Here is a 72,089-nt window from a genome sequence, read left to right as displayed (position 1 = left end):
ACAACGGATTTTTCGTGCGTTTTCCTACAAATGTCCAGCAACATGTGACGCTCCAGTCTTTTCAAAATAAAACTACTTAGTTAGGTTTAGGAATAGATCGCAGTTTGGGTTAAAATAAGCTGCTGTGCACTGGGCTGGAAACGCACAACAGTTACAGTGAAGCAGTCTGATCAGTTCATCCTTGAGTCCAAGTGGACGTTTTGAGCCAAATTTGCATTCCTGAGATATCATGTTCACGAGAATGGACCGGACAAATGGACAGACAACCGATAACTAGAGCTGTCAATCGATTCAAATATCCAATCGCGATTAATCGCAAAATTAATCACACATTCTTTTATCTGTTCTAAATGTGCCTTAAAGGGAGATTGTCAGGTATTTAATCCTCTTATCAACATGGGAGTGGACAAATATGCTGCTTTATGCAAAATGTATGTATATATTTATTATTGTAAATCAATTAACAACACAAAACAATGACAGATATTGATCCAGAAACCCTCACAGGTACTGCATTTAGCATTAAACAATATGCTCCAATCATAACATGTCAAACTGCAGCCCAACAGGCAACAACAGCTGTCAGTCAACAAGGCGAATATCGGTCGATACCGATGTTCGGCCAGTAAATCGGTGCATCCCTGATATATACAACATATTGTTCCTTTCAGTTCATCCTGAGAGGAACATGAATGTGGACCAAAACCACCAACCCTTTGGGTTATAATAGTTTTAATACCTGCTTAAACATTTGAAAACTAAAATATACTTTTAAAGAGCCTTTATTTTAAGAGTTATCAGCAGATCAGTCTCATAACTCTGATCATCAAACATGATGTAATGAGCTTAGAAACTGATAAAGGAACAAAGAAAAGATCCCTTTAAGGATATTTAACATCAGAAATCCTCCAACGGTTCTTCAGATGCTGAAACTCCAGATCCCTGTATGTGCAGAGTAAAGTGTGAGGGTTTCCACTATCAGCTCCATTGATCACTCTGTAAAGCTGCTGTTGAATGAACTTACAGGTAGAATGATCAATCAGCTCCGACACCACGTCTCATACACTACAGGAGAAAATGATTTTCAATAGGACGATCGATGGAGGAAGATGAAATGTAAGTGAGGAGTAATTTCACACTCCACTTCCACCTGGTCGTGATGGTTACGTCCCGTCATGTGACGGGTGGAGGAGGTGGAGGAGCTGCTGCAGACGGAACACGCTCTCCTATATAAGACGGTACATTACACGTCCTGTCATTAAAGGACAATAAGTCCTTCTGTGTTCAGACTAAAGTCAAGTTGTTTAAGAGAGCTAGAACTCACCTGATCAAACTATTAGATATGAACTTGCTTTGATCAAGACGTGATTTAATAAACATCCCATCGTTCATCACCTCCCTGTGTACGATGAATCCAACGTTTGCAGTAGAATGAACGTTTATTATCACCGTCCATCAGTGATCAACTCTCATAATGTTTAACCAGCCGATGTGTTGAAGCCTGACTTTGGTTTTTTCCTGCTGAGCTTCACTGTTGGTATCGTACGTTACTGACAACCACGGGATACATTTCATATCAGCCTCGTATCATCACGCTTGTAGAAACGCACAACGCCACGTGGTTAACGTTGTGAAACGATTGGTTCGATTTAGACAACAGAACTTGTTAAGGTAAGAAAGGTAAAAAGCTAACCTGCTAAAGCTACTAACTAAAAACTGACTAACTAAAACTAGGGCTGTCAAAGTTAACGCGATAACAACGAGTTAGCTCAGGTTCATTTCAACGGCACTAATTTCTTTGACGCGTAAACGCAACTTGTGATTTTTTAGGTTGTGCCGGCTCAGTTTTAAAGCTAGAGGGAAGATACTGGTAACCTGAAAATTGTCCAAAAAATTTCCCAAAAAATTCCCAAAATATCCTAAAAACTTCTGAAAAAAAGTCTGAAAAATTTCCAAAAAATTCCCAAACTATCCGAAATACTTAAAAAACAAAAATCTGAAAAATGTCCTAAAACAACGTCCAAAGATTGTTATAAAAATGTCCAAAAAAATGTCAGAAAAAAAGCATAACAAAAGTCCGATACTGGTATAATACAGTATGAGACTATAAAACCTGATGAATCCATCGGTACCAACCATGTCAGACCAGCTGGTCATGAAGGAGGTTAAATAACGCTCCAAACTTACACTAAATGTTGGCGAGGAAAAACTGTCATGTCCATGTTCAAAGGGGTCCCTTGACCTCTGACCTCCAGATGTGTGAATGTAAATGGGTTCTATGGGTACCCACGAGTCTCCCCTTTACAGACATGCCCACTTTATGATCATCACATGCAGTTTGGGGCAAGTCATAGTCAAGTCAGCACACTGACACACTGACAGCTGTTGTTGCCTGTTGGGCTGCAGTTTGCCATGTTATGATTGGAGCATATTGTTTTATGCTGAATGCAGTACCTGTGAGGGTTTCTGGATCAATATCTGTCATTGTTTTGTGTTGTTAATTGATTTACAGTAATAAATATATACATAAATTTTGCATAAAGCAGCATATTTGTCCACTCCCATGTTGATAAGAGGATTAAATACTTGACAAATCTCCCTTTAAGGTTCATTTAGATCTGCGATTAATCGTGGTTAAATATATGAATTGATTGACAGCCCTAATTAAAATACAACAGTTCTTCCAGAGCAGCCAAACAGAGTCCACGGCCACTCATACAGTTTGTTTACAGTGAGTTTTTCAGCCTCACCGAGCTGTTAGCGTTTGTTTGGTCCGTGATTATTCTGCAAAGCAAAGCTGCAGCGAGAATCAATCATTAAAAAAAGAAATAGGAAAAGGTCATTTTCCAGGAATAATGGTGCGCTTCCTGCCTCACAAGCCAACGCACATGTACAGAAATACTCATGTGAAGCCTGAGGACTGAAATGTTAACGTTAATGTTAACGTTAATGTTAACAGACGGGAGGAAGGCTTGTGTGTGGAGGCAATTAGTAGAACTTCTTATTAACTGCATGTTTCACCCACACACTGACCTTTTTGTCATCAATACACACATATACTGTATACTTATATAAACCTATATATAAACTATAGAGGCTTCAAACACCTGCAGAGGTCACAGTGAAGGAATCAGCTCCGTTTTGTATTAAATATGCAAAGAAATGTGCCATAACCCTCCTGCAACGTTGAGCTTTCTGTGGGTTGTTCTGGGTCTTTGCCTCCACATCATCATCTGCTCCACTTTAAGAAGCAATAATGTTTAAATCAACTGACGCATTAGAACTCGGCTGCCCGCGGGATCAACCACACACACAGTGCCGGTCACGGTCACGGGAACTTCCAAACTCCACGTTTGTGATCAATTATTTAAACGGCACACTTTTATTTTGTCTGCAAGGCTTTTAGGTGATTAATTAGACTCCTCAGTTCTCATCTAAAAAGCCAATATTATTGAGGAAGGAGAACTCTCTTTTCAGAAAGCGTTGCCTTTTATTCTCAAGAGCTTTTTTGAAGAAAAGAAGAACTGTAAATTATTGAGTGAAAAACCCTTTAAACCATTTTTATTCTGACTCTGCTTGAAGTTTTGCTTCCCAAACGTTGTTAAAATGTTTCCTGATCTGCCACAGTTTGGTTGGATTCAGGTGCAGAAACTACACCGATCAGCTATAACATGATGACCACCTGACTAATATTGAGTAGGTCCTCCTCCTGACCCGTGGAGGCCTGGACTCCTCTAGACCTCTGAAGGTCTGCTGTGGTATCTGGCACCAAGCTGTCAGCAGCAGATCCTTTAAGTCCTGTATAAGTTGTGAGGTGGGGCCTCCGTGGATCGGACTTGTTTGTCCAGAACATCCCACAGATGTTCCATCGGATCGAGATCTGGAGAATCTGGAGGCCGAGTCAACACCTCCAACTCGTTGCCATCCACATGATGTAAAAGAAAACGTGATTCATCAGACCGGGCCACCTTCTTCCATCGCTCCGTGGTCCAGTTCTGATGCTCACGATGTGCCCATTGTAGGCACCTTTGGCGGTGGACACGGGTCAGCACGGGGCACCCTGACCGGTCTGCAGCTACGCAGCTCCATACGCAACAAACTGAACCCTGCACAGAGTGAACCCAAGTTAGAGATCTAAGAATAGAAAAGTTGTTTTTCCATTTTTCATCCACGGTTGTGTTCTCTGTTGTGTTTACAGACAGATTTCAGCCTCACGGCGCTGCTGAAGACGTTCAGTCTCCTTTCACTGTTTCACATGTTTTCTGGTGGACTCTCTAACGTGTCTCATTGAACAGAAAAGCTACTGTTCCTCACATTCTCATCAGCCTTCAGAGTAGAGGTCATTAAGGGTTAAAAAGATAAAGAACAAAGACACGACAGAGGTTGAGATCAGAGCCGTTCCTGATCTGTTCAACGTCTCTCGGGTCGTCCTCAGAGGAGGCTGAACCAGGCTGAGAAGAGTCGGCTGACGAGGGAGGATTTGGCACCAGAGAAGAAGAACAGGTGGTTCCTCCACACACACAGTAAACTACAGACTACACATTAAACCGTAGCAACAGTACGAGGTCGGGGTTCAAAAAGACAATAAAGGCTGCAATTTAAACAGAAATGACTTCCTATTAATACAGTTTCTTATCGTGTAACAGTGCGTCTGTATCTCTAGTTCATGTTGTTCATGTTCATGGACAGTATGAGGTGACTGATGGTACGCGTTCACAGGATTTCCAGTTTCTTGTCAATGCGAGCCGCCATGCAATGCATTCTGGTAGGCGTTTTGAAAGACGGGGCCAAAGATCGTCTATTACTAAGACGTGAAAGTCAATAGTTCGTTCCATGTCAACATCAGCGTCCAGCAGCAGAGCTACGCTTCCAACATTTTGGATTGAAAGCAACGACCGGATGCCAGTAAAACGGCCGCCTACAAAGAGACGTACAAAAGTAAAACTAAATCATTTCTATTCTCTTGTTATATATCTAATATATTACATAATATATAAATATTATAAATATGCATACTATTATATCTATTTACTTACTTATTTATTTATTTTATTTTTTTGGAGTTTATTTATATTTAATTTTCCCTTTTATATATTTTTACATTTATTTTTATTCATTTTTAAATTTATTTATTTTGCATTCATTTATTTATTTTGCATTTATTTATTTTTGCATTTATTCTTTTCAATCTATTATATATGTACTTTTAAATGTATGTATTTAATGCAAAAAGTGGGCTGTTAAATACATTTCCTAAAAATATATACATAAATAAATAAAAGGAAAAATTATAAGGGAATTAATACAAAGATGAATAAATAAATGAGCTAAATAAAACAGAAATATCAATTAATTAATGGCTGCATTTATTTTAAAGTAAAACAAAATTATTTCTATTCTCTTGTCATATATTTAATGACTCTTCCAAAATGGCCTGTGTTGAACAATAACATTTTTTTTTAAATTAAGCATACTAGTATTTATTTACTTAATTATTTATTTATAAAACTTTTTGGGAGTTTATTTGTATTTAATCTTCCCTTTTATGTATTTATACATTTATTTTATTCATTTTTAAATGTATTTATTTTTGTATTTATTTTTGTATTCATTTATTTATTTTTGCATTTATTTTTTATCTATTTTATATTCATTTTTAAATGTATGTATTTAATGCAAGAAAGGGGGCTGTCTTCAATAAATTTAATAAAAATAAATAAAAAAAATTAAAGGAAAAATTATAAGGGAATTAATACAAAGATAAATAAATAAATGAGCTAAATAAAACAGAAATATAAATTTATGTCACATTTTATCAATTAATAAATGACATTTATTTTTAATATTATTTTTGCTACATTTAATGACGTATTTATTCATTTAGCAAGTCATTTATTTATTTTAAAAGACGTGGTTAAACAAAGAGCAGAGAGAAACCTAAAACATGTTTAACACAATGATCAGAGTTACTCACAGTTAAATATTCAGTTTAATTAAAGTCAGAAATCTTCCTCTCTGTTTAGTTTATTTGTCGAGTCCAACAACTTTCTCTGGACTCATTTATTGCTGCCGTCCAGGAGGACGCTGGATCTCAATCTTTTTTCAATTTGTTACTCCACACGGAGACGATTCCTCGCCAGCGTCCCACCGATAACACTGAAATTTAAGTTGAGCAAACAGGATGAATGTAAAGTGAGGCGGTTCAAGAGGACGCCGCTCTCCGTCGCAGCTTCAATTTGTGATGTTTCCTGATAATGTGGCTGTATGTTCACATTTAACTCAGCGGGGATAAGACGGTGTTTCCATCAACTCCTCTTGTTTACCGACCAGAAGAGAGGGAGAGGATGATAGATGTGTCTGTGTTTCTCATTTTCTTTTGATTGTTGTTATATTAGTGTCAGACAATGTCAGACGGGGAATCAACAATATGAAAGAAATACAATCAAAGGCGAGATTATTGCTCCGATATGTCACTGAAACAAGTGTAAATCTAATGCATCCTTACAGCTGAGATTAAACAAACACAGGCTTCCGTCCGCCGTTCATGTCCCGTGAGTTACGTTTCACTTTCACGTAACAATCAGCTGTTTGATCGTGTCCCGTGTTCACAACGTTCAGTGTCAGTTTCACTCTGCAGACGTAGTCGTTTAAGTCCAACCAAACATAACTGTAGTGGTTTTGTTTACTTAAAGCTAACGTAACGCCAAAGGGCGTGATAAAGCGCCGGTATGTGACGAGTAGGGATGAGAACGTGCTGCTTGTTTTGACCACAGACTGTATACAAGAAGTGGACGTTGTCACCATGACGTCACCCATTAGCCGTCGCCATCTTGGTTTTTTGGCTGTCTCCATCTTGGTTTTTGGCCATCGCCATCTTGGTTTTTGGCTGTCTCCATCTTGGGTTTTGGCCATCGCCATCTTGGTTTTTGGCCATCGCCATCTTGGTTTTTGGCTGTCTCCATCTTGGTTTTTGGCCATCGCCATCTTGGGTTTTGGCCATCGCCATCTTGGTTTTAAGCCGTTGCCATCTTGTTTTTTTGTCTGTCTCCATCTTGGTTTTTGGCCATCGCCATCTTGTTTTTTTGTCTGTCTCCATCTTGGTTTTTGGCCATCGCCATCTTGGTTTTTGGCTGTCTCCATCTTGGTTTTTGGCCATCGCCATCTTGGGTTTTGGCTGTCGCCATCTTGGTTTTAAGCCGTTGCCATCTTGTTTTTTTGTCTGTCTCCATCTTGGTTTTTGGCCATCGCCATCTTGGTTTTTGGCTGTCTCCATCTTGGTTTTTGGCCATCGCCATCTTGGGTTTTGGCCATCGCCATCTTGGTTTTAAGCCGTTGCCATCTTGTTTTTTTGTCTGTCTCCATCTTGGTTTTTGGCCATCGCCATCTTGGTTTTTGGCTGTCTCCATCTTGGTTTTTGGCCATCGCCATCTTGGGTTTTGGCTGTCGCCATCTTGGTTTTAAGCCGTTGCCATCTTGTTTTTTTGTCTGTCTCCATCTTGGGTTTTGGCCATCACCATCTTGGTTTTTGGCCGACACCATCTTGGTTTTAAGCTGTTGCCATCTTGTTTTTTTGGCCATCGCAGTGTTGGTTTTTGGCTGTCGGTATCTTGGTTTTTGGACGTCGCCATCTTGTTTTTTTGCAACCAGAAGTGACGCGAGAGGGTGTAGCTAAAAACAACCGAACACTGAATAAGATATTTTCAAGCGACCAAAAATGTTATTAACTTTGATGAAGTGAAAAAACACAGTGAAAGGGTTAAAGTTCTAAGTCTCAGAACGGACAACGCCGTGGTAGCGACCTGTCAATCACAAGCCAGCCCCGCCCTAAAGCATCCCCTGCTTTATGGTCTATCTGACTCTAAATGGGACCATCATTTACTAAATGAACATCATGCTGTATTGAAGAAGACTTGAAACTAGCGATTGAGACCATAAACTCATGTTTACAATGTTTACTGAGGTAATAAATCAAGAGAGAAGTAGGCTCATTTTCTCAGAGACTTCTATACAACCAGACTTTCTTTAGCTAACTCGTTAGCCACAGCAGCTTCTTCTCATTAAAATGTTGAAAGTAGAAATGTAAAGCAGAAAACGTTATTTCAATTTGACTTAAGTCTCGAGCCATTTTAATCAATAAATAATGTACAGTTTAATTAATATCTCATGACTTAAATATGACACCATTTAATGGAAACTTTCATGGAGAGATTAAGACTATAGCTGGATTTAAAGCTGTTGTGAAAATGTTCAGAAGAAGGAATATAGTGAAGGAGTATGGAGGTCCGAGCCAGCTGATTGGAGCTCATCACTGTGAGACTCAGAGTCATTAATTCCCTTTTATTCTGCCTCTCAGATAAGACTCTCTCCTCAGTGAGCTGAATAAATTGCGTTTCTCTGCTCACAGAGAGGACGGCCGAGTCGTGAATGAAGCGCTGAGCCTCGATAACACGCTTCCCGTCCCTGATTGTTTCCTTCCTGCGGCGGGAAGGTGAGGTTGAAAGGTTCGGGAGGAGATTTCATTTTCTCTGTAGATATACATGAAAAGGTAATGAGACATCTTTGTGCGTCGGGTCTTTCATTAATAAAACAGCAGTCAGCGGGGAGCGTTCGAAGAAAAGGAACACGATTCGATATTTAAGTTATTATTGAAGTCGTACTCTATTCTGTCCACACATAGTCCGGGTTAATGTGGAAAAGTAATACAGATGATTCGTTTGATTATTGGTGCTGCAACTCTTTATTCTGTAATACCTGACGCCCGCCATTGATCTGCCTGGTTCCACATTAAAAACAGCAGTTTTCAACCAGCTTTGTATGATTACAATGTGGTAGTATCAACACATTCTCACGTCAAATACCGACACTTGGTCAGTGGCCCTACGCTTTCAGACTATGACCTCAGTTTTGGACGTGTCATGTCGCTTTCACAGATTTTGCAACTTTATGCAAATACCGACACATTTTCACTCCCAACTCGTCAAATACGTCCGCTTGTTCAGTGCCACTCGCTGTCGGAGAAGACACACGGGTTACCTCTCTTGTGTTACTTTTGGACGGACCAGGGACGGCGTGTCAATATACGCTCATTACATGAATATCGTCTTTTCAAAATAAACTTCTGTGTTCACAGAGTTCCACTTTTTACATGCATTCAGTCTCTTTTCAAAATAAATTCCAACGTAGGCTTACTAAGTTTTTAGCTTTACTTATGTAACAAAAGTACTCGTTTAGCTTTAGGAAAAGATTGTGGTTTCGGTTAATGCTTGTTACGCAGCTGCTGTTTGTAAGGTACAGAAGTTACGTAACAAAACTATGATAAAATAACTCACCATTGTTAACGAGTCATTAGTCACATGAGTCTTTAGTGTCGTCAGTCACGTCAGTCACGTGAGTCCCCTCGTCAAAGAAGTAAACGTTAATAACGAAAGGTGACGAATAAAAGTACGGTTTTTCCTGAAAAAAATTATAATGATTATGAATTATTCATTTTAAAAATGTTGGGGGTCCAAAATGAATGTTTTGTTTATCTCTGTGGAAGATATCTGATGTTTGTAATAGTAAAACAATAGTAATACAACGTTGGTATCATGTGGTATATCTGGGTCGTCAATGAGTGTGGAAAAACAGATAAATGGCTGAGATTGACAGTAAGTGCCAGGCAACCACTTGTTGTGAAGTAAATGCAGTGGAACGGGGAAGAATGCAACATCTAGTGGCTGAATGTTATCATTAGCATCTTTAAGGAAAAAGTTGAAGAGAAATAAACCTAAAAGGACACTTTGAATAATTTAAAATGTGTTTTTTGTTTTTACAGTTTTCTTTGTCAGTTCTTGAATAAAATAATCTCAAACATCCTCATGGGACAGAATAACTTCTACAAGTCCTTTATGCAACTGAAAGAGTCTTTATTCATGATGTGTTTTCCATTATGAATCACCTTCTCCATCATCACACACCGCCCACTTTAATCTCCTCTCTCAGTGTGAAGAGCTCGCTCATTAATGCCTTCCCTCGGCTCCTCCTGTCCCGTCTTTGACTCGCCTCTCGCTGCTCCTCACACTCATTTTCATTTGTCTCCTCGTGTTGTTTATGTTTGGCTCGGCTCTCTCAGGCTCTCTGGCAGAATGTTATCGACACTCTGAGTGTCTCTGTGCACGGACAGAGAGCCCTTCATCTGGATCTAAAGAGGCCCTGAGGTTACCAACACGATGGCAGGAAGCTGCAGGTTGAGCGGTAGTGGAGGACACATGAGAGCTGCTTCAAGACCAGAGCTCATCTGGAGGCAACAACACCCACAGCAACATTTACCTAACATATGTCAATACTGAGCAATATCTCACTGGCGATGTGTTCTTGTTTGTATAAAAAGGTCACACGGTCTGGCCTGTTCCTAGCCATGAACCATGGAACCAGGAACTAAACCCTCAACAGAATATTTACCGTGATACTTCGTTATATATCATTATGAACTTATGGCAGCAAACTCTGGATCTGAAAAGTGAAGCCAATGATGAAGTTCCTTAAACCTGCATTCTTTCTAACAGCCAGCAGGGGGCGACTCCACTGGTTGCAAAAAGAAGTCTGATTGTATAGAAGTCTATGAGAAAATGAGCCTACTTCTCTCTTGATTTATTACCTCAGTAAACATTGTGAACATGAGTTTATGCTCTCAATTGAGGCGTTTATGATCGCAAAGATGGCGAAAGCCAAAAAACAAGATGGTGTCGACCAAAAACCAAGATGGTGACGGTAAGAATCCAACATGGCGACGGAAAAAAAACAAGATGGAGACGGCCAAAATGCTGAACTCGAGGTTTCAAAACGGTACTCCACAAACCGATGGGTGACATCACGATGACTATACGTCCACTTCTTATATACAGTCTATGGTCAAAACAAGCAATCCGAAGACGCCCTCTCGGGCTCCAGATAACACTGACAGGCATTTTTCCTCTGAACCGCGGCCCGCTGAAAGTGTGGCAGTACAGCTGAGCCTGAAAAGCTGAGTCTGAAAGGTCCTTTAATGACCATCGAACGGAGGATAAAACCTTTTAATTGAGGTAACAACATGGAGCTCTTCTCACTTCTCAGTTTGTAAATCCTCGGAGGATGGAAGAGGCACACAATCGACTCTGGTGCCACCGTCGGTTCATTTTAAAGATCTCTCCACACTTTCCATCCGTCCGATAGTTTAGTTCAGTTCAGTTTGTGTTGATGCATCAAAGCAATAAACCATACAGGGCTGCTAGAACGCCTCGTCTTGTTTAGTCTTGTTTAGTCTTGTTTATGCTCAAATATGATTAAACAGGACGATTATAAAATGACTGCAGCCAGATGAGATTAATGTACCTTACCGTGAATTAATCACCTCCAATGAGTCAGTACTGGATGAGAATGAAGCCGGTGGCCCTCGATGATGAGGTCACGCTGCGACAACAACACAGCATGTTTACAACTAATATTTAAAACACAGTAATGAAAGCGTTCACTAACTAGAAGAGGAGGAACTAAATGAGCTTAATGGGGCGTAACGAGGAGGAATCAGCTGAAACTAAAGCAGAAGGAAATGAAATGAAAAGATAATTAAAGGTGAAGAACATTAGTCCTGTTTTACTGCCACAGCTTCTCCACCTCAGGACACAACCGAGTACACGTCTGAACCGTGTTCAGTCAGTCTGTGAATATGTGTGTACACAAATAGTCAGTGGTCATATCTATAATGTCAAATCCAGAAGTACATGTTCACCAACAAGCCATGACGTATCTTATATCGTTGAATGCACCTGATTGTTCCCTGTTTTTCTGCTCGCCGTTCCAAAGAGGAAACAACAACATTTCAAACAACTTCCTGTTATTCCTTCTAAACAATCCTCCAAAATCTACTTCTGAAAACATTTTAAGAGAGAAATAGGCGACGATGTCACTGCTGACTCTGGTTTCATTTTAGAACTAGATTACCTAGTTTCACAGCTTGGTGCAAAATTCGTGAGCTGGACGCGTCACGCTGGACGAGCTCATTTGTACCCCCTCTAGTGTTGCTTTTTTGGACAGACCAGGGACAGCGTGTCAATGTACGCTCGTTACACGCATAGTGTCCTTTCAAAATAAACTTCCGTTTTCACAGGCTCATGTGACTAAAGACCGACGTGACAAAACAAGTCAACGTTACTTTTAGTTTCACGCGGGACATTAATATCGGTCTCCTGGTTGAAAGTCTTGTGTGTGTTTGACCCGTTCAGCTCCTCTCCCGCCGCCCTGAACGGACTCTCACGACATTAATACGACATCAGTTGCTCCGACCATCGAATAACGCCGCGGGAGGGTTTACGGTGGAGTTGGTTGAAAGCCTGGTTCGTCACATACTGTTGCTAAAGGGTGCCATACTTACCAACCCTCCCGATTTTCCCGGGAGACTCACGTTTTTCATCGCCCTATCCCCGTTTCCTGTCGGGGTCTCAATTCTCCCGTGTTTCTCCAGATTTATTTTTCCCTTTTTGTTATCTCAACCTGTTTCTGTCTCTGTACAGCGGATACCCAGACCCCCGCTTTGGTTTTGAAATCCTCCCTAGCTCATTTTGAAAGAGCAACAGCCAATGAGGAAACTCCAACACTCGCCCGACCAACCAATCGTGTAACTTCATCACTCAGTGACAGACGTTTGCGTTTGTCGGGCTGCTGGCCCTCTGTGTTCCAAAACCAGAGTCATGTACCGTGAACCGGTCCGCTCTGACTACATGTTCCAACATCAGACTTGTGTCTCACCATCATCTCTCGCGGACATCAGAAGACTGAAAGACTGAAGCTTGAATTATCTAAAGTTCCTCTGCGGGTCGGTGCAGCGGTGCAGCTCTAACCCACAGTGACAGGAAGTGCATGCAGTAAAACAGCACATTAAACCCATGCACTAGTTGAGGCATTTTAATAATAAAAACCCTTCTGGAGTTATGTTAATTGTGATTCTTCTGCAGCAACATGCAGAGCAGCTGAGACATGAAACATGCAGTGAACACCACGTGATGACGACGTCTGTCGTGACGTCAGAGAGGTATGGAGGGAGAGGAGATCTGAAGCTGCTCGACCATCCGACAAGCTCTGGTGAAGGAGAATACTGGCAGCTAAATCCCCCTCCCGGCTCCCTGATCTCTCTCCAACAACTCGCTGTGTTTTCTTTTGTAGTCTCGATGCAGTGAATCATACAAATGAGACGGAGCGCTCCTTCAGACAGGCTCTCCTCCAAGACATTCAGGGTGTTGCTCTCCGTACAAACAACAAGAGAGATGTAGTTGTGCTAGGAATGAAAACAGAGAGCTGGAGGGAGAAGAAGTGTCTCACCTTTACACAGCTGACCGGTCGCTGCTGGAAACAGGTGTGACTGTCCAACTCGTTCTCACTCCCAACGCGCCAAATACCGCCGTTTGGTCAGCGCAAGTGACGTAGTATAGTGTGAGAGTCCGTTTAGGACGGAGTAACTGTCAGCGCTCCATCTTGAAGGATGCCTTGGATTGTTGAAGATGATCCAAGAAACATTTCGTACTGAATGTACGGAAACTTTCTTTAGCATGTCAGCACGCCAAAGGCCTAAAAAATCAATACGACCTCACGTTGTGTCGATCACGTTTAATATGATACCGGTATCTTCACTCTGGTTTTAAAACTGAGCCGCTACAACCTCCAAAATATCGATTGTGTTAATGCGTTCGGATTCACCAAAGTCACACAATAACACAAACTAACAAACTATCGCAGTGGTAGACCTGCGACTCCTGTGTTCTGAGAGGTAATATTACAGAGAATAGATGGGTCAAAGGTCAGTCTGACAGCGAGGTTCAGCGGGGAAATTATTCTAAATATAGCATACGCTCAAAGGGATTTTTTTCGGTGTCTAAAATGCGTGTTGCTGCTGCCCCCCCCCCCCCCCCCCCCCCCCGTCCACAGCAGTCCATCGCTTTGCTGCTTTTAAGTTCCTGCGGTGTAAAAGGCCTGACTGACCTGAGGAAACAGGGTTGTTTCCACCTGAAGGGAGCTTTAAATATGTTTGGTCAAACAGCTGAACCTTCGTCCTCTTCGTCTTTCTCTTCCTCTTCCTCCAGGTCTCAGCTCGGCGTGACGCCCGGCGCTGAGCTTCAACACAGATCGATTTCAGCCGCGCCGCCGCCGACCACACACACACACACATCCACACGTGGAGCTGTGATGTGATACGAGCCTCTACGAGAGCTGCTTTTAAAGCCTCGTATCAACTGACACCTCGATGTTTAACAGGCAGAGAGCCCATTCAAAACCACTTGAAAGGTTTCCAGAGAAACATCTGTCTCCATGGTGATCCGAGCCGGTAAAGCCTGAGAAGTCCAGAAACCACACGGCTGCATCTTCTTCCTCCTCCCTCCCATGAGGCCCATTTTGATCTCTATATGTGCAGGACAAAAGACGCCGCAACACGTCTGAGCGAAGGCGCTTACAGCACCTGCAGGACGCTCCTGTTCAGCGTATAAAACACGGGTAAAGTGTGGGCTTGAGAGGCGCCCAGGCAGCAGTAAAACTAAAAGGAGAGGGGCAGTAAAGGTGGGGTTTAAAAAGGGAACTGAGTGCTCTGCGTCGGCTTATGTAAAGGTAGCGGTCTCTGCTGGACTCGGCTCGGTGAACCAGACGGCGGGACGGAGGGACGGGAGGAGGAGGAGGACGAGGTCGACCGGTGCAACCTTCTGCATGAGCGCTCCGCTTCACAACACATTTGGAAACTCTTTCAGGTGGAGAGTTCATCTCTGCGTGTGTGTGTGTGTGTGTGTGTGTGTGTGTGTGTGTGTGTGTGTGTGTGTGGAGGCTGGAAAGAAAAGTGTCTTTCCAAAAAAGTAAATTCAGTCTGTTTCTGGCCCAAAGTACCGGTCGCTTTAATAATTCAGGGCCAAGTGGGATTCTGGGAGGATGAAGCAGCAGATATTCTGGACAGAGGTTTTTCTGTTCCCTCCTGAAAGCTCCGTCTGAGAAAAGCTCCATTTTATACGTGAAGGAAGGAAACAGAACGAAAAGGGTACTACTAACGATTAATAACAACATCTACTGTTGTATTATTATTTTGAAACAGATGTTTTTATGCCAGAATCGATATATTTGCTTGATTTGAGTTTTTTTGGAGGTAGAAGGAAGTTACCGCTTTTATTGTTGTAGTCTGAGTAACGTGATGTCATATTGTTCCGTATCCAAAGTTTGTCTGAAATATGTCCCAAAAAATGTCCCAAAAAAAGGATGATATATGTCTCAATAAAAGTCTGAAAAATGTTTGAAATATTAAAAAGGCCAAAATATGTCCGAAAATAAGTCAGAACAAAGGCAGAAAAAAGTCGGAAAAAAGCTTAAATATGTCTGAAAAAGATTTTAAAAATATGAAATATGGCCCAAAAAATTCCCAAAAAAGGCCAAAATATGTTTAAACAAAGTCCAAAATATGTCTGAAAAAAGGCTGATATATGTCTGAAATATTTTTTGAAAAAGGCTGAAATATGGCAGAAAAAATGCAGAAAAAATGCCAAAGTATGTCCAAAATATGGCCCAAAAAATGTCCCAAAAAAGCCCAAAATATGTCTGAAAAAAGCCAAAAAAGACCGAAATATGTTCAAACAAACGTCCAAAATATGTCTTAAAAAAAGGCCGATATATGTCTGAATAAAAGTCTGTTCAAAGCCACTGGACTCCATTCACAAAAACAGTAATTTTACTTCACAGAACAAAAGAGTTTACATACATCCCCACTTTAAAATATCAAAACTAACCCTTTCAGTTATTTCCAAATGTAGCACAGCTCAGCTAGTGCTAGCGTTCACATGAATCATAAATGTACTGAATCTCCAGATCAACAGTTCCTTTCTTTTAAATCTTGTAACTGTGGTGAATTTCTGTGTCGATATGTAATATATATTCATCTTATTTCCAATATAGTGACCTCCAAAATAAAAGGCTGGGACGAGGACCGGCTTCACCTTGAAAAGAAGAAAGAAAGAAGAAACATGTGAAACGGTTTTTGCTTGAGTTTGTGGAGGGTGAACTGACACAAAGAGGAGGAAGAACGCTGATGACGTTTCTCTGCTCTTCTGCTTTTTGTCTGATCACACAAGAAATTGGGACACGTGTCACATCACTGAGCTCAGACTGTCGACATTCACCGCCGGTTTCAGGCAGGAGCTGGAGGACAAAATGACTGTTATTAAAAGTTAAATAAGCGAAAGTTATGGAGCTTCTGGGAGTTTTTTATTCAGACAAATCCTCTCCTACACGGACTTTGGTCAGAAACATATTTGTGACACGTCATAAACAAACCGTGAGAAAATACATAAAACGTAATGAGGACTGTCAAAGTTAATGCAAAGAGTTTAGAAGCAAAGAGAAGAAACTCTGGTGCTTTTTTGACAGCCGCTGCCGCCATTTTGGACTGAAGACACTAAATATAAACTGGGAAAAACAAGTTTGGAAACTTGTGTTTGGTGGATTATTTCTCTGTTGTTACAATGCTAATGGTCATTGTATTTATTTACCTTCACAATGATGTCCAACTTGTAAGGATCATGCATTTGTGGGATGATTATGTGGGTAGCGCCCAAGAACAATTTGCCAAAATGCTCTGCCAATGGCAATTTTGAAAAATGCCAAATTTGCAGCGCCCTAATATGTGTTGCTTTTATTGCAAAATGAACAGTTGTTCTGAATATTCCAGCTTAGCTGCCCCACTACCAGATCCTGCTGATACCCCACAATGAGAATCAGCAGTCGGCCTGGATCTGGAAGTGAAAGTGATAAATTGGGTCACCAGGCTTGTAAAATAAATAGTTTAGCGAGGACAGTGAGGAGGACGCCTCGGAGAGCAGCGATGGGAAAGCCTTAGCCAGTTTACCACGGACGTGTTATCTCTGATTAAATCAGCTGCTCCGATAAGGACACGCGGTATGGACTACACCGGAGGAAGGAGCCTATGGAGGCTGTAACAGACACTGAACAGCAGTAAGTGAGCCTCATGCTGACGGTGAAGAAGTCACAGGGTTGGGTGAGCAGCAGACACACCTCAGACTGATTTAATGTGAACTGTCAGATCAGTGAAGCCTCACTGACACAAAGCCCTCACCTGGCCAACAGGAGAGACTTTAACCAGGGCCGAGTGTGAGCAGAGGGACAGAGAGGAGAGTCAGTACGAACACGTCTCATCTGGATCCACCGCAGCCTTTCATCCTCAGAGAGAAGCTCTCTCTTTAACGAAGCAGCCGTCGGCCGCCAGCGAGGACGGGCGGAGACAAAGAGAGGGAGGAGAGGACGCCATCGTGATTCTCATTAATCCTGCAGCGCTGCTTGGAGCTCGCTGCAGACCGCAGACCGCAGACCGCTCGCCATTCTGTGTTACAAATTATGTATCCGACTTCTCCGTCCTACTTTATAACTCACTGATACCCCACTTTTTCAGTTGTGCCATTCTTAACCTATTTATTTAAGGTTATTGTGATAGATTTGAACTGGAAAAATAAGTGAGTATGTCTTTTTATTTTAACCCTCTGAGACCCACAATAGACCCGGTTTAGTCTTCTTTAGGGGGGTCCAGGGGGTCTTTAGAAGGAGATAGCAGGTCAACAGTAGATGTCACATAGACGTGGTGTACATCATCTGGATACTACGCCACTGCTCCGACCGTTGAATAACGCTAGGGTGGGTTTACATTGGAGTTGAAAGCCCGGTTTTTCACATACTGTTGCTAAGGGGCGCCTCCGTGCGTCGGTTTCTGATGCCGAGGGGCGCTGACCAAACGGCGGTGTCTGACGAACTGGGAGTGAGAGCGGGTTGTTATTTCCTTTCTTGTCCAGAGTTAGATGTGTAGATTGATACCACTCTCGTGTCTGTACGCTAAATATGAAGCTACCAGCAGCAGCCAACTAACTTAACTTAGCATAGAAAAAGTACAAAAAGTGTAAAAACATGCTTATTAGTGAGTTTTAGCAGTGCAGATTGACGGATCTTGTTCGTTTTGGAAAGAGCCAGGCTTGCTGTTTCCTTCTGTTTTCATGCTAAGCTAAGTTACTTGGTTGCTGGTGGTAGCCACTAGCGGATCTTTAGACTCTTGTTATATAATTCCTACACTTTAACACTTCCCACAATGTGCAGAAATAACCTCAGTGTTGTGAAATGTCACAGCAGCTGCTTTCCAGTCGGACGGTCACAACAGAGCCGGCAGTGTTCCCGTCTGCCGGTCACTTCCACTCCACTTCTTTATTCTCCTCTTTCTCTCTCTCAGCCGGCAGTCCTCTCCTCAGACGGTACACTGTTGATTGCTAAATTACATCCGTTCAGAAACACTCATTTCGATGGACGGTTGCCATGGAGCCGCGGTGACCTCACGACGCCGGCGCGAGAGCCTCATTACGGTTGTCATTTCAACGAGGGCTTTTGAGTCTGTGCATACAATGTTTGATGTTATGAGACTAAACACGAGTATCTACACTCGAAAATGGAAATAGCACTCAAGGAATGGGAGAAGTCCTTGAAAACGTCCTCCCGCTGTTGTCTCTCTCTTCTCTTGTTTTCCGTATCTTCCTCTCGTTGTTGTTGGCTGTTCTCAGTCTGAGTGTGTTTTTTAATGAATTACCTCCTGAAGCCACGACGCTGATTACAATGTATGTCTGAGCACCTGTAAATCAGTTCTGGCCTCAGAGCAACGTGAGTGAAATCCAGATATTGCAGCGAGCGCAGACAAGCTATTACTTTAATGGATCTGGGTGTGCGAACAGTCAAAGAATCAAGGTTACTGTTACCGTCTACACATGTACTGCAACCCTGAACTCTCCCAGACACCACCCAGAGGAGCTGGATGTGAAGCCCAGACACACAGCAGGTCCTGAAAAATTTAATGTATTGATTCGTGTACATGCACACGAATTTCACATTTTCTTCATGATGGTCAGAACGAAATCAATTTGTATGTAATCCATGTAACTGTGAACCAGGAGGGAGGAGGTCAACAAGTCAGAGTCGATTTATTTGTCACGTAACTTCCGTACTTACGCCACTTCTGGAGTTATATTAACCCAAACCACAATCTTTTCCTAAACCTAACTAAGTAGTTTGTTGCCTAAACCTAACCAAGTCGATCTTTTTCTAAACTTAACTAAGTAGTTTGTTGCCTAAACCTAACCAAGTCAATCTTTTCTTAAACCTAACTAAGTAGTTTGTTGCCTAAACCTAACCAAGTCGATCTTTTCCTAAACCTAACTAAGTAGTTTGTTGCCTAAACCTAACCAAGTCGATCTTTTCCTAAACCTAACTAAGTAGTTTGTTGCCTAAACCTAACCAAGTCGATCTTTTCCTAAACCTAACTAAGTAGTTTGTTGCCTAAACCTAACCAAGTCAATCTTTTTCTAAACTTAACTAAGTAGTTTTATTTTGAAAAGACTTGAGCGAAAATTGATACATGCATCACGTGTTGCTGGACATTCGTAGGAAAACGCACAAAAAATACGTTGTTGAAAGTCTATGTCCACGAATCAAAAAGATTAAATTTCACAAACTGCCGTGAGACTGTTCAGTACGTGAGAACGCAAATGTCTGAATCAGTTGGACCAGACATTAAACAGACTTTACTCTGCCAGCTCCCATAGTACAAAGACAGATTGAGCCCATGTGTGAATAGAGCCGGTCCAGCCTGTTCTCATTCCCAGGGCGTCAAATACCGACGTTTTGTCACGGCTGTCGGCGTCTAATACCGACGCTCAAAGGCGCCCTTTACGTCATTGTCTGACGCTCAGAGCAACTGCGACGTGGAGTTATTTTATGTCACGTTATGTAACTTATTTTAACATGAACGACGATCTTTTCCTAAACCTAACCACGTAGTTTTGTTGCGTAAACATTACAGAGTGTTTTTTATTTGAATTTACAACGTTAACCCCGTGTTTACTGCGTGGCGGAGCGTCATAGTTTGACAAGCTGGGCTACCCAGTGTGCTAGAAAGTGACGCCGAGGCGTTCTGACCAAATCAGAATCAGGTTTATTTTGGCGGGTATATACATACATGGAATTTGACTCTGTTTTTTTAACACTCTCTCAATGTACTTATTTCACATAATAGAAATAACAGTTAGGTTCAACAATGACCAACAATAAAATAAGAATACAATACTATAAATAAAATGTCTATAGACAAGTCGAGTGTTCTGGAAGTTGTAAACAATATAAATAAATAAATACTGAATAAATATACGTACATGGACTAGATGATTATGTACAGGATGTACATGTGGAGACGTCTATATACTGTATGTACAGTGAGTAAGATTTATATTTACAGTGAAAGGTATGTACATATTAAGATATGTACATATAGTGACAGATGATATTTACATATTACAAAAAAATGTGCATTAAAGACTGTAAATTATAATCTATAATGACAGCAGCGGATATTTGTTATTAGAGAGTTATTGACAGCGTTTGACTGATTAAGTGTTCATTAGAGTGATGGCCAAGTGCTGATGACATTTCCATGTGGCTGGTGTATAACCGATAGAATACAAACATCCCAGGGTGAAGAAGAACGGTCATTTACACGAAGACGCCAACGAAAATGTCTTGACGATGAGATTCAGGGACTTCTGTCGGTAAGAGACTTGTTCTTTTATGACCAAATTAAGAACCGGCTACATGACCGCGGTGTTTTTGAGTCACGTCCTGCCTCCTGCACGCTCTACCGAGGCGTCACCCCTCAACTAAACCAAACGGAGTATTCCCAGTTGGTGAGAACACGTCTGACACAGATGAAACTCCTGACCTGATTCCTCGGACATTGTCAGGAGTTCATATGAGAGAAGAGTAAAGGATGATGAGGAGGATGATGAAGAGGAGAGCACTGAATCAAAGTGAATGTAAGACGAGCAGAAGTAATGGAAGTAATCACACAACGGCCCACTGTTGAATTATTCCCCTCTAAATGACCTTATTAATCTTATTGAATGGATTTCCAGGATTTATATCCTCTCATTATCTGAAGGAACATGAACAGTTATGAGTTACTGTTATATAAAAGTTTCACTGTTATAGTAATATTTGGATTGGATTTCTTAATATCATGTCTGATTAACTTTTATGACTGTCGGTTGGATCCCTGGACGCGGTCGGACAATCTGTCTGTCGGTGACTGATTTATGTAACGTCACAACTCATAAATGGTCGACAGTCGGTGTCAAACAGTGATTACATTACATGCTCACCGCTTCTAACATTGTTTTGCTTTTTTTTAAATAGAAATAAAACCTTTTTTGTTCATTTCCGTGTATCAGCGCCTGCGTTTATAAAATAAAAAACTTTGCAGAATACCAAGCATTTTGTCGGATGATGGACGCTACAATTATAATTAATTAATACACATTTAATGAATTAATTATTAATTAATTCATGACTATATTTGGCAACACTTCATTTTACAGGTCCGCAAATTTCATGGTAATTAGGTGAATTTCTTTGGAATTACTGCAAAACATCTTTCAGACTTTTTTTCTTCCGACATTTTTTTTTGACATTTTTCAGATTTTTTTTTCTTAAAAACATTTATCGAAAATGACTTTATTATAAACATAATTTAACCATTATATACTAAATTAGTATATTATATTACATTATATACTAAATTAGTATATAATGGTTAAAATACGGCCCTTAGGCTTGAGAAGTTATTTGCTAATTATCATCAATTAACCAGCAGAAATAAAGCATATCAATTTGACTTTGTACTCTTTTCCTGGAAATGTATTAAATAAATTACCAGTTATTGGGAAATAGCGGAATATAATTATTAAATTATGTTTATAACAAAGTAATTTTTGATAAATTTTGAGGTAAATATTGGGGTAATTTGGCAGTTATTCCAAAGAAATTTCAAATAGGTAATTGCTAATTATTACCCTATTATTACGCTATATTTAATTTAGGCTTTAGAATTGCTTTTTAAAAATAATATTTCTTAATATAAGGAAAACCTGTCTGCCACGGTGACAGGTGACCTGAAGTTTTTACCTGCACAGCCAACATTTACCTGTTATTTGGCAGGTGGCAGGTGCTGATTTAATTCCCCGATAGTCGGAGAGTTGACCGTCATGACGATGGCGGAGGATTTGGTGTCAAACCAAAAAGCAAAAGCGCCTATTTGGCAATATTTTTGAGTTTGCCATGTTATGATTTGAGCAAATTGTTTTATGCTAAATGCTGTTTGTTTTATGCAAAAATAAATAAATTAATGCATCAATACATAAATAAATACATACATTTAAAAATAAATAAAAAATAAATGCAAAAATAAATAAATAAATAAAAAATAACGCTGAATAATGCTCCAAATGTGCACTGCAGTTTGCCATGTTATGATTGGAGCATATTGTTTTATGCTAAATGCAGTACCTGTGAGGGTTTCTGGACAATATCTGTCATTGTTTTGTGTTAATTAATTTCCAATACTAAATATATACATACATTTGCATAAAGCAGCATATTTGTCCACTCCCATGTTGATAAGAGGATTAAATACTTGACAAATCTCCCTTTAAGGTACATTTAGAACAGATAAAAATGTGTGAATAATTTGTGATTAATCACGATTAAATATTTGAATCAACTGACAGCCCTATTATAGATATACACTACTGTTAATATACAATACAGTGAGCATAACATTTGTTGTCCTCCTGTTTGCGGAGGAACTGGGCATAAATTTCTTGTGAAAGCAAAACAATGTAAGGAGCACGCTCTGCTCTTTTGCCTTGATTTATTTATTCTATTAATTTATTTGACATGCAGGCATTGTTACACTTAATTAAAGTGCAACCGTCGCAACGTATATAGGACTTCTAGCTGTAGCTAATTTGCAGACTTTGTCCCCGGTTAGGCTTTTAAGAAAAACATAAAAAAATACATAATACCACATCGTACATAAAATCACAGATGTCTTTATGATGCTGACAGCCGGTAGCAGAGCTCCACTGAGTGCACACATACATTAATACGGCCACCACTCACGAAACGTCTTTCATTTACATTTATACATTTTCCTTTTTATTAAATCATTATCAACAGTCCGCTGACGTCTGAGTCGTTCAGAGCGCCGCTCAAGGCTCTCCTCTTTTCTCTGGCTTATGAATGCACTTCATTTACCACGACTACACCGGCCTTTTATAATGGTTCATTATAATGGTAGATGTTTACATTTATTGCTGAGTAGGTTTTCACATACAAGGAATTGATTTGGTGTGTTGGTGAATAACATAAACAGTAAGAACAAATTAAATAAAAAATAAAAGTGTAAAAATCAAGAAAAAAATATAGATAATATAAAAATAAATAAAATAAAATAAAATAAAATATAGAACATAACAAAAATGTGAACAAAAATAAGAAAAAATAATATACAACATATGTCTGAATTAAAGTGAAAGCTGTATAAAAGATATTTGCAATAAAAATATGAAAAAAATACTTTTTAATTTTCTGCAGAAATGTACAAAATTGTCCAAGGAATGTGCACACAGTATGAAATATAAAAAGAATATACAGAGATGTAGTATCAAATATGTCTATTAAAAGTACTATGTGGAACATTTTATATGCATTATTCATTTTATATCGCCAATGTGTGAACGGATTGTAACGTAACTTAAAAACTGAGACCTTCCTCGACTCTCTCGGTTTCCTATAACAGCCTGTGGATGGATTTCTATGTAAAGGACTACGGGACTGTTTTGCCCGAGAAAATCCAAAGAAGCCGTTGGTTGCTTTGTAACGTTAGCTGATGAAGGAATTTGCAAACTACATGCTAGTTAGTATCAGCAGGTGTCATTAATAACAAGGATTTTCTGAAAGTTACATACAGTACCTTTAATGTAACGCATATAGACTGATGTGAAGACGTTAATGTAACGTGGAGTGTCTATATGAGAGCTCATGTTGTTTTAAATGTGCTATATAATACAGTTTGACTTGACATAGAGAAGGTTAAACTGTCTGTCCTGAGTCTGAGTCTGATGTATCCATAACACCCCGATACAATAAGAACATTTCTCCAATAAGATGTTAAATATTAAATTGCTGCCGTGCATCCCACGCTTAATCACCCCCGAAAATAGACGTCAATGTCCTGAAACACAAAGATGTTTTTTATTACATTTAAACGGTCTTTCAGTAACAGGAACACAAACAGGCCGAGCTTCTTAGCCGTGTCATTTAATTACAAACACCCACTCTTTGATTAGCACCTGTTTTCTCCTCCCTAATGAGAAAATTGAGCTGCGTAAATAAGCAATGACCGACCGGCGCTAACTCAATATAGAGAGAACGGACGAGCTGCATCATTAATCTCCATCCAGTTATGTGTTCCCTGCTGCACTGCAGTCGACTACAAGTTACTGAACACAATGTGCACACACAGTATGTTTATTCAATTATTACGGTAGCGGTAGGAGACTCCATCACCCCTCCTCACCTCCATCACACTGGACTGTATCAAACCACCTGCTGGGACCCACAATAGACCCGGTTTAGTCTAGCTAGGAAAGCCATCCATCCTCTGAATGCTCTAGGTCTCTAGTTTGATCCATCCATCCTCTGAATGCTCTAGGTCTCTAGTTTGATCCATCCATCCTCTGAATGCTCTAGGTCTCTAGTCTGATCCATCCATCCTCTGAATGCTCTAGGTCTCTAGTTTGATCCATCCATCCTCTGAATGCTCTAGGTCTCTAGTTTGATCCATCCATCCTCTGAATGCTCTAGGTCTCTAGTTTGATCCATCCATCCTCTGAATGCTCTAGGTCTCTAGTCTGATCCATCCATCCTCTGAATGCTCTAGGTCTCTAGTTTGATCCATCCATCCTCTGAATGCTCTAGGTCTCTAGTTTGATCCATCCATCCTCTGAATGCTCTAGGTCTCTAGTCTGATCCATCCATCCTCTGAATGCTCTAGGTCTCTAGTCTGATCCATCCATCCTCTGAATGCTCTAGGTCTCTAGTTTGTGGCTGTAAAGTTTCATGAGGCTGTGATTATCCTAGAGGTCACCACAGGTCATTTTATACAGTGAGGTCAATGAAATGTCTGAATTTACATTCACACATCTGGAGGTCAGAGGTCAAGGGCCCCCTTTGAAAATAGCCATAACAGTTTTTCCTCTCCAAAATGTAGCCCAACTTTGGAGAGTCTTTGGTCCCAGAGAGGTAATCCTCCTTTCCATCTCTCTCTCTCTCTCTGGAGATAATGAGCAGTATTTAGGTGTTGGTGATGACATGGTGGGGGTCAAGAAAAGGTCAGGAGATGATTCAACTCTCTGACGTTCATCATCATCATCGTCATCAAAAGAGAGAGAGAGAGAAAGGGGAGTTGCCGAGCCGATCCGATCCTCCATCCGACTCTGACAACCTCGAAGCTGCCTTCCCATTTAAGGAGACTTTGAAGGGGAGACTGCTTGGCTTCGGCTTTGATGCAAAGCTCTGTGGATTTATGTCAAATTGGGCCTCGGTGACGCCGCTCCTCACAGGCCTCCATCTTTGGGAGGGCGAGCTTACACCCACACACACACACAAACACACACACACACACACACACACACACACACACACGCGCACACACACACGCACACACACACACACTCCAGGCTGGGCGATTTATCTTATCCGCCGCTCTAATGAGTGAAATGTGGTTTATCCTCCTCTGAAGCTGAGTTTAGTCTGGAAAAGGCCTCGGAGGAGAGGAGGAGGAGAGGAGCCGACGCAGGGATGAAGCAGGGCTCGCTAAGGTCATATGGAGCTTTAACTGAGGTACACAGCATTATGATGGTATGTCCTATTAGCTCAGCCGGAGGGGAGGTGTCTCTCTCTCTCTCTAAAGGGCCTCAGCTCCCAGAGGGAGAAATGCTTCACTCCTTCACTACATAGAGAGAGACCGAGGCGAGGAGGAGGAGGAAGAGGAGGAAGAGGAGGAGGAGGAGGAGGAGGAGGAGGAAGCATCCTGTTCTGGTTCAAACAGTCAAGCAGCCAGCTGAAATGCCAAAAGCCTGCGAGCTGAATGACAGAAGTGTCTCTTTCTTTCAATTCAGCTTCATTTGCATGATGCTTTCAAACATGTTGCCAAAAACATAAATCAAGTCAATTTTAATTATATAGCCCAATACCAAACGCTTTATTTTGTGTTTAGATATGTATTGAAATTTATAAGTATAGTGATTCAATATTACGATTTATTGTGATTTTTGTTAACTTTTTTACCACTAGACCATGAAGGGAAACAGTTAAATCATCCACTTCTAGGGACTTTTACTTTGAAAAACATCTAAATTAATCCAGTAAAAATGTTTGATTTTCAGCATGTATGTAGTCAGAGATGTCCTGAACCCAGAAATCAAAGAATAAAGACATTTCCCTCACAGATTAGTGGTATTTTCTTTTAAATTTATAAGGGACATGTAATGTTTTATACTTCTGGTGAATATAATCCATCAATCTGATTTACATAGATGTATTTAGTATCTACAGTTCCCTTTGTTAACACCTTATTTTGAAAAGCGGACGTAGTCCTACGTGTCTACTTCCTCTAACTTCTCCAAGGTGGTCTCTAGCTCTCCCGTCAGCTCCGTTCTCTTCATCATCCATGGTCAGCTCCATCGGGGCCGTTTCAATGCAGAGAACATAAATGTCAGTATCTGGGTGCTCTACAGTCGTAGCGTCGGCCCATTTGACCACGGAGACGAGAGCGACGGCCGGCTCCACCGCCACGTTACCACCATACCATAACGTTTCCTGTCCGTGACAGAGTTAGCATGCAGCTTTAGCTCTGCTCTGTCTAGCTCTGCTTTTCCTGTCAATGTGTGAAACCCAAAGTGTTTCCATCTTTACTGGATGTGTAGTGTTTACCACGCTGGATTTAACATGTGAGGGTGCAGGTCGTATCCACGACGACCCTCCAACGATTTATACTTTGTTCTTTAGGCAGAAGAAAAGTCTGACATATGTCCAAAAACAATTCCAAAAAATGTCCTAAGAATGTCTGAAAAAATATCTGAAAAATGAAAAAAGAAAAAAAAAAAAGCCCATAAAAAGGCAGAAAGATGTCAGAAAAGAGGCTGAAGAAACAACAGACATACATCCAAAAAACGGATATGGAAGGATATGACGTCACGTTACTCAGACTACAACAATAAAAGCGGTAACTTACTTCTACCTCCACATAGACTCAGATGAAGCAAACATATCGATTCTGGTATTAATAAACATGCCAAGTGTACGTGAATGATCTTGTGATATGGGTTTTCATGTGTGGTAGTAAAAACAGAGATTAATTCTGAGATGGCCCTAAATCGCTCATCTGGACAGAGAACGTTCTCCCTTTAAATAGAAAACGTATTAGTGTGGATGGAGCCTAAAGTTGTAGCCTATTTATATAAAAATGAGACCAGTGTCGCCGTCGCAGCTGGTACAAACTATCACAATCACAGTTTGTAGAAGTAAAGAAGAAGAAACTGCTCTACATGACAGCATGTTGAATTCACCAGAGAGAGCTCTCCTCTTGGCAGGGAAGGAAATGTCATGATTAACGTTTTGATAACCTTGGCGGCGGCGGCGGTCAGGAGGTCGGCGTGCGTCCTCCACCGGGCCAACAGCGCCCGGTAATTTAATGAGTTTGTGTGAGAGAGTGACGGCAGAGACAGAAGGACAGAGTTATAGGTGGAGGAATGGAAAGGTGAAGGGCTCTCTCCTCTCTCCGCTGCTTTATACGCCTTTACACTTATTATTACTACGCCTATAGAGGGTATTATATAAACACATCCAAGGAGACGGCGGTGATACGGAGGGTTTGAGGCGTCTGTCATTCACAGTCTGATCTGACAGAGTGAACCGTGATTGGACGGATCAGCAGGACGAGCCTTGACTCGTGAGTGACTCTGCAGGAAGTGATGATGATAACATACATTTTGAGAAATACGCCACCATACTCAGATTCAGGTGAGACGACCGATATCGGCACAGAGACACGACCACAACGTTAGCTTAGCTTAGCACGAAGAAACCTGCCATCTTACATCTGTCAGACTCGAAATAATAAAGACCCTGTTTGTAAAACAGCAGACTGTGTGATGGGGTGAGGCGTGTACAACGTCATAACCTCCCTGCAAAAAATCATAATCAGCTATGGAGGATGAAACCTGCCCAACTCTAAAATAAATATGCCATTAAATGTACCAAATTTATTTTTGATATAATTTTTGCCACATTTTATCAATTAATTAACGCCTAATTATTAAATACATGACTAATATATTAATCAATGTATATTTAATCTGTTTTAATTTGCTTCTTTATTTATTTGTATTAATTCACCTAATTATCTACTTTTCTATTTCCCTTTTAATTAATAATTTTTATGAACTTTTATGAATTTTTAAATGTATTTATTCATTATTAAATTAATGAATTAATTAATTTATTCATTTTTTTTATTTATTTATTCATTATTTTCCCTTTGCATTTCCCCCCTATTTATTTATGTATTCTTTTATTGATACATTTCTTTTTACATTTCTTTATAATAAATCATTTTTAATACAATTTAGAAAGAAATATCAATTCATGTCACATTGCATCAGTTAATCAATGCCTACATGTAGTAATTTAATTTGCTTCTTTATTTATGTACCTTTGTATTAATTCTCATATTTATTTATCTATTCTTTTCCATTTATTTATTTATTTTTTTATTAACTTTGAAATTAATTCATTTATTTTTTGCATTTATTTTTAAATGTATTTATTCATTATTAAATGTATTTATTTATTTATGTATTTATTCATTTATGTCTGCATTATTTTTGCATTTTCTTGAAACATTTCTTACAATAAATCATTTTTGAATACAATTAACTAAACAGAAATATCAATTTATGTCACAGTTGATCAATTAATTAATGCCCATATACTAACTTTAAAATTAATTTATTAATTTTTGCATTTATTTTTAAATATATTTATTAATTACTAAATGTATTTATTTATCTATGCATTATTTTCCCTTTGCATTTTCCCCCTAATTAATTCTGTATTCTTTTCATGATACATTTCTTTATAATAAATAATTTTTAACACAATTTAAACAGAAATATATATTCATGTCTTATTAGATTTATTTTGAATATTATTTTTGGTACATTTAATGGCATATTTATTAATTTATTGACTCAATTATTTATTTATTTATCCATATATTAAGTGTGCGGTCACTTCCACAAATACGTGGTTTATTTATCATATATTTCTGTGTTGGTCTGATCTACAGCCTACAGTAGTATATATACTTTTTAATCCCCCAGATAGTAGTATTCAGGCAGCTGTGTGAACAGTTGCAGCCACTTGTCTTCATGTACGTACTGTTATAATCAACTACATTCTCCGCTCAAAACCTTAGTTTTGTTCGGACGGTGCATAAAGTTAGTGGACTAACATTTACCGTAGCTGTTTCTATTTGTGTAAAATACAGAAGGTATCTGATGGAGCTGGACTGAGTGATGGAAAGTAGAGTTATAATACCGTTGAGTAATTAGATATGAAATGTAATCACTAGAGTAAAGAGTAACTGATTATATTATCTAGGAAACATTAAAATATCTGTTTCCTATCTGATGTCCTTCATCTGCATCGTGGCAGCAGATCCAGACCCTGACCCAGCCAAGTCCTCCCAGCCAGATCTAAAAACAGGGTCGCCCCTCATCGTGGGCCTCTCTCTGAGCTCTACTCCTCTCTGCACCACCAAGACACCGACGGACTCTTTCATCAGCTGACATTAGATCCTGCTTATGATGAAAGGCCAAAACTAGCGCTAGCTGCCTTAGCTGAAAATAGCAGCAGCGCTCCAATTAGCCCTCCGTTGCCCCCCTTCGGAACAACTATGTCACGGAGAATGAGCTCTGATGCCAATTTGGGACCCTGCCGTGTCCCGCTAATGGGAAACCACGTGTCCCCGGAAAAAAAAGAAACTGAGACAAAGGTCAGACAACAGACTGCAGAGAAATGGAAAGTGTTTGAGCTCGTGGCTCTGCGGAGGCTACGGTCGGGTCTGAAACAATCACAGGGATTTAAATCTTATAATACAGTTAAACAGAACGGCTCAAAGGTTACTGATCCAGACCGACTTCTCCCTCATGCAGAAGGTGCAGAGTCTCCACCAGAGAATGTAAAGCACCATAAATAAACCGCTATGTGTAGATGGTGTTACATTCGTTTACTCATCATGTTGCCGAGGCAGAGACTGTGATTTGGTTTTAGAAAAGTAAAATGTACCCAAATATAGAGGATGGAACCTGCCAAAATAAAATATAACTGAATAAATAAATAAATAAATAACTTGATAAATGAATAAATAAATAAATGAGTCATTAAATGTATCAAAAATAATATTAAAATAAACATAGTCATCAATTAGTTGATAAAATGTGACTGAATGTGTTTAAGTTGCTTCAAATATTTATTTACTCTTCTGTTTTCCCTTTTATTTATTTATGTATATATTTTTATTAATTGTTAGGGGTGAAATGCAAAGGGAAAATTGTGCAAAAATAAATTAATTAATGCATCAATACATAAATAAATACATACATTTATAAATAAATAAAAAACAATAAAAAAAATAAATAAAAAATAATGCTCCAAATTTGCACTGCAGTTTGCCATGTTATGATGTGAGCATATTGTTTTATGCTAAATGCAGTACCTGTGAGGGTTTCTGGACAATATCTGTCATTGTTTTGTGTTTATTGATTTATAATAATAAATATATACATACATTAACATAAAGCAGCATATTTGTCCACTCCCATGTTGTTAAGAGGATTAAATACTTGACTAACCGTTTTAAACACGGGGTTAAAACAAAAACAAAACAAACAAAACTACTTGGTTAGGTTTAGTAAAAACATCATGGACTGGCTTAAAATGACTGTTTGTTATTAGGGCTGTCAAAGTTAACGCAATAATAACACATTAACGCATTTCCTTTTTTTAACGCCACTAATTTCTTTAACGCATATTTAAGGTTGTAGCGGATGATACTGGTATCATCTGAAACTATAAAACCTGATGAATCCATCGGTACCAACCATGTCAGACTAGCTGGTCATGAAGGAGGTTAAATAACGCTCCAAACTTACACTAAATGTTGTCGAGGAAAAACTGTCATGGTCATTTTCAAAGGGGTCCCTTGACCTCTGACCTCCAGATCAGTGAATGTAAATGGGTTCTATGGGTACCCACGAGTCTCCCCTTTACAGACATGCCCACGCCAAAACAAATCTAATCCGTGACAAAATATGTTTCCCTCAAAACGTAATTCACAATGCAGTTTCGTTGTATGGGGGCATCATCTTTTAGGAGACAGGACTGAATTGAGCCACCCGACCACCAGCGATCCACGTCTGTGTAACTTGCGTAACACATTGTGTGCGTCACTTGACGCCATAGTCAGACCGACGTCCTCATTCATTTCAATGAGACCTCCCTGTTGGCGCAGTGAGAGTGAAGGGCCAACAAGAAGTGGCAAAAAAAGGTGCATTCAGTTTGGTTCCAAAAGGGTTGAAAGGGTCGAACCTCGTCATCACGAAGCGCACCAACTGTTCTCTTGTCAGATGTCTATTATTAAAACCACAGCAACAATCCATGTGTCCTTCTCCACAGCTCATCACAGTCAGATTGTGATCATCCTCTGAACATGAAGGCAGCGTCAGCCGCCAGAGAGATGAGAATAGCTGGTTGTGAGCCGGTCTGAGGCAGGTCACACGCCGTTAATAACACCGTTTCATCATCACATCTCCTCACGCTGCAGCTCCGTCCGGTCCACCGTGAGTCATCACTAAAATACCAAAACACTGTGTTCCCAACGAGGAAACAGGGAGAGAGAGTTTACAGGGTTTGGTGCACTGCCAGTTATATAAACAGACGTGAATATAAAAGAATTATTCATGCATAAATAAGCTCCCTCTGTTGAATCAGACATGAATTCAGCCAACGTCCAATCTAAATATTATTACTAAATAACAGTTTAACAATAAAACACACAGTTTACATGGGCTTCCTGCATCATCGCTGGTTTCAATTAAAACACAGGCGAGTATCCTACTGACAGGAAATGCCCAAAATATGAGGAACACAATAGATATGAGACATCGTTCTGTTGATAATGAGCACGCAGGCAGAATAACTGAAGTTGGAAACAATCAAAAACATGAGTGATATTTTAAAAAAAGAGAAATATGAGAAAAGCTGATGGTGACTGAAAAGCCCCGAGGCAGCAGAACAGACACAAGAACTGTCAATCTGAGACGTCTGGAGACGCTGCAAAACAAAAAAATGTCCTTCAAAAGCAAAAAGAAAGAAAGAAAGACGTCTCAGATTACTAACAGACCTCAGCATCTGTCAGAGACGTTTCAACACTTTGTTCTCAGACTGCTCGTCATCTGGTGTGCTGGTTGGTTTGTTAATGCACAGTGATCAACAGCTGCAGCAGAACACTGATAGGAAACAGGAATCTGACCGAGTAATAATGTCTTTCTACAGATTCAGACAACTAAACCATGAGGTCATAATGTTCATCACAACATTATCATCTTGTCAGCAGACTTGAAGGCGTTTCTCAGCAGTGCAGGAACGCGGAAACTCAGCATGTGAATTTTCCGGCGTCTGGTGTGAATTAGTCCGGTCGCCATGATCACTTTTCACAATGTGTTTCGCTCTTAATAGTACCGTGTCCACTCCAAACAACAGAAACCTGTCCAGACAGAGAACGTCTGAGGGGCTCACGTTACACAGTACATGAAAGATCAAAGGTACATTTTCTGTTTACAGTTCACGTAACACGTTGCTACACGAACGCTTATAGTTGTGTATAATTTGAACGTGAAATGACTGTGAATGAAGGGAGATTGGAAATATTTGTAATGGAAGAATTCATCGTTCCAGATGTTATGTCCCATTTAAATGAGATGTTTTAAAAAGGAAAACAAGCTAAAAACTGGTTTGTTCTTTATTTTAAGGCTAAGAATAAAGAGTGAATGATAACAAGTGCATTGGTTTTGTAATTATGATGATAATACCACTAATAATAGCGATAACAGTAATTCCTAAGGACTTTTTATCAGCCTTAAAGACGTGTTGACTGTTAACTGGTCCAGGTTGGAGTCTGATCTGGCTCAGTTGTTCATATTCATCAATATTCAGAGCACTGACATCCAACGCTGGAGCAGCATTAATTATTAATCTGAGCGATGATCTCCTGTAAGAGAATAATCTCCCGGAGGCTGAAGGGCTGGAAAGATTTCTGAAACTATCGCTGAAATCCAAACTGAGCGAGGCGTTGCCTGGCAGAGACGACCTGAATCCCCTCAGGGCAGCAAATACAGGATATAGATCATCATCATTTCATCATGTTTGAAGGATCCGGGAGTCGCTGAGAGAGATGAAGGGCTGTGATTTAGTTTATTTGATGGAAGAAGTTTCTCTCAACCTGCCACGTCTTCTTTGAATGATTGATTCTTTGAATGACGTTCAACAGACTGCAGGGTTGAAGAGGTCTGAACTCGCTGTTATACTGCACCTAGTGTTTCCTCTGAACTAGACGCCATCTTGTGATGGGATCACACCAGTCACGACGCCAAAAACGCTCAGACCACACCCATCTTCAAACTCGACCTTCAGTTTGATCTCAACTACACACCTGTAAAGTTTCATGACTGCATCTTGCACGGTTGTGCAGCCCAGTTGCACAATAATAAGAACGTCGTTCTTGCTTTTGGCGTGTCATTTGTACGCCATGTAGACTGTACTGACTGCAATGTAAACGCGTCCACGTAAATATGCTACGCTCAGAGCTAGTGACGTAGAATAAAAAGGGAGACAGACTGCTGATGGTGGATGGGTCCAACAAACACAGGACTTTAACCAAAGTTAACGCGTTAACTCAAATTCGTTTTAACGGCACTAATTTCTTTGACGCATTAACACAACTTGTGATTTTCAGGTTGTAGCGGCTCAGTTTTAAAGCTAGAGTGAAAATACTGGTATTATCTGAAACTAGAAAACCTAAGTCTAAAAAAAGTCTGAAAATGTCCAAAAACAAAGTCTGAAAATTGTCAGAAAAATGTCCAAAACGCTTTTGAAAAATGTCCGAAAAACGTCTGAAAAATGTCCAATAAAAACTCTGCGAAAAAGTCTGAAAAATGTCTGAAAACAACGTCCAAAAATTGTCAGAAAAATGTCCAAACAAAAGTCCCAAAATGTCAGAAAAAGTCAGAAAAATGTCCAAAAAAAGTCTGAAAAATGTCCCAAAAAAAGCAGAAGAAAAGTCAGATACTTGTATCATATGAAACTATAAACCTGATGAATCCATCGGTACCAACCATGTCAGACTAGCTTGTCGAGAAGGAGGCAAAATAACGCTTCAAACTTAATCATCCTCCACACTGGGAACGTCAGCAGCGCGTGGCGGCTGCGTTACCTGTTGTTTTTTATTTCGGCGTCCGTATTGACAGGTTTGAGCAGCCGCATTGCCCACGTGAGACACACGGATCGGCTGCGTTTCTTCTAGAGATTCAAGGTCCCGCCTATTTTTGACGCGAGCCGCGCGGTTCACAGCAGCAACAGACAGTGAAGGTGATCTATTGACTGTATATTGACATCATACCAGCAACACATTACTACAGTTTACATGTCTGTATCTGTAGAATATGTTACGGAGATGAACAAAAGTAAAGACTTGTTTTTAAATCAACACTTCCTGCTTTTATTTAAAAATAAAAGCCCTCAAGCATTGTTTCTGTGGACAGAATTCCTTCATTTGTTAAAACGAGGCTTTTATTCTGAAATACGTGCCAGACAGTGCTGTAGAACATGCAGTGACTTGGAGAGCTCCATGAATGAATATAGTACGGGGTTTTAATTGTGGATTATTACTATTATTTACAAATTACCACATGCTACTTAACCTTTCTCTGTCTAAAATAAATATAAATGATATTTATAATGAAATTAAATGGCCTTTATGAGGCAAACTCTGTGTAGAAAGAAAGAGCTGACAGCAGCAGAAACGCAGCAGAAAGGCAGCTGGTGTGAACACCCGACGCGTGAATCACGCAGCCGTCACGCGGCCAAAGGCTCACGGATTAATATTAGCAACATTTACTCTCCATCTCTGAAACGTTTCTCCGATATTGTTCGACTATATCTGGATTCTGGCAGCCAACAACACAGCAAGATGACATTTTAGATGTGTATTTTAGCTCACTGCTAATGTTCGCCTCCAGTCTTTCCTTTGTTTAGCCTCCAGCTAACACCGTGACCTCACCATGACGGCTGTAAAAGGGTAGCAGCTTGTGAAATGAGAGTCAGTCGAGATGTTTCTGGGTTAAGGACGATATTTCAATGAGCAACCTCTCATCAGCCTCCGACGTCTCTGTACTGAAGATGAGTAAACAGTCCTGACTTGTATTAAAATACTAACAGATCTCCAGCCTGAGGTTTCCTTCCTGAGCAACACGCAGAAGCAGGAAAAGAGAGGAAGTGTTCGTGTTGAGCGCTGCAGGGCTGCTGACACTGTGTGACACTACCGAACCTAAACACAGCAGAAACAGCAGTGAGTCACGCCGGCCTACAACGCACACTAACTTAGCTGGACTTCAGCTGCAGCTGAAACAGTGCAGATAGAAAGGAAATAAAGATTTGTGACAGGTTGGAGGCTGAGACGAGAGGCTGATGAGCCAGCTGAGGGAAGTCTTGGCTTCTCCTCCGGCGCCCGGTTGCCAGTTTGAGCAGCCTGAGGAGACGCGGTACTGTATCTACTGAACGGCAGGCAGGTTTTTAGATGGCTTTGTCATGTTCCGGCGCGGCGTATCGCCTCGCTACCCTCAGCACACAAAAACACCGGGGTCAGCAAAGAGCGCCGGCTGTATACGCTCGCCACAGAAAATGAGTTTTGACAGTGTTTTTCTGCTGATTATAATGAGAACAAATTGAGCTCTAAGTGCGCTGGCTGATGATGGAGCGCGGGGCGGTTAATGCTCGGCCCTGCGGGGTCAGTAAACAGCTTCACACAGATACGGCGGCGCAGGACAAACTTAATTAATGCGGCAGACTAAGTGGTTAAATGTAACATTTATACACGCGGCGACCACAGATAACACACACACACAGGATTAACCCGTGTCCACAGTCATTATACATTCATATGACCACATGCCAGATGAAGTTTTAATGACTTACTGTAAACACCACTCATTGAATGAAGAAGTAGAACAAAGTGAAGCCCTGTTCACATGATAAACTACTTCTACTCGAGCACAGGACGTCATCTGACGTGAAGCATTACTTTAAACTTTTACAGCGAACATTAACCCGAAATAGTTCAGAGAGATTATAACAACAAGAACGAGACCATCCGCACCAGAAAAACCTCTCAGGAAGGAGTTCAGGTTGGACGGACGTGTCAACTAAGAGCCTGCTGCTTGTTTCCTCTCAGCTTCCAGCAGTCAACACGTCTTTCTTTTCCACAATGTTTCCCTTAACCTTAAGTAAAAAGTACTTTTAGTTGCACAAACTTAAACTATAGGGCCACATTCCCACTTGTCATTTCAAGTGTCTCGTATCTGGACAAAATGTAAGACACTTACATTTACACTCAGCCGCATAATTATGTGTCCGTTGGCCAGATCACAAATCTGACTGATTGCAGTCCATCTTGTTTTCTGCTAGAAGCAAATAAGGTTCAGTTAAAGGGACTATTTGTAACTTTCAGAAATGCTTCTTAACAGCGACACCTGTGGCCGTGAATTCAACGAAAGTCAGCGTCGGGCTCGTGCTTGTGCTCGCTCTAAATGGACATGAACGAGCATCGCTCAAAACAGTGAGGCGACACACGTCAGCTAAAAGCACAATATCACTCTATATTTCAGCTACTTGGCAGTAATGTTAGCTGACCAGACCAGGGTCTCTCCATGAATCAATGCTGATACTGTGTTTGCTCCTCTGGGGCTCTGCAACGAGAAACTCGTCTCCCTCCGCCCGCAGCCGGAGTGAACAGGGAGACACCGGCACCCGGTCGGTAACGAGACAACAACGTTTCTGAAACCTCTGTTGGTCTGGAGGAGCTGCAGCAGTTATTTCTGCACAAACGTCCCCTGTGCATTCATTAGATATTCTCAGAGCTAAACTAACTCTTCTGCAGTGTGGAGTGAGCACGCGTTCACGTCTAGAGGTGGAGCGAGTACGCGAGAATGCGCGCTGTCTAAGTGAAGGCAAGCAGGCAGAGGAGCAGGGACGCCGGCAACACGCGAGCGCGCATATGCGAGCGGGCATGTGTCCCGACCCGGTACATTAGCACGCTTAGAAAGTTACAAACAGTCCCTTTAAACAGTTTAAACCAAATAAATAGCGGCAAGTAGCAGAGGTCGGGGTGGATGGGTGGGTCAAAAAATACCGAACTTGTTTTGTGTGAAACCAGAAATCAATGTTGATTTGTTACATAACTTATGTACTAAAGTAACGCCACTTCCAGAGTTATTTTAAGCCAAACCACAAGTTTTTCCTAAACCTAACTAAGGAGTTTTATTCCCTAAACCTAAGGAAGTTGTTTCCTGTGAAGACGGAAGTTTATTTTGAAAAGACTGTATGTATGTTAGAAGCGGAAATTGGCACGTGTTGCTGGACATTTGTAGGAAAAGGAATGAAAAAGTAGGAAGAACTTTTTCGTAAGACATCATACAAACTGTTGTATGAGAATGTGTTGATCATATTCAGATCCATCCCAGAAGCATGAAGGGACAAACAGGACATATTTGAGCCTCAAGTTAAGATTCACAAAGCTCATTTTTCCACACAGCTCTATAAAGTTGCCATGAAATAAAGAGGATTTCCTTAATATGTCGTCATTTCTGTGTAAATAGGGTTTTTTGTGGTGGGAGGCGACACAGCGAGGGATGTCTGGCGGCGCTCCGTTTGGCCGTGGTGGCGTGCCACTTGGTACAAAGCAGCCAGAGAGAATGAAACCCGGTTAAACAGCGTGCAGGCGACACGCGAGGCAGCAGGTATGACACTGAATCTCTGAAACTCAAGCAGCAGGTGGCCGAGATGCTGCGGTGAACTTTAATTTGATCTTTTCACAGCTTTCCAACGTTGGCAGAGAAGACACACTACTGTTCCTATATCTGGATTCAGCCGTGTGCATTGTTCACCGTGCTGTCGGGGTTTTGTTTTAGCAGCTCAGAGCCGTCGATGCCAGTCGGCACCGGCAGCGTTTGCCTATTTTAGTGTGCCAAATAGAAACCATTCCCAACACACTCAAACTCAGTTAATAAGAAAGAATCTGATTTTAAAATGACGTCATGTAATGAACCCCCCCGACCTGACCTCTGAGCAGCAGGTTAATGATGAACGAGTCAGTGAACACAGAGAAGCAAACAGAGAAACCGACGCCTCGGAGAGATGGAACTGAAAGTCCTTCAAATAAACGTGTTAATACATTTGAGATAAAAGATGTGAGTCAGAACAGCAGCTGTTGGTTGTCTGTATTTCTGAGGACATTCCCACACAGAGATTCCAGAGATGGATCAGGAACAGCAGACTGACGTGGGACGGAAACTACGGCAACGACCTCTGACCTCTTCAATGCCCATACAAGGACATTTATCCAAACAGGAAACAGAGATTTAAAAAAAAGAAAATCATTGCTGTCTATTATGTCGTGTATACGGTGTGAAATCAGCAGCTCACTTCTGGCTTCTCCTTTTATGTAATAAAATAATAATGTAAAAGCCGTATGAACATGAAAACTATGTGGGGAGAATCTGGACGAGTTGACGCAATTGCAAGAACGAGGGTGCTGTAATTTATCAATTCAGTAAAACAATTAGTGAACTGTTCGTCAGAACTTTATTTATTTATGAACAAATATAACTAGTGAAACTTTATTTAAAAGTTCTATTTTATGGCAGAAGAATTAAATGTTCAGACGAAGGCTATGATAAATAATAAAATAATCATTTACATTTCTTTTGATAACAACTAGTCAATATGATTAAGATAAATATGTAAGTAATGAATTTGTATTTTGATTAAGATAAATATGTAATTAATGAATTGGTATTCTTGATTGATAATGAATTTATATTTTCATAAAGATAATTATAGCAGTAATTAATTTATATTTCTGTATGACAGAGATAAAAGGTAATAATTATTATATTTAGACAAGTTTAGGAAATTTAACTGGTAATAATAATGGTCCAAAATGATGTCAAATTGCAGAGTATTGATTCAAAACCCTTCAAATTTTATGTCAGCATTTGAATGTTTGGAGTTTTTCTTGATAAACTACTTTTTAAATGATATTAATCCATTTTAAATGTCCACTTTTATTAATTTCCTGCAGATTGTCTAATAGATTAAATGATCATCTCACCTCTTCAAAAATAAAATAATTCCTCAGCACTTTGTGAGCGTTTCAAGAGACGGGGCGTCACGACGGCCACTCCTCATTTGCATAAAGTTAAGGTCTAGTCTACTTTATGCAAATCAGCAGCGTCGGACACGACTCACCACCTCTGGAAACTCTGTAGAAACTTTTAAACCTAGCGTTGTCAAAATGTTTTCACATCTCATTGAACTGTTCTCGTGATATAAGAGAAGAAAGTTTCCAAACGAGTCGCCATGTTGGTTCCGGTTTGAAAGCTGGGAGCAGCAGCCCACGGAGGGAAAGCGTTCGTCCAATCAGGTGTCTAGTAGCAGCACATCAAGCGTACAATGTTGGGAAGCGAGGCGATCCATCGCGATAAGAAATGCCCCTGTGGACACGAACCATAAGATGAGGAGGTGAGCGCCATAAAGAGAAGGAGTAAAGAAGAGGAAGGAAAGAGGGTTTTCAGGCGGCGTTATTAAAATGCTGGCGCTGTCGTCTCAGACGCGACATGACTGAGAGTCACTTCAGCAGCAATCTGGAAAGTAATCGAAGCCAATTTGTTACCTAAATGACTCGTGTCCCGTCGGAGAAGTGCCGGTCTGAAATCAGCTGAGTGATTTGTCATGCTGACAGGAACAAAGCCGAGGCAGGCGGCGTGAACGGCGAAGGCTCGGCAGCGACTAAACAAGAAATTACAGCAACTTCTGACCTGCAGAAAACAACAACAGTCAACACAGTACACAAACACACACTGAGGAGAACACACCGCAACTTTAGAGAAAGTTATTAAAGAGCAGGACATGAATCAGCGGTGGTGAGACGTGTCCGAGAGGAGAGGAAGACACGTCAATCACTCGCTGTCCCCATCATGTTCCCAGGACAGTTGATTTTCATTCTCAAAGGTCAACACCGTCCCTCAAAGGTCAACATTGTCCCTCAAAGGTCAACGCGGTCCCTCAAAGGTCAACACCGTCCCTCAAAGGACAACACCGTCCCTCAAAGGTCAACACGGTCCTTCAAAGGTCAACACCGTCCCTCAAAGGTCAACGCCGTCCCTCAAAGGTCAACACGGTCCCTTAAAAGGTCAACACCGTCCTTCAAAGGTCAACACCGTCCCTCAAAGGTCAACACCGTCCCTCAAAGGTCAACACAGTCCCTCAAAGGTCAACAAGGTCCCTCAAAGGTCAACACCGTCCCTCAAAGGTCAACATTGTCCCTCAAAGGTCAACACCGTCCCTCAAAGGTCAGCATTGTCCCTCAAAGGTCAACATCGTCCCTCAAAGGTCAACGCGGTCCCTCAAAGGTCAAGACCGTCCCTCAAAGGTCAACACCGTCCCTCAAAGGTCAACACGGTCCCTCAAAGGTCAACACCGTCCCTCAAAGGTCAACACGGTCCCTTAAAAGGTCAACACCGTCCCTCAAAGGTCAACACCGTCCCTCAAAGGTCAACGCCGTCCCTCAAAGGTCAACACGGTCCCTTAAAAGGTCAACACCGTCCCTCAAAGGTCAATACAGTTCTGCTTTGAAATGTCCATTCCGGTCCAGAGCGTCTGTTTTTGTTTTGGCCGGTGTGATCCCGGCCACGGCCCATTTCAACGCTAACAGCCTTCTGCAGCCGTGGAAGCAAGCTAACGGACTGGATCAACAGAGATAACGTTAACGTTAGATTCTACCTGATCTGAAAAGCCTCGGCACATCTCTCCGTGGTCCAGCTGGTTATCAAGCAGCCAGTATTTGACACACACAGCCGGTGGAGTGATTCTGACTACTGCTGGTCAGAGGCTAACGCGGTCGTGTCTAGAAGGTAACCCACAAATTGCAAAGTGACTATCAGTCACAGCGAAGGAGTGGACGGGCCACGGCTCCAAGGTTTTGAATTTGGACTGCTGTTACCCATTTCATTTATTTATTTTTACGTAATAATTTATTTTAAAGTAAAAAAAAAAACGAAAAAAAGAAAGTTAAATTTAAAAAATAGAAAGAAAAGAAAAGATAAAAAAATATATAAATTAAAACAAAATAATCATAAATAAAATACACATTGACAGTAATAATAATTATAGAATAAATCCCAAACTACAGATAAAATAGGCTGATAAACCCATTTTAAATACAATCTGTCAATGCTACATATTGCTTCTTTAATAAAGTTAATATCACATTTCCTTTTTGAGTTTTCAGACCTGTGGAGAGCTCTGACATCACAGCTTCACAGACGCCTGACCAATCATCTTCCAGCAGGTCTCATTCCATGAGATTAATAATAATGACTTTAATTCCTGACACAATCTGTCGAATCGGGTTATTGATGACAAACAAGGGAGGACAAGTTGGAGCAGAATGGAGGCACACTGGAACACAAAGTTTACCTGAGTGATGTATGAATCTACGAACACGTCTTATTCTGTCACTTTCAGTGTGTGTGTGTGACAGTTTCTGAAGTTTAGTGCGCTGCTGTTTGAGTCTGACAGAGGAGACTCTTCATTTATCATTCTTGTCAAAACAACAGAGGAAACAGGAAGTCAACGTACCTGCCTGAGACGAAGACGAGAGCTGGACCTGAGCGCTGACAGGTTGGACTGACGCGGTGAAATAAATGTCCTCTGTCTTCATGTTCAGACCTGTACAACAGATAGGAGGAGAGAAGTCAACACACAAACATTCAATAGATACATAGAAATAAAGAACCCGACTATCTAACGCTGCCCTGAACATAAAGAGGCCTCTGCATCATCTCCTGTGAATCCTTTTGCACGAGAGGCAAATTGAATCCTCCACCAGCAACAGTGAACGCTACGATAGACGAGCAGTCACAGAATGTAAATACATATTGGTACTTATTCTGAAAAAGACAATATTCCTAAACTACTGAATGTAAATACATTAAATGTCTGCCAGCAGTACTGTATGTTATGGTATCATAAACGGGGTTAGTTAGGATTATAACTTTAATAAGAACTGAAATGACTCGTGGATGGAGATGAAGCGGTGGACAGACGGAAGCGTCGGCCTCCACCTCGTCTCTTTGATGTGCGGCTTTGTGCTCGGAGGTTTAAAGTGTCAGAAACAGGATTACTGACTGAAGCCACCTCACAGACGCCTGCTTTTCATCCTACATCTGAAGGCAAGCTGTGTGAGTGTTTGTGAGATCAACAGGTGTGTGTGTGTGTGTGTGTGTGTGTGTGTGTGTGTGTGTGTGTGTGTGAGCAGCGAGGCTTCAGAGAGGTTCTGGAGGTTTTGAGGTTTGGAGTCAGACCTTCCTCTCCTGCCAAGTCTTCCCTTAAAGCTGCTCTTTATGTTAATAATATAACAGCTCATATAATCTGATGAGAGATGAGCCGCTGATGTGGTACCAGATGAAAAATGTAGAACTTCATTCATCCACTGAAGCAGAATTAACAGGAAAACGCAGCCTCATCACCTTTTTAACAGCAGCAGGAGGATTTCTGACTGCTCAGCACTCAAACACAGGAAGTGTGACCGCAGCAGCAGAGAGAGGAACGCTAGTCAGTATCTCCGTCCCCATGATGTGAGAGATAAATGTAGATACATATTTATCAGTTATTGATTTTAGAAAGGCGAAAGGTGTAAAGAACAGGGACGGAGAACAAGGAGTGTCTCGTGTTGAGGTGGATTTTATTTTTCACTGCTGGATCTTGAACCACGACTCAGCATCCAACTTCTCTAATTGAGATCTAAAGTCCGGCTGTCGATCGATTCAAATAGTTGATCACAATTAATCGCAAATTAATCCCATAATTTGTATCTGTTCAAAATGTTCCTTAAAGGGAGATTTGTCAAGTATCGGGTATCGGGTCCGATACCGTGCTCATGTACTCGCAAAACAGCTCCGATACAACGGCACCGATACCACTTTACGGCAGCGTGACGTTAATCTCTCGTCAGCTTCTTTCGGGTCCTCACGCTCCACCTCCCCGACGGTGCGGGGTGAGACGGGACGGTGGTGCGTCCGATCCCGCGGGGCCGGGATCCCACCTCAGCCGGCGCCGACCCTCACTTTCATTGCACATTTCTGACTCGCGCGTGCGTTACACTCCTTGGTCCGTGTTTCAAGACGGGTCGGGTGGGTTGCCGACATCGCCGCAGACTCCTGGCGCCTTTTTTACGTGGGCCGAGCCCCGATCTGGTAGCACAACGCGGTTGACAGTCGCACCGGGAGCCCGGGGCCCCGTCCCTCCCCGGCGGGGATAGAGGGCGTAGCGAGCACTTTGTCCACGGCCCCGGGAAGCACCTTTGCCCCGAGCGTTTCCGGAGCCGGTGGCGGCGCACCGCCTCGTATGCGGGACTCCCCAGCCTGCCGTGTGTCGCTCACACCCTCCAGCTGGCTGTTAACGAGGGTCTTTTGGCACAGAGAAGTACTCGTATCGGTACTCGGTATCGGCGAGTATGGGTGCATCCCTAGAAGGAAGAGAGTTTTCACAATCAATCGGTGCTTTATGTTTGGGTTGAAAAGGTTTTTTCACGCCGTCAGGTTGGGCCTGAATGAATCCGTTGGTTCTGTAGGTCTATAGATTAAATGTCAGGCCCTCCTCTGACTCTAGTTTGCAGTGAGTAGGTTGGTAAAGTCTACTTTGTTTCATGTTTTACACGTATTATAGTCTACATTAAAAACACGTTGAAAGAGAGCAGTGCCCTGTAGGAACCTACCAACACTGATTATCTTACTCTGTTTAGTTTCAGGTAACACATCTGTTTACCAGCTGGATGAATTGTACAGAGTGGGATGTGTGAGTGTGTGTTTATGTCTCAATCAGTATCTGTTTTAGCGTGTTAATGGGTGTTAATGTGTGTTAATGATGTGTAATTGTGGGTAAAGCAGCTCATTACAGTCAGAATATGAACTAATGTAATATTTAGTAACACGGAGAGATCACAGCAGGAGGCCGGGATCCTCCTGAGGAGCAGCACAATGAGCCGTAATGGATCCAACACGCCTCCGACAGACAGACAGACATTAAGACGTCTGAGGGACGGCTGGACGTCCTGGAGGACGGAGACGAGACGGACACGTCGGTTTTGATCCTGAATGACACGACGTCTCTGAGTCACCGAGAACAAAAGGGGACGAAGACGACACAGAATATTCATGAGCAGACGTTTTTCCTCACAGCTTCAAGTACAGACGGCGTATATACATCAAAACACCAAAACACCGACCGCTCACATCAAATACACGGTGATGTATCATTAACAGGAACATGGGACCATTATAAACACAAAGACCTCAAGGTCACAACTCAAGGTCTTATTTTGTTACAGGGGGCGATTTTGGACAACTAAAATCACATTTAGTCCTTTATGTAGCCAAAAATAACCTTAAAGTGCACTTTATGATAACCATCATTTATAAAGGATAGTTGATTAAGCCGAGTGCAATCAAAGAGAGAATGAAGAAAGAGGAGAAAACAAGCAGATCATTAATTCAAAGAGACGGACGAGGAGGAGAAGAACTTGTTAAAGTCACTCAGTGAACCTTCATCGTGTTTTAAGAGCTCAGAGTCTCTTCACTGAGTCCTGATGTTCCCATGTTACTGAAACTTTAATGACTTCTGTGATGTTATTACACGACAACCTCCGGCCAAACACGCTGACACTGGAGGAGGAGGGGGAGGAGAGGGAAGAGGAGGTTGAGGAGGAGGAGGAGAGGGAGGAAGGGGAGGTGGAGGAGGAGGAGAGGGAGGAGGTGCAGCAAGAGAAGGAGGAGAGGGAGGAGGAGGAGGATGTGCAGGAAGAGGAGGAAGATGTGCAGGAAGAAGAGGAGGAGAGGGAGGAGGAGGAGGATGTGGAGGGGGAGCAGAAAAAAAATCCTAAATGTCCAAAAAAAGACTGAAGAAAGGCCGAGGAAAGGAGGAGGAGTGAAAAATGTCCTAACTATGTTCAAAATTGTCCAAAAAAATGTCCGAAGAAAGGTGGAGGAGGTGGAGCAGGAAGAGGAGGAAGATGTGCAGGAAGAGGAGGAGGAGGACGACGACGACGAGGAGGAGGAGGATGTGCAGGAGAAGGAGGCGAGCGGTGGAAAAGTACAAGGAGAGGTGGACGGGTTCAACAAACACAGGACGTTTGTGATGTGTTTTCCGTACTTATGTTACGTTGTTTGTCCTTATTCCGAAAAAGACAATATTCCTAAACTGTTATGAAATGAATATTCCCGTTTACATGCAACCGTGCATTCTCTGATTAACATAAAAAGTCCCCATGGCGTACATCCTATACTGCTACGCCCTTTAAATAACTTACATTTCCCTCCTTTTTCAGCAGCAGCCATGTTGCTCCCGTGGTGTTAAACCCTCGCTGTCACCGTCTTCTTCAAACTTTTCTTTTTACTGCTACACGAGAACATAACCATTGTCAATTCAAGCTTAATACACATGCAGGGGATTGAAAGAGGTCAGAAGTGAACCCTAACACACAGGAGGCACACCGGGTAACACAGTAATGTTTCTGTTGCCACTCACACGTCTTTTATCAGCACCCACTGAACAAAGCATTTCCTACAGAGGCAGAACCACGATGCCACAACCATCTGGGTCTAAATACAAGGCTAATTTATTTATACAGCACATTTCATTTACAGATTACACAGGAAACAAATACAGAACGATGAGTAATAATCATGTTCTGTTGGTTCCTCACTGAGGCTCTAGAGATACTCTCTGAATGTGTTTTGGTTTTGTGGCTCCGAGGCGTTTAAACTTCCTCCTTTCACTTCGTGGTCACGTTTCCTCCTCCGCCTCTGATCCGCTCAGTTACTGCGAGTATTAATAAACGTATATCTGAGTGACTCAACAGAGCGTCAGGATGCTCGGGTCCTGACGGCGAGGAGGGATACGCTCCCCCCTCGGGGCCTGACCACAACGTCACTCCGGCCGGCCTACTTTCACTGGAGAACGGAGCCTCTCTCTGCAGGAGGAGGAGGACCGAGGATAATTGTCTCGAGAGAAGCTGAAGGAGCAAAACTGAATGAACTCTAATTAGGACACGATTAAGGCTAACTCTCACAGCTGTAGAAATCCATTAACCTTTAAATCATACAGTTCATCACACACTTGAGGTTACAGAGAGTGTGTGAGGTGGATCTGTGTATGCGAAGGGGGGAAATGGTGTGAAGAGAAACATGATCTCATGTGAAAACAGGAGCCGATGTAAACTGGTCAAACTGAACACTAAATAATGATTAATATATATATATATATATATATATATATATATATATATATATATATATAAATATATAATATGATAGGTGTAGGATTCAGGGGATCTATTAGCAGATCTATTTCATTAGTGTATAATCACCTGAAACTAAGAATCGTGTTTTAAGCCAAGGTCACACTACACGACTTTCAAAGTCGTCAGATCTCTGTACTGTTCACCGTACACAACCTGCTGTCTTGTAATCAGGAAGTCAAGGTGTGAGTTTAAAGGGTGGACCTAAACACAGAGTTACCAGGCAGAAAGGTAAATTAAATAAAAGCGAGCTTTAATAAATGAAGCTGAAGAATCCAAACAATAAAACCAAAACCAACAGGCATCAAAAAAACTAAAATGCAGGGAGGGGAACAAAATACAAAAGAATAAATCCAACAAACAACAAAAACCAAACTGAGAACAAAACCAAATTCACCAACCGGAGGACACGAGGAACACGAGGATCAGGGCAGGAGTGATGAGCAAACCGGGGGACAAGGTAGACAAGGCAGGAACGACAAACGAACTGACCAAGACAGACGGGAACACACAGGCTTCAATACGAGACGGTGATTAGACACAGGTGGAACTAATCAGGGCGGGAAAACAAACAACGGTAGGAAGTAGAACCAGACGAGACACAGGAGGAGTGAATTACAAAATAAAACAGGAAACACTGGAATGAAAGAATATAAAAGAAACCAAATCCAACACAAACCAAAATCACATTAACAGAACTAATAAACCCAAAGGAACATAAGACAATCTGAACTTATAACAAACAGCACAGCCAGACCACGACACAGGAGTCTGAAAGTCGTTGTGCTTTTCACACTACCAGATCTCTCTCCAGGAGGAATCCCCAATGAGGTCTCCAAACTACGTTTTGGCACGAAAACACGAGATAAATACACGGTACGTGACGTGATACCATACGTGAGACACATTGCTGATGTTGTTGGCTGCAGCTCGTGGCCGGAATCCCCGACAGGTCCAGATATTCAGCATGCTGGATATCTGGAATGTGTCTGCGAGGCGTCGGCTCGCGTCTCGGCTGACGTCTTTGAGCAGTTCACACATGACGAGCACCGATGTGCGAGCGGCGAGCCGACGCTGATTTTGCCTCTGATCTGGGGCTTCTGGCAGGGAGCGGAAAATCAGGGCTGAAGAGACAGTCGTCACAACAGTCTGTTTACTTCAATCAGAATAAAACTATGAAACCCTCCAACCAGGAGATTGTTCCAACACAGCAGGAAACAAAACATGTCAACACACGAGTAGCTGAATGAGTCACCGGCCTTCAGGACCGTCACTAACAAGATGAATCATCCGTCTGACGTTCAGCAGCTACGGCCAGGTTACAGTTTAACATGTTGGCTGTTAGTTACATCATCAGCCTCTGGCCAATCAGTGGCGTTCACAAGGTTTAGAAACGCCCCCGTTAGGGCACGCTATGATGATCTGATGTTAACCAATGTGCTGATGTGAACGCCACGTCAGTTCACATCAGAAAGTCACACAATAACACAAACTAACTAACCGATGGATGCAGCGGAGAACCGGCAACTCCTCTGTTCTGAGAGGTCAAATTACTGTTTTTGTGAATGGAGTCTGGTGTCTGTCTGTCTGGAGTCTGGTGCAGTGACGTAGGTCACTGACTGTAGGATTTTTTGAAGTAGGGTTGGATGTACACTCACCGGCCACTTTATTAGGCACACCTGTTCAATTGCTTGTTAACACAAATAGCTAATCAGCCAATCACATGGCAGCAACTCAATGCATTACGTCATCTAGACGTGGTGAAGACGACTTGCTGAAGTTCAAACCGAGCATCAGAATGGGGAAGAAAGGGGATTTAAGTGTCTTTGAACGTGGCATGGTTGTTGGTGCCAGACGGGCTGGTCTGAGTATTAAACTGCTGATCTACTGGGATTTTCACGCACAACCATCTCTAGGGTTTACAGAGAATGGTCCCAACAAGAGAACAGATCCAGTGAGCGGGGGTTGTGTGGACGGAAATGCCTTGTTGATGTCAGAGGTCAGAGGAGAATGGGCAGAGTGGTTGGAGATGATAGAAAGGCAACAGTAACTCAAATAACCACTCGTTGATTTTTTTGTAGGTGGCTAAAATACGTTTTTCTGACTCCGTTAAACAAATCAGTAATTGAACCTCTCAGAACACGGGAGTATTCATACAACCCCACTTCAAACTAACCCTTTCAGTTATTTCCAAACTTAGCACAGCTAACGTTGACTCAGCTAGAGCTAGCGTTCACATGATCTATAACCTTATTGATTAGCTTACCGTGATAACCTACGTCACTGCTTTCTGCTGGCCTTTATTTGGGACATTATGTTTTTGTCCTGTTTCAGCGGTACTCATTTCAAGACTGCGGCGGTGGACACTCTTTCCTTCAGGTGGTTTGTGTTTGCATCTGTTTGTGCTGCTCATTAAAGCAGCTGAATAGCCAGCTGATACTCACCCGTCTACCTCCTATTGAAGCTCATCACAAAGGACGCAGACGGATGATTCTTTATTTTCAGAATGAAACCAGACGACAAGAAAACAATAAAAACGACAACATACAAGGACACACTGTCATTCTGAAACAGCAGAGCCATTAGTTCTGGGAAGTCTGTTCACTGTCTGTTCTCTACAACAAGTCTTTGTGCTTCGGACCAGCCCGTCATAACTCTATTACAGAACTCCTGGGTCAGTTTGGTCTCCTCCCAAAGACCTGTATGGCTCAGACAAGCTCCTGTTTAATGCCTGGCTCAGCCTCCTTTCAGATCAGGTCTTTCATCCGGTGCCAAACAAGCTCAATAGGATTCAACTCCGCGGCGGAGTCACCTGATCGGTGGCATGTAGTCAGGATATTACTGTAAAAGTCAAGAGAAAAACATTATACTAAAGCATAAAGCTTTATTTATGTACAGGAACACAAAAGGAAAGTGTTGTGAGAGGACTTACTTTTGCATTTCCCCTCGGACGTAAGCAGCAGGGTTGTCTCTCAATTAAACTTTTATGTCCAGGCTTCCAGAATGAAATGATTCCTTTGAGACTTGTGAATGTAAATAAAGATGCTCAGTATGAACAATGCTTTTTTAATCGTCTTTAATCTGTTGACGATGTCGGCAGGTAAGCTGCCCACTTTCACTCTCTGTGCTTATTTAGTGCAACGAGTATAGTCTACTTCCTGTAACTTCTCCAAGGTGGTCTCTAGCTCTCCCGTCAGCTCCGTTCTCTTTATCCATCCATGGTCAGCTCCATCGGGGCCGTTTCAATGCAGAGAACACAAATGTCAGTATCTGGGTGCTCTACAGTCGTAGCGTCGGCCCGTTTGACCACGGAGACGAGAGCGACGGCCGGCTCTACCGCCACGTTACCGCCATACCATACCGTCACCGCCTTACCATAACATTACCACCATACCATAACGTTACCGCCATACCATACCGTCACCGCCTTACCATAACATTACCACCATACCATAACGTTACCTCCATACCATAACGTTACCTCCATACCATAACGTTACCACCATACCATAACGTTACCTTCATACCATAACGTTACCACCATACCATAACGTTACCTCCATACCATAACGTTACCACCATACCATAACGTTACCTCCATACCATAACGTTACCACCATACCATAACGTTACCACCATACCATAACGTTACCTCCATACCATAACGTTACCACCATACCATAACGTTACCTCCATACCATAACGTTACCTCCATACCATAACGTTACCTCCATACCATAACGTTACCTTCATACCATAACGTTACCACCATACCATAACATTACCTCCATACCATAACGTTACCTCCATACCATAACATTACCACCATACCATAACGTTACCTCCATACCATAACGTTACCACCATACCATAACGTTACCTCCATACCATAACGTTACCACCATACCATAACATTACCTCCATACCATAACGTTACCTCCATACCATAACATTACCACCATACCATAACGTTACCTCCATACCATAACGTTACCACCATACCATAACGTTACCTCCATACCATAACGTTACTTTCATACCATAACGTTACCACCATACCATAACGTTACCTGTTAACTTTTTCAGCCTTTTTTTTTGGAGATATTTCAGATATTTATCAGACATTTTATTCGGACATACAGTATATCAGCCTCTTTGTTTTACATATTTCAGACATTTTTTGGGACATTTTTTGGGCCATATCTCGAACATACTTTGGGATTTTTTCGGCCTTTTTTAAAAAGAATTTTCAAACATATTTCAGCTTTTGGGCCATATTTCAGACATACTTTGGCGTTTTTTCTGACCTTTTTTAGAAGTTAGCATGCAGCTTTAGCCGTGATGTCTAGCTCTGCTTTTCCTGTCAATGTGTGAAACCCAAAGTGTTTCCATCCTTTACTGGATGTGTAGTGTTTACCACGCTGGATTTAACATGGGAGGGTGCAGGTCGTATCCACGACGACCCTCCAACGTTTTACATTTACACATTTTGGCCGGACTACAACAATTAAAGCGGTAACTTCCTTCTACCTCCACAGAGACTCAAATGAAGCAGATATATCGATTCTGGCATTAAAAAAACTATTTCAAAATTGTAAAAGAGAGAGTGGTTGACTTCAAAGCCCGTCTAGACCGCGGACCGCCCACCTCTCTCAGAGACGTACCCGCCGAATGGGAGAAGGAACTCTCCAGAGACTGTTTAGTTCGGGGACAGCTTCGGCCAGGGGTGTATCCTGCAGATATCTTCCTGGCTCAAGGCCGTTCGAGGCCTATAGAACTGGGCGAGGAGGGTGAACTGGAGCGGGACCAATGGAAAATCAGAGTTGCCAGGAAACATAAAGCAGAAGGTCCATTCCTATGTCACTCAAAGATTCCCAGACGTGTCGGGGGATCAGTGGGAGAAGATCAGGAACGCTATCAACGTGAGACTGAGCAGACCTCATAAGGTCGACCCCAAGAAGAAGAAGTTGATTTGCATTCCTCAAGATGTTGTGGAGACTTGTGAATGGAAATGAAAGTGCACAGCATGAACAGTCTTTCATCTGTTTACAGCTGCCGTCTTTCACTCTCTGGTCTTACTTTGTGTAATGAATGAGGTCTATCCAGATGAAGTCGTCTCTACAGCACGTAGCAGATAACCAAACACATAATCAGTGATCCAGAGGTCTTTACACTCTGAGATTGTGGGGGCTGTAGAGACCTGTGAGGATGATGACACATCCGACGAGCCATTAAGTGCCACCAAAAAGCAACACTCTGATGCTAATGATGTGTTTGGGCTCAGTAAGTAGCCGACTATGAGCGGCGATCACACCAACGGCAGCGTCTTGTAAACGTTCAATTAAACGTGTCAACACAAAGTACTTTTCTCTGCTTTGCAGATGAGATAGTTTATGACTGAATGCTCTGTTATCTCCTCCGTTATCACCAGACACAGACACTCTACTGGGGACGCTTTCTACTGTAGACACATTACACCAACTTAATACAAAACACAGTATGTTGTGTTTATCACATAAAAAGGAAATCTAAAGCAACGTTTCCCATCACAACCCAATTCACAACAACTGATATGAGTGTTATAGTGATCAACTCTGAGAGTTTCAGCAGTTTGGTGGAGTTCTTGCCGTTCTGTTAGTTAGTAGTTTTTATATATCTCTGATGACAGTGAGTTTAGATGGTCGTAGAGGTGAAATGCTGCCCCCTCTTTGTTTGGATTATGTGGCCAGGTGTAACACAGCACCACCATTAAAGTGTAAAAGGCTCCGTAAGCAAAAAAGTTTCAACATTTGGCTCCATTTTTTCAGCCATTTTTAGATGAAGTGGTGGCGAGGAGGAGGAGGAAGAGGTCTGACACCAACACTTCCAGACTCTCAGCGGTTTGACTCTTCTTCTTCTTTTCGCTCCTCCAGTTAAAGTACAGCTGCAGTTTCTGCTTGCAGAGCACATTTGGTGGAAGTTTTGGGGTATTTTTTCTTTCTCTCTAATTTAGTGTTGAATTCACTCTTCCACAGCAGCACCACAGTATAACAGTATAACGACAGCACCGGGACACCGTGGACCTGAGTCGTCTGAGGCCACACCAGGGCAGTATAACGACAGCACCGAGGCGGTGCGACGACAGCACCGAGGCGGTGCGACGACAGCACCGAGGCAGTACGACGACAGCACCGAGGCAGTACGACGACAGCACCGGGACACCGTGGACCTGAGTCGTCTGAGGCCACACTGAGGCTAAACCACAAACAGATACTGCTTAATGAGCTGCAGCTTCAGACACTGAACTGACAGGTAGACAGACAGGTAGACAGACAGGTAGAGAGACAGGTAGAGAGACAGGTAGAGAGACAGTCTGTGGTGTCTTAATGTACAGAAAAATAAACTGTATGATGGACAAAAATTAGTAGGGCTGATGAATCCATCCGTACCAACCAGGTCAGACTTGCCTGTCGCAAAAGAGGAAGTAAATAATAAATATATACATACATTTTGCATAAAGCAGCATATTTGTCCACTCCCATGTTGATAAGAGGATTAAATACTTGACTAATCTCCCTTTAAGGTTCATTTTGAACAGATACAAAATGTGAGTAATTTTCTTTTTGTCTTATTTGTGCAGGTTTAGCGACCGCAAAATCCGCACCATCCTTTTGTGAACTCCAATATGAGATGAACATGGCCAAATCCTTTCTGGGCCAGCGTTACTATCTTGGGTCTAAACAGTGCAGTAACCATGGTTACAGCCATAGCAATAAGCACCATAGCTATGCGTAAATGCCATTTGAGCAGCCAGACTGCAGCAGGCGTAGCTAACCCCAGCTGTGGTCACATCCAGAGGCTTCAGTTACTGGTTTCCTGTGACATTATGGAGCAGAGGTAATGCAATGAAACATACAAGTAGTCGGGGGTCCTGTACGATGCCACTACAGGTGATGGGAGAATGTTTGTTCTTGTAATTTGGTCCAACTGAGCCTTTAAAAAGGGAACTAGAAGCTCCTCACTTGCCCTTCAGCTGTTTTGTGTTCTGAGTGAATGACTGACATATGGTCACCGCCGCGCAGCAGAAACAGAACTGGTATCATATTTTGGTGCTCCGCTTCACTCCAGACTCACCCCCCCACTCCCCCGCCCCTCCACCAACGCTGCACTGCACTTTCCTCCAAACACCAGCAGGCTCAGTCTGAAGCCATCCTGACCCTTTAATAACAGGCTTCACCTCCTAAAGCTCTTCATTACAGACAGATGAGAGGCTGCATGACGGCGCCGGCAGCCAGACTCTAAATTCCAGCCTTCATCCCTCCGATACGACGGGCTGGAAACACAGAAGAAGACACACCAGCAGATTGTGGGATGATGTGTGAGTCTCTGTGAAGGAGACTAAACACCACCTGTTGGAGAGACTGAAGTAGTGCAGTGAAGGTGAATACACCTCCACCGCTACACCCACCAGAGGAGGAAGAAGAAGAAGATGAGGAGAATACAGATGTTTTCTCCGGTGTGTTGGGGAAATACTTGCAGACTAAAAGCTCCTGTACACTGTGTGATTCTGGGATGTCCAGAGTCTCAAAGCCGAGACTCATCCACCACCAGGTGACTCACAATGTGACCTCTGCTAAGACCTGCATTTACAACCCAACCTACAACAATACATGGTTAAACAATATAAACAATGATGTGTCGTGATGATGTGGGAAAAATGTGGATGAAGAAACATCACTCCACGTTTTCTCAGTCACGTCAAATTACAAAAGGCGGTGTTTAAATCCTCGTCCGTGTTTTTAAACACTATCGTTCCACAAGAATGTCAATATTTGACAATTCTGCAAAACCTACGTATGAGTGGGCGATATATGGAATATGTATTGTTGTTCCACGTGGGATGTAGTAAATTACTATCTTGCGAACTTCGAGAAGAAATACTAATCGTCACATCATTTTGTTAAAAGCCGTCAGAATGAGACTCGCTTCTCTACTGTGCGATTGTGTGGCGTTTGAGGATGGATGTGCATATGAGGCAACATGTGTTTGTGTATCTGGAGGGAAGCAGTGAACAGGGAAAGATATTTTCAAAACCTACCTCGGCAATCAAAACGAATACTAAAAGCAGGGCTGTCGCAATTAGCGCAATATTACAATACCGCGCTGTTGAGAGGTGAACCGCAAGGGGACGGCAAACAACCGCCACAACCGCATATTTACCTATGATACAAATGCCAGCAGCGTGACGAGGCACTGAGCGTCTATTCCGCGCCGAGTGCTGCATGTTCTGTGTTTTTTTCTGGTTGCTGTGTGTTGAATAATGTTATATTTTGGGTAAAACGCTGCACTCGTCAGTGTCACTTTTCACCACAACCGTCCAATCACAATGGAGGAGGGGCGGGACAAATACCACAAAGACCAAACCGTCACATCCTACGTGTAGCTACAAATGTGGAACAAAAATGAATACACTCGTCCTCTCTCTCTCTCTCTACGTGCTTCATCCTTCCCTTCATCCAGAGCAAGTACTCTACCTCGTGTCGACATTTTACTTCTGCTGATATTCTGAATCATAGCAATCAGACGCAACCAAATCGTCTCAGTGGAAAAAAAACGCTGCGCCTCAATTGCCCGTTGGTGTTCTGCATTTAACAGTAAACAAGTATTTAGGGATGTTAATAATTAAACCGTTTAACCGTTAACCGACGTTAAGCATTTTAAACCGATTAACGCTATCAGTTAAAAACGGTTAAAAGAAATGTTAATAATTAACTCAAAAGCTGAGCGGCTCAGAGGAGCGGCTCGTCTCTTTAAGGAGAAGCTGGTCCACCTTAACAGTCCACCTTAAGAGGCAGAGCCGGAGTTGCAGGATACAGGAAGTCGGCTCCGGTCTCTGGCTCTCTTGAGCGGAGCGGAGGAGTTGTAGTTTCATAGCATTTATTCACCGACAAATAAACTGTCCACACACTGCTACACCTACGATCACAGCTAGAACGCCACCAACAACCTCACACTCACCGCCAGCACACACACACGGTCTGTTGGATACTCGTCAGAGTTACGCAGACCGCGGCGGCGGCGAGCACGAAGCCTTCGGCGACGCTAGAGCTGCTAACGTAGCACAAACACACACACTGTTTGTTGGCCACTCGTTAAAGTTCCGCCGGGCAGACACACAGCTGACAACCTGCTAAACTAAACTAAATGTGCGCTGGAGACTTTTACTGGGATGGAAAAAAATGTAAATGTAATAATCACAATTTCCTACCTGGTCAAACTGATGTGGTTTTCCTCAGGTGGGCAGAAAAGAGCCTCTCAATAATTAAAGATTAGTGCCTCTTTTATTTATAAGTTCACCTCTCCCTCATCGTCACTTTTTCTGCGCTACCTACAAAACTTTCTAAGACGCGTTCAGCCCACTCGGACGTCTCAGTCTTTTATGAACACACGGCTCCCTCCACCAAACCTTTAGTATCACAGCTGGTCTCTAACCTAAAGGAGAACATCTCCTCTGAATATCTAAAGGGATGCACGGGGCGAGGGAAAGTGGCTCTGAAAATACTGCTTGAGCTTTGGGGAGAAAGGGGCTGAGTAGAATTAAGGTTTGTTCTGTTAATGCCAGACTTCAGCTCATACAATTTTAAAACTATACTATCGTATACAACACTCAAAGGTCAAGCTGAATCTAATCTTACCCTCCATTATAACCCTAAATTTGAGAAATGTGAGTCGGAGGACGCTAATACAGAGTTATATTTGGGAAGCAAGTCACCCCTGACTTAATGCTGGCTATAGTGGGCTGTTTCTGAATGCTGCTTCCATCAACCATGTGGAGTCAACTGGCTCTCATGTTTGGCATTGTTGTGGATTAAACGGTTATTTAAGGGAATAAGAAATCTTCACACCCTCTTGTTTTAAATAGAATTACATTTAAATTACTTAAATTAGAGTGTTTTTTTTGCTGTTCTTTTTTCTTTGTAGTGTATTTTGCATATTGGAATAATAAAATATATAAAAATAAAAAACTAGCTTTGCGGTACGTGTCTATGCTGGGCATTATGGTAAGAGAGTAATTCCGTGAATTTCACTTCCATTCAATAATTTGTAGGTGGTAGCGGCTCAGGTTTTAAAGCTAGAGTGAAGATACTGTTTCATATGAAACCTGATGAATCCATCGGTACCACCATGTCATAACTAGCTTGTCATGAAGAGGTTAAATAACGCTCCAAACCTACGCTAAAGTTTGGCGAAGAAAAACTGTCATGGCCATTCTCAAGGGGGTCCCATCAGTCACAAATCACATCACAAATATTTTCCCATTTTACAGAAAGAGAGAGAGAGATAAGAAATACCCCAAAACTAACAATGTAACCAATAAACAACAAAATTCTGTTTTTTTGTGTGTGTTTGTAGTTATTAAAGCCGGGTGTGACGATGTTCTCCAGTAGTACACTATTCGTTCTATTGGTTGAAATGGTCTTTACTCCCCGACAGCGATCATTTACTGATGAGCTCTGAAAAAGGACATGAAAAGAGCCGTCATCTGTAGCTGCTGTAATCCTGTAAAAAACGTCTACACCAATCACTGCCTCAAGGTCCGCTGTGGAAAGAACCAATCAGATGCCTCCCTGCCTCCCTGCTTGTACTCTACTCTTGGCGTGCACCAGCACTGAACTCAAAGCGCGTCGCCGCACGTTGAAGAGTTCACTCGGCCCTGCAGTAGCACTGCTGCGGTTTACTGGTCCATGATGGTAGCATTGTTGTGTTGAGGTCCTCTCTCCGCTCTGTGTCTGTGAAGTAGTTACGATGCGGCGGTGCTCGTGCATGTGTGTGTTATGCTAGCTTTCCAACATCGTCGACCCGATCTTCAACCCGTAGTTAAGTTAGTTGCACATTTGAGAATTAACTGGTAATGCAGGATGATGCACTGTTGCTATGGTTACCTGTAGTTTAATATAACTTAAAAACTGTTGTATGTTTGAAGGACGCTGGGGGAAAAACAGGCCGGAGAGTTGGCAGGAAACAATCAACACGACTCAAATCAAACCTGCTGAGAATTAAATAATGTTTGTCAGACAACAACAGGTGATATCACACACACACACACACACACACACACACACACACACATTACCGTGTCAAAGGTTGTGAAAGTGATGCATCGCTTGTTGCAGCTGTCGTATTTGGCAAAAGAAAAACTAAACACTCTCACACTCAGTGTGTCCGAGCCAAGCGGTGTTATCTAATGACGGAGTCATCGAGGTCAGCAGGCAGATCACCTGAAGGATTCCTGCTGACTGTCTGACCTTTACACACACACACACACACAACCCTGGGTCTGGTTTCACAGCAGCGAGGCCAACGTGGATGTTGAAAATGAGTATTTTAACGAGCGTTGACTTTAATTGCACCAACAGGACAGATCCAATTATAGGAAATGCAGCCACACGGCGTGCACGGATCTGTTAATGTCGTCAGCTTTTGTAGATGCTCATGCCAAGCTTTCACCACCCACGTTACTGAGCTATAACAGCATTGTGTGTGTAATATATATACGTATATATGTGTGTGTTATATGTGTGTGTGATCTGACTCCGGCAGCTGCACAAAACACGCTGCCAAACAACATAACTGGATATAAAGAGCTGTAATCAGCAGATTGACTCGTGTGAAAGGAGATCTGTAATCTTCAGCGTGTGTTAATCCAGACGGATCTATCAGGTGATAATGAAGACGTTCACGGCTGCAGCTGATGATAAAATCTATCCAGAGAAAGGTCAGACATTAATGAGGGTTCAGAGGAAGAAAGGCTGCTTTAAACACCACCTATCATTTACTCATCACGTAAAGAACATCTTGATGCAATGCACCCGCACAACGTCAGGGCTGTCATGTTCATTGTTCACAACGTCAGGGCTGTCATGTTCATTGTTCACAACGTCAGGGCTGTCATGTTCATTGTTCACAACGTCAGGGCTGTCATGTTCATTGTTCTCCCTGTGGGGAGACGATGATGTTTGGACAAAATTAGTGTTGAAAATCTAAAATAAGTTCTGTTCTACAAACATATTAGAGCTGTTAATGCTGGAGCTGTATCTGCTAATGTAACGAACATTTCCTGTTGCTGCTCCTTCACATTAAAGTCTTCCATTGGAGAAAACACTGGGATGCTTTAATTGTGAAGCAAGAGAAGGAAACGAGCAAACTGAGAAGCACTGCTGTCAAATTTTTCTTGGGCGCTCCCCACATAATCAGCTGTGCTGCTCATCCCACAAATGCATGATCCTTACAAGTGTGACATCATTGCGAAGGTAAATAAACAGGCTTTCCAACCATGTAAAATACAATGACCATTAGCATTGATACAACAGAGAAATAATCCACCAAACACAAGTTTACAAACTTTTTTCTCAGTTTATAACATTAGTATTTTAAATACATATTTAATGGTTTAACGGTCTGTCACCATGTCAGTGAATTTAAACTACTGATTGCAATGAGTATATATATAGAGAGAGAGTGTGTGTGTGTGGTGTGTGTGTGTGTGTGTGCATTGAGCTACACCTGAGGAAAAAGTCTGTGGTATTTAATTGGGTTTTGAGGATCGTGGAAATTCGCTGGTATTGGTATCGACTACTAGATTTCTTCTTTCGAATTAGTGGAGCTTTGTTAGCGGCTATTCTTCAATAAAAAACACGTCTATTAATACTGCAGGGAGGAAGAGTAAGCAGCAAAAATAACAGAGGACTTTTATTGTGAAAAATATAGGAAATGAAATGAGTTTATCCAGCGGTTACAGCCGCTCTCTTTGACCACTAGTCACGGCCGTGGTTATGCACGTTTTCAAGCAGGTAGCCATGTTGTAATTGAGACGCTAATGCCTGCTGAGCTGGGCTGACACGCCAAGTCAAACCGAGTCAACCGAGTCAAACCGAGTCAAGCCAAGCCAGCATGTGTATGGAAAGAGGGCCATGTATGACTGTCCATGGACACGTAGAGTAGTGTGCTCCAGGACGGTGATTCATACTGTACATGGGTCCTGGATCAGGGCTGGACTAAAAGTGTAGGATAGATGTCTTACTCCATTTGTGTGACTGGATTTTAGGATTGAAAAAAAACCAATACTGCTACAGATTTAGAGTTTAAGAGTTTATAACTTCACAATAATGTTCCAAGAAAATGTCATCAGGAGGCAGAAAGTGAATTCCTCTCTCCTCACTATAACGGCTACACTGCCACAAACCTCCGACCAACACAAGACAGAATGAGGTTGTGATGTGGTTATGGTTTCATGTGAATGAAATGTATCACCTCATTGTGTTTTATTATGGTTAAATATAGATGCAGGTTGTGTGTGGTGTGTGTGTGTGTGTGGTGTGTGCGTGTGGTCTTCCAGGTTTCTTCTCTGCATCCATCACTGTGGCAGCGCCGGACAAACCAATCTCCTCCCTGTCTCCTCTCATCCCATCACAGCGTCCAAACCGGCGGCTTCATCAGCCGGCGGCTTTCATGAAGACAACGCGGAGGACGGATCCTCTCGCAGCGAGTGGACTAACGGAGGTCTAACCAGGTGTTCCCATGTGACCTGAAGCTTCTATCTATACTGTGTTTCCTCAGGGTATTAACTCGAGGTGAGAGGAAACTCTGCTGAACGTGATGGTTTACTTTACTTTAGGTCCGTGATAAACAAAACAACCACAAATAGGTTTCCTTTCTTAACATTTTAATATCTTTGGTGTGGAATATAAACACTAAGTTAAAGGAGATAAAACCAACGTATGCAAGATTAAAACAATATTCTTAAACTGAAAATGTGATATTCTCTGCTTAAAGTAATATTTTAAATATAATGAACTATTGGAAACTACTGGATGAAGAATGAGGTTGTATCTACTAAGGCGGAGTGATGATGACGCGATACACATTCCTGCCAATGGTTTCACATTATTCCACAAATCTACAACTCTACAATTTCATTTATTACACGGCGTTCTGCAGTCTGTTATTTCTTTATAGCAGACCGTTGCTACGTATAACAGACCGTTGCTACGTATAGCAGACCGTTGCTACGTATAGCAGACCGTTGCTACATATACAGACCGTTGCCTACATATAACAGACCGTTGCTACGTATAGCAGACCGTTGCTACATATAACAGACAGTTGCTATGTATAACAGACCGTTGCTACGTATAGCAGACCGTTGCTACGTATAGCAGAGTTGCTACATATAACAGACCGTTACTACGTATAGCAGACCGTTGCTACATATAACAGACAGTGCTATGTATAACAGACCGTTGCTACGTATAACAGACCGTTGCTATGTATAACAGACCGTTGCTACGTATAGCAGACCGTTGCTACGTATAACAGACCGTTGCTACGTTAACAGACCGTTGCTACGTTATAGCAGACCGTTGCTATGTATAACAGACCGTTGCTACGTAAACAGACCGTTGCTACGTATAGCAAACCGTTGCTACGTATAACAGACCGTTGCTACGTATAACAGACCGTTGCTACGTATAGCAGACCGTTGGTATGTATAACAGACCATTGCTACGTATAGCAGACCGTTGCTACGTATAACAGACCGTTGCTATGTATAACAGACCGTTACTACGATAACAGACCGTTGCTATCTATAACAGACCGTTACTACATATAACAGACCGCTGCTATCTATAACAGACCGTTGTACGTATAACAGACCGTTACTACGTATAACAGACCGCTGCTGCGTGTAACAGACCGTTGCTATGTATATAACAGACCGTTGCTATCTATAACAGACCTCTACTATGTATAACTGTTCCTTTATTTCATTGTAAGCTCCAGAAAAAACAAGAAAGTCGGACCCTGTGTGAAAATTATTTTTGTCAAAACACAATAAATGCTGGTTTTGAATTAAAAAGTAAAGGGTATTATTTTTAAATGTGCTGCATCTTTACGAAAAATGTCATTCTGCATTTGTTGAAAAACCTCAATGATCTGTGTAGAGACGAAGAAAATAACCTGTAGACAGATTAATATCTACATTCTGTTAACATTGAGCCGTTCCTCAGTCTATATCTAACGGTATGTAACTGGACATGAAGCAGTGTATTACACAGACACAAACTGTGAGAACATCTTTGAAGTTACATTAATCTGAAGTCATGCTGCAGTGATCTGTTTTTAAAAAAGCGTGAACACACACCAGCTGCCTTGAAAACATGTTTTGGTATTCCAGTGACTATAACCGCTGTCACATTTTGATTTACTGATCCAGAAGCAGCGTTCAGACACACAGAGAAGAGCCGAGGAGGAATCCGCTGCATTATCTATGTGGCTGACTGATACAAACGCTGATCCGTCAAGGCCCGTTCTGCTCGTCAAGGACACATGTGGAGCCGCCGCGACTAAATGTCAGGCTTTGAAGTTTGGGTGTGATTTTGTATCTGGTATTCAGCGCACGGCGAGCTCACGGCGAGCGCACAGCGGTGTGATTTAGAGCCCAGGAATCCAGCCGGAGTCGTGTCTTCCGTGGCGCGCTCAAACTAAACGACCCTGCCCCCCCCCCCCCCCCCCACCCCCCCCCCCCCCCCCCCCCCCCCCCCCCCCCCCCCCCCCCCCCCCCCCCCCCCCCCCCCCCCCCCCCCCCCCCCCCCCCCCCCCCCCCGATGACATCCTGCAATTATGTGGCTTTATTAAAACGGTGGTCTGGAATCTGTTGCCTTCATTAGCGGCCGTGGCTTCAGTTTATGACCTGTGATCTATTTCCTGTCTCTGGAGACTGACGAGGCGTGACGCCTTCGATCGATGTCACCGGACAGACGTGGACACCAGAGAACAGTCTGTCTGTTTGTTCATGCAGATCTATGACAGAGATGTGACCGATATAACAGAACTAAAGGGTCTACAGACGGAGGGAATCTGTGCTCTACAGACCGTAAAGCCCTTCAAGGATTATTTCTGATTTAGGACTGTATAAATAAAATGGACTAGGTTGCGGTTCATGCGGTAATTTTTGAATAATAATCGACTAATTCCCAGTGATTTTCAAATACTTTTTTTGCTTTGAATGCACGGAGGTTAGGTTTTTCACATGCCATTTCAACACAGTCTCACGGCAGTTTGCGAAATATTCGCAGAATTTGCAGTCACGAAATGTTATCTATTTGATTCGTGTACATAGACACTAATTTCCACTTTTTTGTGACGTTCAGCACGATTTCCAACAGCGTATTTTTCATGCATTTTCCTTACGAATGTTCAACAATACTTTATGTGACGCACGTGTCAATTTCCGCTTCATGTCTTTACAAAATAATAAGAGTACCTAGACTTAAAATATCTGAAAATGTCCGAAAATATGTCTGAAAAAGGCTGAAGAAAGGCCGACACATGCCCAAAAAAGATTCCTAAAAATGTCCGGAAAAATTCCGATAAAATATCTGAAAAATGTCTGAAAATAAGACCCAAAAAAAAGTCTGAAAAATGTGAAAAAAAACACACAAAAAGGTCGAAAAAACGCTGAAGAAAGGCAGACATAAATACAAAAAAATTTCCGTTTCAGCTCGCAGCGGTTTGTTTTGGTTGACGGATACGGAACGGATATGACATCACGTTACTCAGACTACAACAATAAAAGCGTCAACTTCCTTCTACCTCCACATAGACTCAGATGAAGCAGATATATCGGTTCTGGCATTAATAAAAGTATTTTAAAATGTCTGGACTGACTGTCAAAGAAACCTGATATTAGAAGAAATCACCCTCGGCTTTAGGAAAGGGTGAAGAGTAAGCATGTGAAGGGATATTTATCTCTATCAGATAAACCTGAATGTGGTCGGATGTTGCACCTCTGCTGGTCTTGTTTAGGTGTTGGTGTGTACTGAGCGTGTGCAGCATGATGAGATACAGTACATCACTACCACGCGCAGCTCATAAACAGTGAATGGAGGCAAACTGTGAGACCGGATCACATTAACCAGCAGCTGCAGCCGGCGGCATACATCAACATACCAAACAGGCCGAGTTCAGGATGAAAATGATTGTATTTCCAGTAGCTAAATGGGACGCTCCGCCGCCCGCCCACCACATATCAACTGAGAACAACTTCCAACTGAGATTACTATGCAAATGATCAGGTTACAAACCACAGCAGGGTCGTGTTATTTGCATGAATGAGCCGGTGTAATACATCGCTCCATTATTCCATTAAGTACACACACACAAAGAGAGGGAGTGATGAAGGTTCATGGATGCAGAGTCAATAAAAATCACCTGACAGCGTCTCAGTCAGCGCTGAAGCAGAGCGGAGAGACGACTGTCAGACAGATTCATGTCTTTAGAGCGGTTCGAGCTCCAGCGTTACTGCAGACTGACTGAACCAGTCTTCTTATAAAACTCTGGAAACAGTAATGAAACATAACGAGGAGAAACAAAGAGATAACAGTCATGAAATGAAGAACTGCATCTGTTTGCACATAAAGAGACAGTTATCTGACATTTGAAAAACTACATTTTGTGACTGTGTGGTTGTCCATTTTGGTCCTGAAATCCATTTTAGGGAGCAATTGACTGCACATTATGTGGCATCTCAGGGAGACTCGGACCCCTTAATAAACACAGATCTAAACATTAGGGCCGGGTTAATACACCTATCACCTAATATGATTTATTATGATTTTTGGGGAGGGACTTTTACTTTGAAAAATCTCTAAACGAATCCAGTACGTATGTAGTCAGAGACGTCCTGAAGTCAAATATATTAGGATCATTGTCAGGAATTATTGATTATCCAGCAACCCAGAAATCAAAGAATAAAGACATTTCCCTCACAGATTAGTGGATTTTCTTTTTAATTTATAAGGGACATGTAATGTTTTGTACTTCTGGTGAATATAATCCATCAATCTTATTTCCATAGATGTATTTTGTATATCCAGTTCCCTTTGTTAACGCCTTATTTTGAAAACCGTGCGTAGTCCCACGTGTCTACTTCCTCTAACTTCTCCAAGGTGGTCTCTAGCTCCCCGTCAGCTCCGTTCTCTTTATCATCCATGGTCAGCTCCATCGGGGCCGTTTCAATGCAGAGAACATAGATGTCAGTATCTGGGTGCTCTACAGTCGTAGCGTCGGCCCATTTGACCACGGAGACGAGAGCGACGGACAGCTCCACCGCAACGTTGCCGCTGTCTATGACAGAGTTGGCATGCAGCTTTAGCTCTGCTCTGTCTAGCTCTGCTTTTCCTGTCAATGTGTGAAACCCAAAGTGTTTCCATCCTTTACTGGATGTGTAGTGTTTACCACGCTGGATTTAACATGTGAGGGTGCAGGTGTATCCACGCTGACCCTCCAACGTTTTTTAGCTTTTTTGTTTCGGCTCGCTCTGCGGCTTGTTTTGGTTGACGGATATGACGTCACGTTACTCAGACTACCACAATAAAAGCGGTAACTTCCTTCTACCTCCACATAGACTCAGATGAAGCAAATATATTGATTCTGGTATTAAAAAATCTAATTCAACATTGTAAAAAACAAGTTGTGATACATAGGTGAATCCATCCCCGAGCTGACAAACAACCTGTTTGGTCATTGAAGTTGGAGGGACTCAGTGTCAGGAGCTCTGTAGGCATCGTGGCTAGTTTTGGTTGCAAGTAAAAACAGAAAAGATGGAGTCACATATGAGATGAAGAGAAGCAAGAGCAGCTCAGTATAAAGTATAAAGTCTGTATTTTCACCCAGTATTCCTACAGCAGAAACTGTGTTACATGTATTAAACCAGTCAGACGTGATAGTGTGTCTGCCCTCCGGTCAGGATGGTAAAAATTCATTTTTTACCAAACCTTCACTTGACTGCAGAGGGGGCACATGTAGGCATGCTGCAGGAGCAGCGTTATTAACCCTGTTTCACCCAGCATGCACTTTGTTGGGTTTGAGGCCATGCAGGCTCGTGTCATCCCTCCCAGGACATGTGTGCCAAAGTACATCGCCAAGCCCAGATGGCTCATTAGGCCGGAGCAGCGAGCCACCGGCGACACTGACTGAAAAAGCACATTCCCCTACCTGAAATATCCCGCTCTGGCAGTTCAGAGATGACAGACCTGACAAGAGGCCATGAAGAGAACGTCAAAATAAATCAGAAATCTCCCCTCATCAGCTTCACAGGGAAGGGCTTATGTCTTATCTCTCCTTCCTGAAGGTGCAGCGAGGTAACTAACTCTCTACTCACACGACCTCACACGCCCTCGACGGTTCACGCTTCACACAGACTGACAATATTGTGACTGCAGGAGTGAAGGAGAGACAACAGAGAAGTGACAGAGTAGAAGAAGAAGTCCTCCGAGCGTCAAGCGCTCAGGAAAATAATGAGCTGCTCTCTTTCCCTCCGTGTCATAGCAGGTCCTGACGCTGTCGCTCAAACCGACTGTGGGCGCCACTTCTGAAAAGACCACAGAGATAATTAACCTGGTGCCCGGGCAGGGCCAGGGGCGAGAGGCGCCGCAAACCTTGTTTTACCCCTTTCACATCCTGTGGAGTCGGTCACGTCATGACGGGATGTCAGGAGGAATCAGAGAGGAGCAGAGGGCTTCAGATCGATGTTCGCTTTACTAACCGTCTCTCACTTCAAGGATCATTCTGGTTAACTGACCGTTTCCTGAGTCTCTCTGTTACTATCGATACGACTTACCATCAAATAGAACTTGATTTCAGACAGAAACTCAACTCGTATTCTAGTAAAACAGATATTCAAATATGGACATTAATATTTGATTGTGAAAGAAATAAAAAAGCAGCACTACCGCAGCGGTCTGCCTCGACGGGAGTCACGAAACATCACTTTCATTAACTGAAAATGTAGTCCAGTCGCACAGCAGTTCATGCAATAGTAACGAAATTTAATGTATTGATTCGTGTACATAGACACAAATTAAAAAATGTTTCGTGATGGTCAGTACAAAATCAATTCGTATGTAAAAAACACAGACTTTCACCCAGGAGACCGGTGTTCATGTCCCATGTGAATCAAGTCAAAGTGGACTTATTTGTCACGTAAAGAACCCAAACCGCGTTCTTTTCCTAAACCTAACTAAGAAGTTTTATTTTGAAAAGACTGGAGCAGAAATTGACACGTGAGCTGGACATTCGTAGGAAAAATACGTTGTTGAAAGTCGTGCTGAACGTCATGAAATTGGTGTCTATGTATCTAACAGATTAAATAAACTACCGCAAGACTGTGTTGGAAAATGAAATGTAACGTTAGGTCAATCTGAACAAGGAATAATTCAACAACTCGGCCGCAGAGAGAGACATCGTGTCCTAACAGCAACATTACATCATGTAAACAAACCACGTAGCTATTATCTGTGAGCTCCAGATCAGACTGGAGATGGGTGAGTAGTACTGGATATCTTCTGACGTTTGTGCTTTTTAAACAGAGAACACACGTTTTATATTGTGATATTTACTAGAAATGACGTACAGTATCGTCAACAGCAAGTAGGAGACTGTCAGGCGATCTCCCTCCGGCCAGCTCCTTCATTGCGTTGCTTTCGGAGCGAGCAACAAGAATAAATAAAACAGATCTGCACAGTGCTGCGTCGCTCGCAGCAAGTTAGGACACGCAAAAATAGATATTGTAATGGTTTGAACCTACTGTATGTGCAGGGTTTTTCCGGGCTCAAAATGAGGCAGAGGTGGTTCCATCCTGACCTTGCGAGCACACAACGAGCTCACGGCCTTGTGCTAGCCTTCCCAAGCCGAACTAGAGCTGGTCGCTACGCCGTGTGCAGACCGTTGCGGAGGAAATGCGCCCGGTCAGCGCCCGCCAGCCCACCCGTTGAGAAGTGTAAACATGTTTTTGGTTCATTATGAAACTGTTCAGGCACACATGTAGAGGCTCAAGGACGTCAACTGCTGTTTGCATCAGCATTTATAAACGCCAGATGGCGATATGAAACTATATTAAAACATGGGACAACAGGGAAATGGAGTTTTGTTTACTCTTTGTTTTTTTGTTTTTTAAATGACTTCAGTTCCCTGCGTCTCCAACTTCACCAACTAGATTTGGTGTTCAGTTACTCTTTAACTTGGAGGTAAAATGTTATTAAATGATGGACAAAACTACAAAAATCAGAATGATCCTTTCAACCCCCCCCCACTTCATCACCTCTTCTTCCTTTCTTTCTTTCTTACATGTCCTTCTGAACGCTTCACAACTCCCGCCTCATGATTGATGACTCCCTGCAGATGCTCTTTACAGCGTTGCCATTTCATCGATTCATGGATAGCATCCCCGGGGAGCAAAGTAAATCACCCAATTACATCCTCGCTGATCTCCTCTCGGCTCCTCGTTCTTCTGGAGCAGCGAGAAAGTGAAATACAAGCGTCACGCTACTGATGCGCTACAGTGGAGGGGTTAAACATTAAGCAATTATATTAATAATTCATGCTTTTTGGTTCTCACACGAGGACGCTTCGCGGCTCCCCTGGGCTCTCAGCGTTGCACTGGGAGCCGTCTGAAGAGACCTCGAGGAGAGGGACTATAAAGCTTTCTTTCAAAGAGAGTGCCTTCACACAGAGAGAGAGAGAGAGAGAGAGAGAGAGAGAGTGAGAGAGAAAGAGAGAGAGAGAGAGAGAGAGCAGAGGATATTTTCACATATTCTTTAAGCAAAATATTTCATTGAGCTTCATACAAGAACATTTTTATGCTCCAAGTCGGTTTCATCAAACTCTTAATAGATAATGAAAATAACTGTTAGCCAGTAACAGTGAGGAACACAGAACGAGAAGCTAAGAGGGTTTTCTGTTGTTGTCGGTGTGACAGAGAGTGATCATATCGATCATATCGATCATATCGATCATATCGATCGTACTGATTACTTTCAGCCTGGTAGTAAATGTTCCCTGGACGTAAACATGTTGTTTGGAACACAAAGTGAAAGTGAAAGCACCCATATAGTTAACTATGATTGTTCATTGCTCAGGAGAACTGAGTGAGTGCTGAGCTACAGTAATCACTGCAGGTCAACCAGCAACTAGTTTGAGTTCATCCGAGGAAACAGGTGTGTTTCAGTTCAGTTTACCCTGAGATCAACAAAGAACCAGAATATGTTTGTTTCCCTAAAAGGAGACGACGGCGGCAAAGCTTGTTATCCATAATGGTACGTGTCCACAGGGGCGTTTTTTATCGCGAGGGGACGCGGCGCTTCCCAGCATTGGACGCTTGGTGTGCTGTCCCTAGAAACAAGGCACTCGGCTCCTGATTGGACGAACGCTTTCCCGCCGTTGGCTGCTGCTCCCAGCTTTCAAACCGGAACCAGTATGGAGGCTCGTTTGGAAACTTTCTTCTCTTATTTCACGTAAATAGTTCACTGAGATGTGTTTCTGAAAACATTTGAGGCGAGAGATAATCCATTCAGTTGATGAATCTGTCTTTATTTTAGATCAACAACGTTTATTTTAAAAGATTCTCGGGAGTTTGGAGAGGCGGCGAGTCGCGTCGGACGCCCGTGATTTGCATAAAGTAGACGAGCCCTCAACTTTATGCAAATGAGGAGCGGACGTCGTGACGCCTAGTGTCTCGAATCGCGACGGATCATGGATCATGTCTTAGATGGTCTGGATCAGGTCTTAGATGGTCTAGATCAGGTCTTAGATGGTCTGGATCAGGTCTTAGATGGTCTGGATCAGGTCTTAGATGGTCTGGATCAGGTCTTAGATGGTCTAGATCAGGTCTTAGATGGTCTGGATCAGGTCTTAGATGGTCTGGATCAGGTCTTAGATGGTCTGGATCAGGTCTCAGATGGTCTTGATCAGGTCTTAGATGGTCTGGATCAGGTCTTAAATAGTCTTGATCAGGTCTTAGATGGTCTGGATCAGATCTCAGATGGTCTGGATCAGGTCTTAGATGGTCTGGATCAGGTCTTAAATAGTCTTGATCAGGTCTCAGATGGTCTGGATCAGGTCTTAGATGGTCTGGATCAGGTCTTAGATGGTCTGGATCAGGTCTTAAATGGTCTGGATCAGGTCTCAGATGGTCTGGATCAGGTCTCAGATGGTCTGGATCAGGTCTTAAATGGTCTGGATCAGGTCTTAGATGGTCTGGATCAGGTCTTAGATGGTCTGGATCAGGTCTTAAATGGTCTGGATCAGGTCTCAGATGGTCTGGATCAGGTCTTAAATGGTCTGGATCAGGTCTTAGATGGTCTAGATCAGGTCTTAGATGGTCTGGATCAGGTCTTAGATGGTCTAGATCAGGTCTTAGATGGTCTGGATCAGGTCTTAGATGGTCTGGATCAGGTCTTAGATGGTCTGGATCAGGTCTTAGATGGTCTAGATCAGGTCTAAGATGGTCTGGATCAGGTCTTAGATGGTCTGGATCAGGTCTTAGATGGTCTGGATCAGGTCTCAGATGGTCTTGATCAGGTCTTAGATGGTCTGGATCAGGTCTTATATTGTCTTGATCAGGTCTTAGATGGTCTGGATCAGATCTCAGATGGTCTGGATCAGGTCTTAGATGGTCTGGATCAGGTCTTAAATAGTCTTGATCAGGTCTCAGATGGTCTGGATCAGGTCTTAGATGGTCTGGATCAGGTCTTAGATGGTCTGGATCAGGTCTTAAATGGTCTGGATCAGGTCTCAGATGGTCTGGATCAGGTCTCAGATGGTCTGGATCAGGTCTTAAATGGTCTGGATCAGGTCTTAGATGGTCTGGATCAGGTCTTAGATGGTCTGGATCAGGTCTTAAATGGTCTGGATCAGGTCTCAGATGGTCTGGATCAGGTCTTAAATGGTCTGGATCAGGTCTTAGATGGTCTGGATCAGGTCTCAGATGGTCTGGATCAGGTTTCAGATGGTCTGGATCAGGACTACTTTCTGTCCCCAGAGTCCAGACTAAACCTTTAGAATCAGTATTCAGTTTTTATGCTCAAACTTTCCTGTTAGCGCTGCACTTTATGAAGTTAACTAGTTTTAATCTTTTTAAATCGCCTGGTGTTTCTGCTCTTAATGCGTTTCTGTCTTCTGTAAAGCACTTTGTTGTTGAGCGGTACTATACAAACACACTTTCCTTACTTCTGTCCCGTGATCACGCTAAATAAAACCAAAGTAATCCACAGTGACGGATCTGGTTTCTGTGTTTTATCAGCGCTGCAATAAGATAATTGTGTTTTTTTTAAGACGAATAACGTAAAAACTCACATTAAGAGAAACTATAAGGATAATATTTTATTCAGAGACGTGCTTTGTTTCGGTTGCGTGCACGGTGACATAATGGTGAGATATCTTTTTGGAATAACAGATGGGGAGCAGACATTTTAATCTCAAAGTACTCTGCAGTCCTTTTCCATTTGGGCGGCGGCGGTGCACGGTGGAGTATTTATAATGAAGCAGCGCTGCGATCTCTCAACATCATCACTGAATTAGAGAGCGAGCAGAGAGACCGGCGAGAGCTGCTTCAAAAAGTACCTTCAAAAAGCTCTTCCTGAGGCCGAGAGCAGACTTTCAGTCACACTTACCCAGCGTTAATCGGATTAATGACTTTGTTAGGGAAACACTTGTATTCAATTAGAGAGAAAGAACAGTAGAAACACTCATTGGGACTCTGGGTTTGTTACGAGCTGCTGACTGATGGGATGTTTGTTGGACTTCACTTCCCAGAGATCACCTGTCAGTCAAACAGTCGGTGACATTTTCAATCGATGTCGTTTTTGTTTCCTGCAGAACGGCTGCTGCTGTCTGTTATAACCACCCAGCGCTTTCAGATTCAAGCAAATCACAATGTAACACGCATAACCCCGTGTGCACCGCAAGTATAGAGAGGCTGATATTCACAGAAACATTCAAGCTAAACACATGAAAACAATCGCAGAGACTCAACAAGCTTTATAGGCACACAAGATCTCTAAGAAGACAAAGAAAACGCCACAACAAAGCCTCTTGACGGATCAAAACTCTGTAAAAGTCCAGCTCTACAATATGTTCTTGTTAGCTGCTCAACAGCATCTCACGATTCAACGATGGTGAATGCTTTAACCAGGGCTGTCAAAGTTAACGTGATAATAACGCATTAACGCAAATTTGTTTTAATGCCACTGATTTGTTTAATGCATTCACGCAACTTTGCTTTTTTTAAGTCATAACAGACTTGGTTTTAAAGCCAGAGTGAAGATACTGGTATCATATGAAGCTAGACAACCTGACCAATCCATCAGTACCAACCATGTCAGACTAGCTAGTCATGAAGGAGGTTAAATATCGCTCACAACTTGCGCTAAATTTTGGCGAGGAAAAACTGTCATGTCCATTTTCAAAGGGGTCCCTTGACCTCTGACCTCCAGATCTGTGAATGTGTGAGGGCTTTTGTCCAAAATAAAGTCAAAAAAATGTCCGA

The 72,089-nt window shown here is 42.2% G+C and overlaps 1 long non-coding RNA gene across 1 annotated transcript; it reads right to left on the bottom strand.

The window, feature by feature from the left end:
• Window positions 1–41,143: 41,143 nt before the first annotated feature.
• LOC119502778 lies at window positions 41,144–57,290 on the bottom strand. Its single transcript, XR_005210168.1, has 3 exons — window positions 57,277–57,290; window positions 43,508–43,511; window positions 41,144–41,305 (listed from the first exon to the last, which is right to left on the bottom strand). It is a non-coding gene; the product is annotated as an uncharacterized LOC119502778 (long non-coding RNA).
• Between the last annotated feature and the right edge of the window lie 14,799 nt (window positions 57,291–72,089).

Source organism: Sebastes umbrosus, chromosome 2 (assembly GCF_015220745.1).
Source record: "Sebastes umbrosus isolate fSebUmb1 chromosome 2, fSebUmb1.pri, whole genome shotgun sequence".
NCBI classification, from domain to species: domain Eukaryota; kingdom Metazoa; phylum Chordata; class Actinopteri; order Perciformes; family Sebastidae; genus Sebastes; species Sebastes umbrosus.
This window is presented reverse-complemented; position numbering and strand designations above follow the sequence as displayed.